General features: G+C 44.3%; 1 protein-coding gene across 1 annotated transcript; it reads left to right on the top strand.

Annotated features, from left to right (window-relative positions):
- Window positions 1-4,655: 4,655 nt before the first annotated feature.
- Window positions 4,656-27,999, top strand: LOC102437035 (kinesin-like protein KIF6; the record flags this gene model as incomplete). The annotated part of the gene is made up of 4 exons (XM_006103184.3): window positions 4,656-4,721; window positions 8,935-9,044; window positions 14,950-15,024; window positions 27,819-27,999. Coding segments are annotated over exons 1-4 (432 nt in total), but the record flags the coding sequence as incomplete, so codon positions are not given.
- Between the last annotated feature and the right edge of the window lie 30,000 nt (window positions 28,000-57,999).

The following is a 57,999-nucleotide window of genomic DNA, read 5'->3' as shown; positions in this document are numbered from 1 at the left end:
TATTCTACAAACACCTGGCTCTCCTTCTCTCGGTCCCTGCTATGCCATACCTGTTCATACCTCATCTCTTTTTTTAACCTTTTGATAATAGTACAATGTATATACAGTATAATTCACCCCTTTAAGTATATAAATAGTTCTATGAGTTTTAACGAATGTTTCTAGTCATGTAACCACAATTACAATCAAAATATGAAACAGTTCCAGCATCACCCCCCCCCAAAACACCCCTCTGCCATGCCCATTTGCAGTCAACATCTTTCCATACCCCCAACCCCCGGCAACCGCTGACTTGTTTTCTTTCCCTATAGTTTTGTCTTTTCTCGAATGTCATACAAATGGAATTATACTGTGTGTAACTTTGAGTCCAGCATCTTTCACTTAGCATGAAAAATTTGACATTCAACTGTGTTGTTACAGGCATTAACAGCCCATTCCTTTTAACTGTGTGGACATACCAGTTTGTTTATCCATTCACCCATTGAAGAACATTTACTTTGTTTTCAGTTTGGGGCAATCATAATAATAAAGAGCTAATATGCTAATCGTCGGGACTCCGTAAAGTGTAACGACGGATCACAGGAGGCTGCCTGAGCGTGGGCGGCAGAGCATTGCTCCAGAGACAGGGCTGAGCAGGGAGGCGCCCAGAGGAGGCAGGACCATCCTGTGTTGGGGAGGGGAGGAGTGAAAGCCCATAGCACCCCCCTCACCAGTCCTTTGCCACCCACCGCTCACACTTAGAGCACCCTGCTGCCCACCTGCCAGGGGAAGGAGCACAGTGCAGCAGGCAGGAGGTTATAATGGATCGGAGTTGCCACATTGCTCTGGAGGCGGGACCAGCCCAAGGTGACTCGAGGGACTGAGGGCAGGACTTGAAGCAGCCAGAGAAGGCCAGAGGGGTTGGGGGCTGGGCTAGGCGTGCTGGAGCTCTGCGTGGAGAGGTTCAGGTGTCAAGGCAGGGCAGCCGGTGGGTGGGCAGGGCCGCGCGATTTCGCACGCTGGGCTCCTAGTTGTGAATAAAACCACAATAGTCATTGTTTACATTTCTTTTAACTTGGGTAAATACCTAAGAGTGGGGATGCTGGGTCTAATAGTAAGTATATGTGTAATTCTCCATGTAAGAAACGATAAAACTTTTTCAAATGACTGGTCCATCTTGCCGTCTCTCCAGCCTTGTCTGAGGGTTCTAGATGCTTGCATACATACTCGCTGTTGGTATTACCAGTTTTCTTTCCTTATTTGTAGCTATTCTAAGAGGGGTGTTGTAGTGTCTTACTGTGGTTTTAATTTGCATTTCATTAATGGTTCATTATGTTAAAATATCTTTTCATGTGCTTATTTGCCATCCATGTTATGGTAATTGTTCAAATCCTTGCCCACCTTTTTTTTTTTTTTTAATTACTTGGGTAGTTTGCTCTCCTATTTATTATTGAGTTTTAAGAGTTTTTAGGTATTCTGGATGCGCGCTCTTTCTTAGATAGGTGTTTTGCCAAAGTGTCCTCCCAGTTTGTGGCTGGTCTTTTCATCCTCTAAGAGTTTCTTTTTGAAAACATTTTCTTTTGAGATAATTATAGATTCACATGCAGTGTTAAGAAATAATACAGAGACATCTTACATCCACTTCCCCCAGGTCCCCGAATTGCAACATCTTGCATAACCTCAGTACAAGGTCACAACCAGGGAGTGGACATGGATGCCATTCATCCATCTTATTCAACCTTATTCACGTTTCACCAGTTTTATATGCACTGACGTGTGTGTGTGTGTGTGTGTGTGTGTGTGTGTGCTTTGTTCTATGCAATTCTATCACATGGGTAGATTTCTATGGCCACTACCACAGTCAAGATACACAATAGTCCATCACAAGGATCCTTTTATAGCCATAGCCACTTCACCCCCTCCCTGCCTGCCTAACCCTTGGCAACCACTAATGTGCTCTCCATCTCTATAATTTTGTCATTTCAAGAATGTTATAAAAATGGAATCATACAGCATTGAAATTGAGTCTGGCCTCTTTCACTCAGCATAAGTCTCTGGAAATTCACCTACATTGCTATATGTATGAGCATCCCTTCATTTTTATTGCTGAATAGTATTCCATCACCTGTTTAACTATTCTTTGGTTGAAGGACATCTGGATTCTGTCTAGTTTGGAGCTATTATGAATGAAACTGCTATGAACATGCATGCACAGGGTTTTTTTTGTTTTTTTTTTTAAATATATTTTATTGATTTTTTACAGAGAGGAAGGGAGAGAGATAGATAGTTAGAAACATCAATGAGAGAGAAACATCGATCAGCTGCCTCCCGCACATCTCCCACTGGGGATGTGCCCGCAACCCAGGTACATGCCCTTGGCCGGAATCGAACCTGGGACCTTTCAGTCCGCAGGCCGACGCTCTATCCACTGAGCCAAACCGGTTTCGGCCATGCACAGGTTTTTATGTGAACAAAAGTTTTCATTTCTGTGATATAAACACCATGAACGTAATTGCTGGATCTTATTGTAGTTGCATCTTTAGTTTTGTAAAAAAACAAAAAACTGCGAAACTGTTTTTTAGAATGTCTGTACCGGTCATGACACATTTTACACTACACATTCCCACCGGTAAAGTATGAATGACTCAGTTTCTCTGTATCCATGTCAGCATCTGGTTTTGTTGCTATTTTTTTTTTAAATCCTGATAGTGTATGGTGCTATCTCAGTGTGGTTTTAATGTGTATTTCCCTGGTGAGTAATGATGCTGGATATCTTTTCATGTGTTAGCAGTGTCTGTTGTGGTGCTCATCCTTTTATGTATTTATCCCAGCTTTATTGAGATATATAATTGACATCTAAGTTTAAGATGTACAATGTGATAATTTGATACATGTGTGTCTTGTGAAATAATGATCACAATCAGCTTAGTTAACACCTCCATCACCTCACATAATTAACTTTTTCTCTGTGTGACGAGAACATTTAAGATTCAGTCGTTTGGCAACTTTCAAGTATGTAATACAATATTGTTAACTATCATCACCACGTTGTAAATTAGATCCCCGGAACCTATTCCTCTTATAACTGAAAGTTTGTACCACTTGAGCAATATCTCCCCATTTCCCCCACTCATTCCCTGACAACCACCATTCTACTTTCTGTTTCTATGAGTTCCACTTTTTCAGATTCCACGTGTAAGTGAGATCACACAGTCTTGGTCTTTATTTGTATCCCTTATTTCACTTAGCATAATGCCCCCAGCTATAATCATGTTATTGCCAAATGGCAGGACCTTCTTTTGTGTGGCAGAATAATATTCCATCTCACATTTAAGTACATTGAAAGTTTTCTAATGCCCATTGGGTGTCATTTTAGTGTGAGCACGATGGTTGTTATACAAATAGAAAAGGCGATTTCTGTCTTGCCAAGGATATGAAAATCAGTTCCACTTATATTTCACAGGCAGTACTGGGACCATCTTATCAGTAGATACACTCAATGCCATCTGTTCTAGCTCTACATGGTTAACTCTCATGTTTCTGCTGCAGAGTGGAAATATAGTCCACAAATTCTAAGGACCTACTGTGTGCAGAGCCTCTGTGTATCTGTATTTGAATCTATTATCTGCAACCTCTCAGACATGTATGGACAGGCATCTCCTGCACGCCTTGCCTGAGTGTGGGACACAAGTTGTCCTTTTAATCCAGATGTCCTTCAAATATATATATATATATATATATATATCACTCTATTGTAGATATAAGGCATAATATAAAATATTTCATTATGTATATCACATTTCCTTTATCCACGCATCCATCAGTGGACACTACGTTGGTCTACATCTTGGCGAATGCTGCAATAAATATGGGAGTGCAGATTTCTCTTTAGGCGTCTGATTTCATCTTTGGACATATACCCAAGAGTGAGTGGGATTGCAATGCTACTTTTAATTCTTTTTAGGAACTTCCCTGCTCTTTCCCACAGTGGCTGCATTAACTTACATTCCCTCCAACACTGCGCCAAGGCGCCCATTCTTTCGTGACCTGACCATTGCATGGGACGCAGGCCCCCTCTCTCCAGTCTTGGCCTCTTCCGCAGCAGAGCTAGGTGAGGTACCTTCTCAGAACCCCTTGCTTACCCCGACCTAATTCCTAATTCCCTAATGAAAACCTGTCTCCCGCATCTGACCCAATCTCTAGGAGGGCAGAGGCAGTTCTGCCCAGGATCCCCACCCAGCCAGCACCTTGCTGCCACAGATCAAGCTCCATGTATTCCATGAATGAATAATAAAAACAGAATGACTTCAGTGCTAAAAAGGGGAAGAATGGCTTAAGGGACAGGGAAAGGCATGGTGGTTGTCACTCAGTAGCCACTCTCCAGATCAGCTCTGGAGCTAAGCCTGCAGCCCAGGCCTCCGCCTCGCACGTGCGGAGTACTCTCCACTCAGCCCCCCTCACCCCCGCCCCTCAGTGCTTCCCTGGGGGATGGGGGGCGGGGCACTCCATTAGCAACCAATTAGCGAGAGGAGGCGGTCCTGGTTGGCGCATTGCTCCTTGGGTAGTGTCCCTAGTTACTGTTGCTAAGGCTGCGGCTCGCTGGAGGTGGTGGGAATCCGAAGTTTGGGGCGCTTGGGCCTGAGAGGTCAAGGGTCAGTGCAGTGCCAGAGGAGGAGATGGTGAAGCAGACGATCCAGATTTTCGCCAGGGTGAAGCCCACTGTCCGGAAGCAGCCGCAAGGGGTACGGGTCGGACGGAGCAGCGCGGGTGCCGGAGCCGCGGGGCCTCCGCGGCCGGGGGAGGGGCGGCCCGCGTGGGGCCTGGGCCCGGGGGAGGGGCTGGACGTCGGGCGCAGGGTGCCTCACGGAACCCAGCACCCTCTGTCGGAGGAGCCCCGCTGTCAGGACTCGGACAGACAGACACCCGGGCACTCCCACTCAGCACAGCCCTGTGAGCGCAGACACACGCTCCACAGAGCACATACACACACCCGGGCACACCTGTTCACCCGGGGGCAAACGCGTGCCCTGATGTGTGTTTGTACACTCACCTAGGCTGCACCTCAATTAGGCACACGTATCGCCCCTTCCTGGGAAATGGTCACGCATCTCTGCACACACACATGCACTCAGACTTGTGTCCCACACGCAGGCAAGGCGTGCAGGAGATGCGTGTCCATACACGTCTGAGAGGTTGCAGATAATAGATTCAAATACAGATACACAGAGGCTCTGCACGCAGTAGGCCCTTAGAATTTGTGGACTGTATTTCCACTCCGCAGCAGAAACATGAGCTCGCTGCATATGTAAATGGATATTTATGCATCCTGACACAAAGAATACTCGTCTACTCTTCATTCAGAAAACATTAGCTGAGCACTCACTCAGTGATGGCGAACCTTTTGAGCTCGGTGTGTCAGCATTTTGAAAAACCCTAACTTAACTCTGGTGCCGTGTCACATAGAGAAATTTTTTGATATTTGCAACCATAGTAAAACAAAGACATATTTTTGATATTTATTTTATATATTTAAATGCCATTTAACAAAGAAAAATCAACCAAAAAAATGAGTTCGCGTGTCACCTCTGACACGTGTGTCATAGGTTCGCCATCACTGCCTAGGTTGTGAGCTCAGAAGGGTACAGAGAAAGTTAAAACATTGCCCTTGCTCTGAGTAGAGAAACTTTAAATGCTTCTTAAATGTTTCAAAACTTGGTTTTCTCTCCTTGGAAAGGGGCTTAGTCATTCTTACTAATGTGCTTTGTCTGCATTATCTCTGGTTTTCAGGAAAACCCTGCAAAGTTAATGGCATTTTCCTCATTTTATAGATGAGGAAACTGAGTCTGAGGATGAATAATGTGCCCAAGCCACCCACCTCTCAAGTGGCAGAGCGCTGATTTTAGCGTAGGATTTTTTAAAAAAATTATTATTCCAAAGCTCTTGGCTCTTCAGACAACCTTTTTTGCCTCACAAAGTGAGGATTTAGGCAAGGGCAATCTGAGTCTTATTAATCAGTGCCTGGAATGGGTGTATTACTAATATTTTATCTCTAGCCCATATTGATACTTCTACACTGGGCACATGTATAAATATAACATCATAGCATCTCATAGCTTAGCATTTGCCATGTGTAATTTGTGTATTTATGTATTCTCCTCAAATAAGGAGAATATAGTGTCTTTGTCATCACTTTTTTTTTTTACTCATGAAATGCATTGAAAAGATGCAGGAGAAGACTCCAAAGGAAAGATTGGCTTTTTTAAAACAAGGAATAAAGCAGTATAAGAAGTTGATATGGGTTTCTTCCCAATTTCTTTCCTCTTACATTCACGTACAAGAAGGTTTTAAAAAGTGCATCATATGTAAAAGGTGTATGTAATGCCTGCCTCCCCTTCTCCCCCTAGATTCTTAGTAAAAATGTTGAACTTGTCCACATGGACTTTGCAGTCAGAAGCAGGTGCTTAGATGTGGTGATGTGAGAGGATAGAGGCAGAACTGTGGATGGGTTGGTGGAGAATCTTGGATTTAATATTGAACTTTCTCTTTTCTTAAAATGCAATGTTTGGGTATTTTAATGTGCCTTCTTTTGCATTTCTTTTGTGGGATTCTGTGTAGTATATTGGTACTCCACAAGTGTTTTGAGGTGTCATACTGTATTTTCATAATGTCAGGTTTCTTACCGAGATGCAACATTATGCCACATACACAAAACCGAGAGAGCACAGATGAACAAATTTTGAGTTAGTGTATCCCTGCTCTCCCTTAGAAATCCCGCTTTTAGCATCCTATCTTTTTTGCCCCCAAAAGATTGTATGGTTGTTTCTCAAACTGGAAATGCTGCTTGTAGCTTTAAACCAAGAGTGATTCAAAGTGGGTTTTTTCTCTTCATTTTATGATTCCACTGCTCCATTAATCTTATTTCTTAAGGCACTACAGTGATTTATAGGCTAATGAATCAGAAAATACCTAAGATGAACCTCTGATAATGGCAATGCTTTTTCATTTGTATACTGCTTCGTGTATTTTGAAATATTTTCATATTCGTCTTTTCATTAGATCTAATTGTCTTCTATTCTTAAAAAACTACTCTATCTCAAATACTTTTGTGACTAAGGATAGAAAGTCTATCTATTGGACTAAACACATTTTCTGGTGATAGGTGGCTTTTCTTAATGCCCCAAAGAATGGCTTAATGATGGTGGAGAGTCGCTATTCCTACGCTAGTAGCTGTTCCTTCTTGTCTTCTGAACACTGAATGCTGCACACTATGTTAGTAGCTGTTCCTCCTTGTCTTCTGAACATTGAGTGCTACAGGGTTTTTGTTGTTGTTGTTTTGTTTGTTTTTTGTGGTTTTTAAAAAATATTTTTATTTATTTCAGAGAGGAAGGAAGAGAGGAAGAGAGATAGAAACATCCATGATGAGAGAGAATCGTGGATTGGCTGCCTCCTGCAAGTCCCCCACTGGGGATTGAGCCCACAACCCAGGCATGTGCCCTTGACCGGAATTGAACCTGGGACCCCTCAATTCGCAGGCTGATACTCTACCCACTGAGCAAAATCGGCCAGGGCTCTTTGTTTTAATGCGTGGCAGCCCTCACTCGTGTATGTTTCACGTCTTACAATCCCTTTTACTCACCTTTCTGGGCATTAATCTTTTTTTTTTTTTTTAATGTAGTGACCTACAGGATATAATTTTTAAATGTCTCTTGAGAAAACCTAGCCATAAAACCATGCACCTGATGCCATTACTTTCTACAAATAATGTCATTTTACAGAGATTCTTCACTAGAAGTCTGCTTAGGAAAATTATTCAGATTTTCTGGAGATTTAGGTATGCTTTTATTTGTTTAGGAATATGACTTTCCCCCATAATCAAGCATCTAATTGGGTCTTAAACAGGAAGTATTGCTTGTTACAAATAATTTTATTTCCTGGTGAAAGACAAGAAGTCTTTCTTAAAAACCTCTAAATCTAATGACTAACACTTTTTATGGTGCATTACAAAATGCTTCCTTTCCATGACGTCATTTGATCCCTGCAGCAATCTTGTAAAGGGAGGCAATTCTGTTTTCCTCATTTTAGGTATAAGGAACCAAGATTCTGAAGTGGTGGCTGGTCACACCTCTGGTAAATTGAGATTAGCGTTGTGCCAGGTCTTTGGACACAAAGTCGTAGGCATTTCTTTATTCCACCTGATCTTTTTATAAGCTCGACTTTTGATATTTTCTGGCCAATAAATAAAGGAGTAGGTAACCAAGAAGACAGAGAATATTAAGTTGAAAGGGGGTTGATTAAGACCCTTCATTCCATATCAGCTTAGAGTGGTGAAGTGACTTTCCCAGGTCATTTGCTAATTAGTGGCTGAGCTGGAAGTACAACCTTGAAAATGACATCAAAGACATGAGATATACGTGTCTTTTGAAACCACATATCTTTTATGAAAAGCCTGAATATGTGTCATGAAAACTTGGGCTTCTTTGAACATAACTTGAATGAGAGCATTCTTTTGAGCTCTCTGAGAAGTCTCAGACCTAGTCCTTTCTTCTTCTTGTCTAGCATTTTGTAAATGCTCAGAAAAGCTGTTGCTTTTAATAAAGTGTTAATTTCTGGTCCATAATTCCAAAGCAGTATTTATATAAAATGCTGTTTTCAGGGTTATTGGTTTCTCAACAACAGAGGTACTCAAAAATGTTCAAATTTGAATATTAGATTAGGCAAAGAGGATCTGAGCTTTGACAGAGCATTGATTTAGGTTTTACCTCTTGTTCAATTTCATATATTTGTTTGAGGCTGCGCACAGTTCAAAGAGGAAAATTACCCAAATTGTACTATGTTTTGACTTTTTATCTTAAAAGTATATTTTTATAAGATTTCAGTGCACAGCGTAATAATATGGTCATAGTGCAAGCCTGAAATTCACCACTTTATATTCATTTGCTGTCTTCATGTTTGCAGATTTATTCCATAGATGAAGATGAAAAAGTTACACCCAGCTTGGAAATTATCTTACCTCGTGATTTGGCAGATGGATTTGTGAATAATAAGCGAGAAAGCTACAGGTTTAAGTAAGTGTATCTTTCTCCTTCTTTATATCTGTTTTGCTATTGAACGAACACATACTGCACTCATATCCACGGTGAAATCCTTAGCAGCATGCGCTGGGGAGAAGGCAGGGCAGTTCTCTGTCATCTGGCGGATGGAATTTTTTATATATATATATTTTATTGATTTTTTACAGAGAGGAAGGGAGAGGGCTAGAGAGTTAGAAACATCAATGAGAGAGAACCACCGATCAGCTGCCTCCTGCACACTCCCTACTGGGGATGTGCCCGCAACCAAGGTACATGCCCTTGACCGGAATCGAACGTGGGACCCTTCAGTCTGCAGGCTGATGCTCTATCCACTGAGCCAAACCGGTTAGGGCTGGCGGATGGAATTTAAGTTGTCTTTTCACTGCTGTGCCCAAAGCTGAAAGGAGGGTATATTTCTGTATCCACCATGGTATCCCAAGGTCCCAGCCTTGCTTTGCCACATCAATGTTATCCTTTTCCTACTTGGCTCTCTAGGGGTTAGCACTTACAGGAAGTTCATTGCATGACTAAACGTTATTCAAGATAAGCACTTAAGGTCCGATCTGTATCCCGTATAGGTGAGCCTTCTTTATAACATAGATGATATACAGACCTCAGCGCATGCATGAACAGTCTATATCTGTACTGTCCAGTGTAGCAGCCGCTCGCCGCAGGTAGCTCTGGAGCACTTGAAGTGTAGCTAGTCCTAACTGAGGCTAGTAAGTGAAAAGTACATAAAAGATTTTTGAAAGCTTAGTATGAAAAAATGTAATGTAAAATATCTCAAGAATATTTTCATATTGATTCCATATTAAAATGATAACATGTTTAATATATTGTTTTAAAATATATTAAAACCAATTTCACCTGTTTCTTTTTACTTTAAAAAAACATGGCCACTAGGACATTTTAAATAACATTGGTGCTCACAGAATGGACTGCATTACATTGCTCTTGGACAGTGCCGAACCTGCGGTTCCGGTGAAAAGTACCAAGCAGCCACCCTTGGACTGTCACCCGTGCCTTTAGTGCAAACACTCTCCAGTAGCCGGGCCTGGAATGTTGGGATTATGGCTAGTTCATACCGTCTTTATTCTCCAGTTTCAGATTATGCGATGTCCTTTAACGCCCACTTTTGATTTTTGGAGAAGTTTGAGCCCAAGTTAAACCCATATTTGATCTGTGGCTTGTGCTTAGGTGGCGGATTGCTGGGTGCGGCTGAAGGCATCCTAATTGCTTTCTTGCTTTTCTTCCTGAACTGTTTTACATGGTCCTTATTATGTAGCTATTCCAACCCTTGCCCCTTGGATAAAACCATCCTGGATATTTTATTTTTATGGTTCTCTCTCTCTCCCTCATATTTATTTACTCTTATTTGTTTGTCTCTTAAAGTTCTCTGGTCTTCACAACTCTGCCCTTTGTCGGTCATGCCTGTATCTCTCTCCTACTTCACCCATCGTCTTGTGTTCCTTTCACAATAAGTACAAGCAGGATTGCCAGCAATTGCTCACATAGTGGGGGGGGGGGGTCCTCACCTTGCCTTTTTGGCTCCCCATTGCCTTTCATTCTGTCCTTTAAGAAGTAGCCTTATAGTAAGTGACTTCATTTTTCTGAAGGGGGCATTCTCCCACTGGTGTAAACTTGCTACATACCTTAGTAGCTGTGAATTCATGATAGCTGCCCTACACCATTCTCTACAAGCCACACTTTGCTAAAACATTTTATTCAGCATGCTTCTGTTTCAGCATGTTGCCGATGATTAAGAAAAATTGGCCATGTCGCTATGAATTGGCCCTTTCCAAAGTATTCTTTTGGTGATATAGATACAGAGAGAATTTAAATATACGGTTATTGAAAAAGTGCTGTTTGCCCTGGAGAATATTACGCTAAGCGAAATAAACCAGAGAAAGACAAGAATCACATGATCTCACTCATATGTGGAATCTAATGAACAAAATAAACTGATGAACAAAATAGATCCAGAGACAGAGAACCATGAACAGACTGATGAACAGACTAAAGGTGGGGTGAGGGATGTGAGGATTAACCAGGGAACTTATATGCATATGTGCATAACCCATGGACACAGACAATAGTGTGGCAAAGGCTTGGGAGGGCGGGTGTGGGGAAGAGGGGTTCAATGGGGAAAACAAAAAACAAACAAAAAAACAAAGCAGACATCTGTAATACTTTCAAGAATAAAGATAAATTTTAAAAATAAATTGTAAAGAAATAATATCACAAAGAAAAAGTGCTGACTGCTTATTTTAAAATCACTTGATCATTCTTTCTAAATCTCTGAATTAGAAATATTGGTTTGGTATTTTAAATAAAGATATTAATAAAATATTTAACTTACACACATGATCAGAGATACCTCTGTAAGCATTTTAAGGCTGTTTTCTCCCAAGAAAAATCCTCTTAACCAATAAACGTTTATTGATCATTCACTGTGAGCTGTTTTCATGGCTAGGAACACAGCAGGGAGGGCAGTACAGCCCCTGCTCTGATGGTGCTTACATTTTAGTGGGAGGAGATGGGCAAGGAGATCAATAAGTACAATGTGTGTGAGAAAGTGTTAAGGGCCCTGGAGCCAAACAAGGCAGTGAAGGGGACAGGAGTGCTGGCGAAGGGCAGCAAAGGGGAGGGAAGGTGGCAGCGTTTCACAGGCCTCTCAGGGGAGGTGGACAAGAGGGCGACATTTGAACAAGAACTTGAAGGAGGCAAGGAAGCCAGATTTCAGATATCCGAGGAATGGGAAGTCCAGGTCAAGAATATAGTGAGAGCTAAGTCCCTGAGAGGGGGGAATGCCTGGCTTGTTGAAGAGAAGGCATCTGTGTGGCTTGAGGAGAGTAAGCAAGGGCGGTAGGGGAAGGGGGGGGCCAGCAGGAAGAAGGTTAAAGGGGCAGCAGAGTGGCCAGATCATATGGAGCTCTTCCCCAAAGTGCCATGGGAGGTAATGGAGGATTTTGATCAGAAGAATGAAACAATCCCACTTAAGTTTGAGCAGGATCATTCTTGCTAACACGTAGCAAATGAACTAACTGTAAGGGAGTAAAGGAGACCAGGCAAGACATTTTGGTAGTTTGGGCCAGGGTAGTAGCAAGCGGAAATGTTGAGAAATAGTTGGATTCTGCAAGTATTTTAAAGGTCAGAGATGACAGAGTTTGCTGATGGGTTGGGTATAGAGTGCAATGGAAAGAGAGGAGCCAAGGATGCCCTAAGGGTTTTGGACTGAACTTCTAGAAGGATGGAGTTGTCATTTCCAGGGCTGAGGAAGGCCAGGACGAGCAGTTTCTGGGTGGGGAGAGGTCAGTATGTGCCAGATTTGAAATAGACTTTAGAAAAAGCCTACACAACCTCCTCATGATGAACGGGCCTCCTAGGAATCAGGAAACCCAAGTCATGTCTCAAGGTGCATTATTGGCTTGTCCAGGGCCATGAGTCAGTGGCTTTATGTCCCCAGGATAAAGCAGCCTCTTCTGCTGTAAGAGATTACACTCAAGTTGGTAAACTATTTTGCTCTGCAAAGGTTTTCAGAAAATAGATGATCACAATGCCTTTTCAGATTACTGTGCAGCTTTAATTATAAAAGATAAAATGTTTTGGGATGATGATCTGATGTTTAATGCTATTGTATGGTTTATGGAAACCCCGGCCATCTCTTTGGTTTACCTGGTGGTAGTTGTCATTCCTGTAACTTAAGGAAGTGGGGCTGGGAATGGCTGTTGACTTAGCCAGTCATCGTCAACCTGGTAAAGAACCAAATCAGCCTCATCCTCATCCTCACAAGCACCACTGGGTCTGTGTTCAGTGTCACAGCCAGCAGGGCCCTGAACAGCACAGAGTGGCCGTGCCCCCTGTGTTTGTATCTGGGCCCTGGTGCACGGATAGGGTGTGAGGCGTGTTCTGGGCACCCACGTTAATGTCGTTGTCTAAAACATAATCTTGCCTGCCGAATGACGTAGCAGCCAGAGTGCTCTGCAGTCTCTCTTTGTATATGGTTTCACTGTTAGTTTCTTCAAATGGGAGGTTGATAAGCTATACGCAGGGGTGGGGAACCTTTTTTCTGCCAAGGGCCATTTGGATATTGTTAGCAATAAAGTCAGTGGTGGTCCATTTTTGAGGCAAGGCATTTAACCCTGAATGGAAAATTCCTGGTAGTTTGCTTGCATAATGGTCTGCTGATGTGACCAAGTTCGGGCACCTGGAGAGTTCCCAGGCAAACAGGATGTTGGGGAGGGACAAACTGACAAGGGGACTTAAACTGGGAAGGAAAGAATACCCTCTAAGGAAATAATGAAACTTAGGTGACGGTTCCGGGAAGATTGTACACCCCACAGTCCTCAGCCAATGAGGAACCAGGGGAGGGACCTGCACAGCAGGGAATAAAATACTGGTTGTAACCACTTTGGGCGTGCCTGCCCACCAGACACCCGATCTCCCAAGACCGACATTAAATGCCTTGTTTTTGCTGTAGTTTGTGTCTCCATGTCCATTTTCTTTTATTTAGTTTTGGACTGGTGAGTGTATTTGTCACAGATATTTATAATATTATTCGCGGACCATGTAAAATTCTCAACTTACCAATGATTTCATGGGCCTTATATGGCCCGCAAGCTGGACATTCCCCACCCCACCCCTGAGCTATAGGGATGTTTTGAAATTAATTTTGATTAAAGACAATGAATTCCATTTTATTTTATATTCTCAGCCCCACTCCAGATAGCCTTCTGAACTCCTCAGTAGTGAAAACAGTTCTACATTTTATGTAGTCTCTACATTAATCGAAGATGTGCCCAACTCACTTGTGTTAGGTAGACACATAGGCCGAAGGTTCCCAAGCCACTCTGAAAGCTGCGTAGGATGCCCTCAATGTGTTTGTTTTAAAGGCTTTGCTTTAAAGCATCCCTCTCACCCCCACAGTTTTTATTTTGAAAACTTTTCAATATGCTGAAGAGGTGGAAAAATAATGCAACCAACTCTTCCTATATTCTATGTGGGAGATCCACCAATTGTTAACATTTTACCTTATATACTACCTTCCTTCTCTCTCTCTCTCTCTCTTTCTCTCTCTCTCTCTCTCTCTCTCTCTCTTGCTTTCTCTCTCTCTGATGTTTTAATGGGGGGGCAGACTTGCTGGTGGCAACTCACCACACTGTAGAAGAATAGGTTGTGTGTTTCCTGCCCTGGGCATTCCTCAGTGGGTGTGACCCTGCACTAAGCCAAGTGAGCAGCAATGCACGAAGCGTGAACTTGACTCCGTCACACCTCCCCATGCCCAGCCCTGCCAATCTGATATGGGCTTCTCTGTGCAGGCCAGTCTATCTTCCTTCACTTTTGGACTTTTGACTCATGATCCACAAAGTGAAGTAAAGTTCCCTGGAAATGAAGTAGCCAATACGAGGATGTAGTACCTAACGAGTGGGAAGTAAACTTCAGTGCAGCATTTTAAGACCAAGTTCAATCATCCTACGTTTCACAGCTGCCTTCTGTCCGGACAGGTCAGACATCAGAGGTTCTCTGGCTGTTTACATCCTGGTCTTGGGTTTCCATTGCATGCCCTTATCTCAATGTGCATCTGATGCCAATTGCAGACACTGTCCCTCTTGAGAGCTGAAAACACACAGTTTGTTATTTGGTTCAAATCCGCTGCAGCGTTTCAGAGGGATTTATTGTGCAGACCCTGTCAAAGCAATACTGTTTACCCGCCGTGTGTATACAGGGAGACAACAGCGCAGTGTGGCCGGGACCACAGGCCAACATTGTGCTAGGATAGGTGAGCCCAGTGCCGTAAACATGGGCTCATTTACAGAGCCGCCAGAAAAAAGGAAAAAAGATTAATCTAATAGTGTGTGACGGCCCAGCTTTAAGATAATTACTGTTTTCACATTTGCAGATTTCAAAGGATTTTTGATCAAGATACAAACCAAGAGACCATTTTTGAAAGCATTGCCAAGCCCGTGGCTGAGAGGTAGGATTGCCTGTGTTCTGTTGAGTGGGTTAGTGGTTTTTCATCGTGTCTTCAGTTATCAGATGATCGTGGTAACGTGCCTCGGTGTATTAGTTACGTACGCAGGCTGCAGGGAACGTAATGACGATCGCATTAAAACCCTTTATTCGCAGAGCTGTTTGTTTTAGATTTAGACTCCGAGCCTCAGAACAAGCCGGTGTGATAGACAGAATAGCTAGCTCTGTTACTCCCATGTGAAAGCTACATAAATCTCGGAGGATCAGAGAGATTAAGTGGCCCTGTTCCGGTCGATGGCTGGTGGTGCAGAGCCCCAGGCGGTGTTCTCGTAAGGCCGGAGCTCTTCCCTCAGCCCCGTGTTCCAGGGGTTAGATGGATGTGGGACTCGGGGTGGGTGACACCTGGGAGGCCTGCTAATGGCTGACCCAGCTCCACCTCAGTGTAATAGCTATATTTCACAGCCTGGTCCTTCGCCTCGAGGACCCTTTTATTTCTGTGTGTCCAGACAGTTTCAGTCTGATGACTCTAAGGACAGCGCCACCTGAGAACACTGCATAAATCAGAATGCCATTTTACTCATGTACGGTATGCCGGCCAAGTCCCCTCCCGCAGCTACTACTTAATGAGGTTGCTTTCCGACCCTGCAATCATCTGGGTGATTTCAGTGACCTAAGCACCCCCAGATATACCAATCTTTATGATGAAAATGAAAGCTAGCTGCTAAATAACCCTTTTTCAAGTCCATTGATCAGTAAACCCTTTCCCGGGAACGCTGTTGGAAGCACATTGCCTCATTTTTCTCTCAGACTCCTGTTGCATGAATCCTTTTCAAACCAAGCCCTTCTCCCCCACCCCCAACTTTATTACTGAGATATAATTGACATGTACCATTGTATAAATTGAAGGTGTACAGCATGTTGATCTGAAACAGTTATAAGTTGCAAAATGATTCACTATAGTAGTAACTAGGGGCCTCCATCTCATCACATAGTTACGTTATGGTGAGAACATTTAAGATCTGCTCTCATGGCAGCATTCAAGTCTATGGCACAGGGTTATTGGTCATCATCACCATGCTGTGCATCAGCCCCCGAAACCTGTTAACGAAGCCCTTCTCCTTTAATACGTCTTTCCACGCTGTGGGTGAAATGCAATTGAGGAGGCCTAAGCTGTCTTACTTAGAGTTGGAATCTGATAACGGGTCTTTTTAAAAAATATATATATTTTATTTATTTTTCACAGAGAGGAAGGGAGAGGGATAGAGAGTTAGAAACATTGATCAGCTGCCTCCTGCACACCCCCCACTGGGGACGCACCCACAACCAAGATACATGCCCTTGACCGGAATCGAACCTGGGACCCTTCAGTCCATAGGCCAACGCTCTATCCACTGAGCCAAACCAGTTAGGGCTGATAACAGGTCTTTAGGTTAAATTCATGTCTCCTAGACAGGATGTCACACTTTTCTGAAAGTCTCCCTTTTTACATAATCTTTAAGAGTATGTCCTTTTTCAGGGGGTTGATCTCAGGCGTCTTATTTTGAAACTTCCTAAAGTCGTCCTGGGAGGGAACCACAGTGCCTGTTTCCTGGATATGTTTCTCCTCCCATGATGCCCACCTCTCCAGCCCCGGCCCATGTCACCCTCAGCTCTCGCTGCGCCCTCTGCAGGGAGCGTTCTTCCTCCAGAATCTGCCTTGAGGTCTCTGCTCATGTATCGCCTTCTCAGTGAGACCTTCCCTTGTCACCCCATTTGAAACCACTCCCTGCACCCCTTCCCTGTTTTCTTTTTCCAGCACTTGGCACCAGCTGAAACGCGGTATAGTTTGATTACTCATTAGTTTTCTCTCTGTCTGCCTTCCACAGTGGTTCTCAACCTTGGCTGCACATTAGAATCAACTGGGAATCTTTTTAAAATCCTGATTTCTGGGCCTCATCCTCCGGAAATTCTGTTTCTTTGTTATGGGTGAGGTCACAACATTAGTAACAAAGAAACAGAATTTCCGGAGAATGAGGCCCAGAAATCAGGATTTTAAAAAGACTCCCAGGTGATTCTAATGTGCAGCCAGGGTTGAGAACTACTGCACTAGATCAGTGGTCGGCAAACTCATTAGTCAACAGAGCCAAATATCAACAGTACAATGATTGAAATTTCTTTTGAGAGCCAAATTTTTTAAACTTAAACTATATAGGTAGGTACATTGTTATTAACTTAATTAGGGTACTCCTAAGGCTTAGGAAGAGCCACACTCAAGGGCCAAAGAGCCGCATGTGGCTCTCGAGCCGCAGTTTGCCGACCGTGGCCCTAGAGAATAGCCCTTCATGAGGGCTGGGGATTTGTTTTGTTCACTGACTTACAAAGACGCCCACCCCAACCATGACATGATGTAAAAAGTGACGGGCAAGAGCATCTTTATCCAGGCTGCCCAGTGGTCCGCGTGGGTCACATCTTCCATCAACAGGAAACAGTCCTCTTTGTCCGTACTTCTCTCCTTGTATCCCATTTTCCCCTGAAGCTGTTTTGGCTGATGGTTGTTTTCTGTTGGCCTTTATGTGGTTTATCTTTCGTGATTTCTTAATTCAACTGCCCTGGGACGTTTTGTTTCTAAGTATAGGTTTGGTAAATAAAATATAGCTGGCTTTTGCCTTTTTAGCCAAATTCAACTGGCTACTTTCACCTGCTTATGTTTATTGTGATGGCCGTCATGGTGTTGGGAGGTGTTCCTCCGGTCTGGATTTATGTTTTCCATTTATCATTCCCCACTTTCCCCTTCGAGCTGTTGGCTGGTTTGTGCTCTGTGTTGCTGCTAGTACTTTCCATTTTCCCTCGAGGTGTGCATTGCATTTCAACACATCTGCACAGTGTAAATTCAGATATAAACTTACTTGTGCTTTTCTCAATATTTGAAATTTCTCTCTCGGTTTGTCTCAGGAACCTTAGCACACTTTTGTCTTTCCTGCTCCCCTACCACTTCAAATGTTGAAATCAACTGTGAGTTTCATTCTGCATCACTATTAATCGTTTTTATTATCAGCATTTATTTAAATCCTTCTCTCTTTTTTTTTTGTTGTTGCTCATCACTGTTTCTTATACTCATGCCTAGTTCTTGGATCCCTTTTTAGTTAACCATCCTCTAATGATTTTTCAGTGAGAATTCAAGATTGGGGGCTTTCTGAAGTCCTTTGTTTTCCTTACAGTCAAATGGCAATTTGGGTGTAGAATTCTGGGTTACCAGGTCCTTTCTCTGACCTCTGTGAAGAGCGTGCCCCGTGGTCTCTTTGCATGCAGTGCTGCTGAGAGATGACACTGCCCCTCTGTGTCTCATTTCTGTTTTAGGAAATGCCTGTTTTCACTTCCTGGATGTTTTAGGGAGTTTTTCTTTTTACTTGTCTTTCTGACATTTATATCAGTGAGTCTAGGTACGTTATTTTTGTGTGTATTCTTCTCTCTCCTCCAGCCATTTCAATCTGAAAAGTCTTATAGTCAAGCTCAGGGTTGTAGCACTGATAATTATTTTGGTAATTAAAAATTAATTTCCTTTCCTCCAGCATAGCCATTCTTTCTTTCTGGAACTTCTAGTTTCAGAACCACCGGTGCTGTCCTTCACCTATTGTAACGGTCCATTCAGTCTCAATCTCTGTCTTTAGGTTCTGGGTTCTGGAAGACGTTGCCAGTGCAGTCTGTGAGCTCGATCATTTGCTTTTAGCCATGTGCGTGCTCTGTCACCTACCTCTTACATTTTTTATTTTTACAGTTTTATTTTTCATTTAGAGGAAATGAAAGCCAGACTAGTTTCATGTAAGGCTGGGATACCCGCCCTTCCCCTCGAAGACAGGTGTGTTCCCCTTTCGACACATGGCTCCTTTTCCTGTCCACTCTCCCTTACGCGGACGGTGGACGCTCTCCCACTGCCCAGTGTGGTGCTCTCTCGGTGCAGGCTGCCTGGGATATTCGGGGGTTCTCTGTGGGGGCTCTTTCTGTCCTGGGGAGTGCCATTGTCTGTCGGAGGTGCTGCCTGTGTTCTCTGGGTTCGCCCCGGCGTGTGCGGGGAAGGAAGGCATGTGCTGCCCGCGAGGGTGTGCCCTGAGCTCACCTGCTGGCCCTGAGGCCCTCTTCCTCCGGGGCTGCTTGCCACCAAGGTCACCATCACCCTCCGAGCTCCTGACTGTGAGCGGTGAGCTGCAGCAGCGGCTGCTGGGCTGACGGAGGCAGATCCGTGTTTTCCTTTGACCCAGCTCTGCAGGAGAGGGTTATTAAGCCGGTTAACTTACTCATTAAGAACCTGGGGTGAGGGTCACTGTTTGCATCGACTTTAAGTATGTTATATACAGAATGTGCACACTTCATGAAGACTTAACCTATGTGACTTTGAAATGGTAAACATCAAGTTGCGATAAAGTCTCATTTATACAACAACAGTTAGAGAAATGTTTATCTCACAACTTAAAAACTGGTTTAAGAATTACACAATTCGGCAGGCCGGGTGAATAGAAACTGCCACTTTAGATGTTAGACAAAAACGCCTGCTATCACCCTCAGAAACAAATTCCCAGCATACAGTCCAGTCACTTTATATAGGCCCTTTGCAGCTGTTCTGTTGGTTAACACATTGTAGCTTAATTCTGCTTCCTGTATACAATTAAAGCGGAATAAAATCCATCAGATCTCTTTCCCCAATTCTATAGTTCAGGAATCCCATTAATTAAGACTCATCTTTACCTACTTTACCCAGATCAGTGACATGACGGCCGAGCTGCATGGGGGTGAGACGTTGTGAAGCTTTAACGTTGTATCATTGGAAATTAAGGAGAAGAATCTGTGTGGTTATTACTTCATACCCCTCCATTAGGAAGTACTTCACATGCTGCCTCTTGGGAACTTTGGTTTTCCTGAAATATATCCTATATTTTTTAGTCATGTTAAAAAAAAGCTGTTTATCCTACGAATTTTGCTCACTGGTTTTGGACTAATTTTTGTAGAGAGTCTTCAGGAGGTGCACAGATGCGCATGGTGGATGTGGATGGTATCGCATCCTATCAGGGAGTTCGCAGTTTCAGGTGATGTTTTACCAGGTGCTATGCTTCTCGGGCTGGAGTCCGTTGATCTCGGGGGCAGGGAGTGGTCTCTCAGGGGAGGCCCGAAGCCCAGGCCAAACGTGGCGCATTATCCTGGAAGGTCCATTTTACTTGAAGATTTAGGGAGATGACTTTGGAGTCTAGACTTTTCTGAGAGCTTATCACATGTAAATCTGCAGAATTCCAGTCTTCCAGCCAAGCCTATGTTCTACCTGAAAGCTTGGGTCAGAGGACATTTATTTTATTTGGGAATAAACAAGTTTCCAGGGAGAGATTTGGGGAGAATGTGGACGTGTGGTGTTTCAGAGGAACACGGTGCATGAACAGGGCGCACGCTGCTAGCACTGGTCACGTCAGTGAGGCAGGCCCCCATGGCTGGCACTGGGCAGTGAAGCATCTGCTCTGCAGTAAGGCGACCGGGTTGGGTTTTGAAAAGCTAGTCGTCACCTTGGGAACCATTGCTTTTTAACCTTGAATTTACCATCGATGATCAATGTGAAGTGTAGCCTTTTGATTTGCACTACAAAGAGGGTGAGGGACAAGGAAAGCTTGCAGGGCTGCCGGCTCCCCTTGGAGGAGGATGTGCTAGGCTGCTCGTGCACCTGTGCCCTGGCTGATGGGCTTGGAAGAAAGGCTTTTCTCATGGGAGGCACAGCCCCCTGCCCCACTGGGCACTCACATTGGCTCTAGGAAACAGACTTTGCTGATGATGCTCTGGGTTGCATCGCTCGCCCAGTCCTGCTGTGCATGCAGAGAAGAGATCTTGCACCTTTAAGGTGAGGAGACCAGAATGGCAGAGGAGGAGGCCACAGGGGAATATTTAGAAAATAAAATCAAGTCTCATTGGTCAGTTATTCACCTCTGTGCACTCATGCTTCTACCAAGTCTGGCTCAAAACATTCGCCATCAAGTGGAATAAGCTCATTCTGGCCCCAGCCCTCTGACAAACTCACTCTGCGACTGCACCAGACCTGTCACCCCTGAACCACCTGTGCCCTCTGAGAAAGGGGATGCTATAATACCAGCCTACTAGGGTGCTTTGAGGGTACAAGAATGCACATGAAGGTACTAACCGCCCTGTTCAGTGTCAGAGGTGAAAAATCAGAAATCTCTATTCCTTTGCCACTTTAAAAATATGCCCATGGACTTCTGGCTCCAGGCCAAGCCGAAGTAGACACACTTCTCTCTCTATTCCTCTTACTAAGTACAACTAAAACTCTGGATATTACATATAAAAGAAACATTAAAAGGCTCTGAAAGGTGGTGTGAAGAAGGTAGACTGGCCAGGGACCTTAGAACCTGAGGCATGGCAGTGAGTTTCCTGGTGTTTTTTGTTTGTTTGCTAGTTTTTGTTCTGATTTTCTGTTTGTTTGTTTTTTGTTGTTGTTTATTTTTTTGTTTTTTTGTTCCTCATATATCCAAGAAAGGATGCTGGAGAAACTGGCAATCCAGAAACACCAATAGGCTGAGACACAAGTGATAAGAAGAGTCTGCCCTTTACTGCCAGAGGACCAGGGAAGGGGCAGCCTAGCAAGGCAGAAACCTTTAGAAGCTAGTCGTGCTGCCCCATCCAAATACCATGGACAAAACCCACAGCCCCAGCCCCCATTTTGTCAGCCAAGGTCGGGCTGTAGCAAGGTACCTGACCCCCCACTGACAGGGCGGTCTCAGAGGAGGCACTACGTTGTCAGTGCAAGTCACAGGGGACCCTGAAGTCACCACCATCCACCAGTGGCTGGGCCTCCCCACCCTGGGGGGTGTCAGTGATGAGCAGCATGGTGCACCCCCCTCCTGTCTAGGGAGGTGTCCGTGGACGCCTTGAAGGAAGGCCAAAATATCAACTCACCTGCAGGAATGAGGCCCCTCCACCGGTGTTAAGAAAGGCTGATGAGGAACCTGGATCTTCACCCCCACTTGGCACTAGTGAGGGGCTCACTAGCACCGTGTCAGAGGAGGCCTGCTAAAACGAAAGAATTAAGTGTGATTTAGAATCTTACAGCATCATACCCAAACTCTCCAGGGTACAGTTAAACCACGCATCAAATATCAAGAACCAGGAAAATGTCCGCCGGCAGGAGAAGAAACAACCACAGATGCCCTACATAGAAGCCCAGGTCTTGGAAGATGTGACAAGGGTTCTCAAGTAGCTGTTACAAAAAAATGCTTCAACCAACCAACCAATCAACCAACCAAAAACAGACATAAAAAGTACCATGTGAGAATTTTAGAACTGAACAGAACAATAACTGAAATTAAAAAGAAAAAAATTTGTGGATGGAGAGATCAGAGGAAAGAATCAACAAATTTGAACAGAAAGAAAACAGGTTGAAAAAAGGAGCAGATCCTCAGGGACCTGTGAGAACTGCTGCGAAAGGTCTAACATGCATGTCATCGGAATCCCAGAGGAGAGGGGAGAAAGGGAGTAGGGTTGAAATGTTTTTTAAAAAATCATGGTTGAAAATCCCCTAAATTTGGCAAAAGTCATAAACCCAGAGCTTCAAGAAACAGGATAAAGTCACAGAAATCCACTCCAAGACAAATCATAGTCAAACTTTAGAAAACTAAAGCAAAGAAATAATCTGAGTGCAATGAGAGAGAAATGATACATCACCTACTGGGAAAAATAGTTTGAATTACAGTGGATTTCTTATCAGCAATCATGGAGCCTAGAAGAAAGTAGCAGGTGATGAGAGAAAAGGACTCTCAGCCCAGAATCCTATCCTTCAGGAATAAAGGAAGTAAAGACATTTGTAGACAAAGGAAAACTAAGACAACTAGTCACTGGCATACCTCCCCTGAAAGAAGGGATTTCTTGAAAAGAAGGTAAATGAAAAAGAATGCATCTTGGGACATTAGAAAGGCAGAAAGAATAATGGAAAAGAAGGTAAATGAAAAAGAATGCATCTTGGGACATTAGAAAGGCAGAAAGAATAATGGAATGAGCAAACAAATGACAACATTGTGTGATGACAATCATATCTAATGAAGAGGGAATATGCTAATTGACCCTCACACCATCGCAAAGATGGTGGCGCCCACAGCCAATAAGGAGGGAATATTCTAATTGACTGCCCCACCCTCAGAGATGGCGGCACCCACAGCCAATAAAGAGGGAATATGCTAATTGGCTACCACGCCCTCAAAGATGGTGGCACCCACAGCCACAAGATGGTGGCACCCAGTCCCCTCAGCCCCACCAGCGCAGCAGGTGTGCAGCAAGGCCAGGCCCACCCCAGGCAGGCCTGGCCGCTCCATGCGCCTGACTCTGGAATCCCCTAGTCCCCTCAGCCCAAAAGCCGCCCAGGGCCGGCCCGAGGTGCAGGCAAGCCTGGGATGGCAGTTGCCCAGCTGCCCAGGGCCGCCTGAGGCTCAGGTAACCAGGGCCTGCCGAGGCTCGCGCTGCCGGCAGTGGCAGCAGCAGAGGTGTGATGGGGAGTCGCCTTCCCCTGATCAGTGGGTTGCCTCCTGCCCCTGAGTGCTCCTAGACTGTGAGAGGGGGCAGGCCGGGCTGAGGGACCCACCTCCAGTGCATGAATTTTCATGCACCGGGCCTCTGGTAATATTATAAACAAGGGAGTGGAAAGGATCTTAGAGGGATGTAAGGGTTCTACTCTTTATTCAAACTGGTCAGATGTCACCATCAGTAGATCTCTGTTGTGACAGAAGGTTGTGTATCTTCATTGCAATGGTTGCTGTTCAAAACCAAATAGAACTCTACAACCATACTGTACCATTGTCAGTGTCCTGGTTTTGATAATATGCTATAGTTATACAAGGTGTAACCATAGGGGGAGTTTGGGGGAAGGGTACACAGAATCACTCTGTACTCACTCTATAACTTTCTGTGTTTTTTTAAAAAAAATTATAATTATTTCCGAACAAAAAATTAATATTCCCAGATATGAGAATTTTGTGTCATTTGTTCTGTAATGTTCTTCTAGTCAGAAAATTAAGTAATCTATATTATTAGATTAGAACTGCTCCCCCCTGGGACTCAAATAAAGCTAATCCCATTTGACATTCACAAAAACATGCCTGGCAGTAAATACTTTGTTTTTCTCAACATTGGCTTTCAAGCAGAAAACACTGGTCACAACGGAATTATACAAAAACTCATTGACTCCCACTGATCTGTTCAACTTCCGGCCACAATTCCATTTCACCAGATGCATTGTTTATAAACATGTACCAATGCTTGGCTCCACTTCCTGCTACACTAATTTCTTGATAACATTACATTTCTGGCTTTTGTGATTTTACTAACTTTCAAGTTGAACACTTCTTAAATTACATTTCCAACTAAAAGCATGGGTTTGTGGTTAAAAACAGGAAAACCAATCAGCTTAAAATCGTGAAATTATTCAAGATCATGACCTTGAGGTACTCCACCAACATCTTAACAAAGAAGAGGGTAGGTTTGCCTCTCCACCTACAGCTAGTGAATTTGGACACAGCAATGGCAGCCCATCTAACAAGCACAGACTGTACTAACGATGCACATTGCAAATATGGATTTTATTATCGTGGGTAAACACATGAGTCTACTTCTGGATGTTTCTTTTTAAGAATGACCAGTCAAGAAATTTTGGCGGTGATAACTACAAGTTAAAGCTATTTGTAATTTATTGGGTAAAATACCTCTAAGCAATGGCCTGCGAGTTGTGTGGAGCAGTATGGTCGTGGAGACTGGGAGTTGCAGGGAGCAGTGTGGTTGTGGAGGCTGAGTTCTATGACAGCATACGTACACGGGATGAGTATCTCTGGGTCCGTGGGAAGATAAAAAGCATTGCTGGAATTAGAAAGACAGTAGAAGGACTGGCCGGTGGATCAGAGATGCTACAGTGATAGGACTCCTCCAGGAGAAGGGACTTGTCCTAGTCTGGTACCCCCTCAAGCAGATTCTGAAGCTAGGATTCTAGGAACAGTAGCTGATTTGGGAGGTAAGGCCAGGAGGCACCAGTAGGGGAGTGAGGAGGTGAGATGGAAGGAAAGGAAGCTGCTACTAGGTACATTAAGGCACTCAGTCCCACCGGTGTCCTCTGGAGGACAGAGGGGACACAGGGGACTGTGCCTCAGAGTTGTCCCCCCAAAAGGACAAAGGAACACCTGTTCCTCATTGTTCGGAGGCTGCTTCCAGGGTGTTAACACCTTGGCACGTGCAGCCTCACCTGTATACAAGTTAAGAGCTACAGGCCTCGCACTAGGAAGCCGTCACTGTGAGTGGGAGGGGGGATGTTGAGCAGGGGTCAGAGCAAGATCCCTTCTGCCACAACACACCCCCATTTCTCCCTAGGCAGCCTGTAGACCTGGCTTCTCTCCTCAGCACTTACCCTGACTGCCAAGCAGTTAACAGGAAATACAAAAGGAAAGCAAAAGCCAGGGGTATTTTGCATCTACATTGTTATGTGAAGTTGGGTTCCCCAAACACTGCAATACCAGAGGAGAGGAGAGGAGAGGAGAGGAGAGGAGAAGAGAGGAGAGGAGAGAAATTATATGCTTGTTGAGTGTGGACGAGAGCTCTCTCCACTTTTCCCCCAAACTCTGAAAGTCACAAACTCCCTATCATTTTGCCCATCAATTCTGGAGGTTAGTAGGAAACTTCCCTCATTCATACACAATTTAAAACCGTACCTTTTATGTTGCTGTCTCTCAATCGCATCACAGGTGTTCCCAGCTCAGGGCTTTGCACTTGCCGGGCCCTCGCCTAGAGCTCTCCGATCCCTGGTTTTCTCGTGGCCTCTGTCTGTTCTTTACAGCATGAACCATCAACTATGCCCCACACGCAGTGTTTACCTGGTGCGGATGTTTATTGCCTGCCTCCGCCCACTCCAGTGTAAACTTCATGAAGATAAGGACTCTCTCCTGGTTCGCTACTGCACCCCAGCTCCTGAGCAGGTCAGCTGGGTATCGGATGCTCCCTGTTGAGTGAGAGAGTTAGCACACAGGGGGTCATCTTTAGGAACCTCCTTCTCGCTCCTGCCAAATGCATTCCTGACGGGCTTCATTTCTTGTCAAAGGAGTTTTGCTTTTGGTTCCTTTCTGAAGGACTTTTCGGAGAGAGGCCTTTTCAGTGCATCTAAAATAACACGATAGATGGCTGCTTTTTTTGGTCTAGTCTCGTGGTTCTCAAAGTGTGGTTCCTGGACCAGCAGCATCCACATCACCTGGGAACCCAGTAGAAACGCAGGTTCACAGGCCTCACCAGACCTACTGAGGCCGAGCAACCTGTGTTTCCACAAGCCCACCGGGCGATTCCCATGAACGCTGAGGTTTGGCGGTCACCGACCAGGTGTAACACTTCACACCGGTACCCGTGCTGTTTGTCTTCAGGGATATCTTTCTCAGAGGTCTGAGGTGCACTTTAAACAACTTTACAGTTTTGAAGTTGATGTTTGTTTATAATTTACATCGCATTTATCTCTCAGATAAGTTGAAGCAACGATTATATTGTCAGCATAGGCTTCAGGGCCTGAGACCTGTCAGGGCCTGCTGTTCAGAAGGGCACCCGTCTTGGTTTCGTACTCTGTTGTTAGTCCTTATAGATGATTAAAAAGAACAGAGAAACCAGGAACTGTTTGTTCCTGATGCATGCTTCAGCTTCCCGCTTTAATACTTACAGCTGTGTGGCTCTCGACAAATTCATCTGTCTGGGTCTCAGTTTTTTATCTGTAAATGGGGAAAATGACACTTTAATAGCTACTTCATTTGCCATGATGATCAGATGAACTGCACAGGGAAAAAACACATGTCCCAGGACATAGTACGTGCTCAGTAAGTATTAGCTCTTATCTGTTGTGGGTTCCCCACCAACATTTCCATAGAAAAGATTTTGCAATTCCAATCCAGGGTTCTACCAGGAAATGAATGTTTTTCTTTATGAATTTTTTCCCCTTGAGTTGTTTTAGATTTGGTTTCTTCTGCGGCACACGTTTGCAATTCTTATCATCGATCTCTATTTTAGGAGCTGAGAATGCATTCACAGATCATCCAAAGATATTTCTGGTTATTATCAGTCACTTTAATATCCTTCAAAAGAATGGCCTGTGAAGAAAGGAAAGAGAATACGAAGCCCTCTGCAAAAATCCTTCCTGCATGAATGTGTGGGATTGGTTACATCTAGCACGGTTCTTCCGTAATTACTTGAATTTATAATTGACTGCGGTAAAAAGCACAAACAGACGTAAAATATGATGTTTCAATTGTTTGGGGAAATATAGCCACACATGTACCCAGTGCTTTGTCACTTGCAGGTCTACATGCCTTCCTCAGGCCAACGTTGCTTTCCTCGGAGCAGAGCCCCTTTAGCAGAATGTCTGTCCTTCGCGGGGAACGTGGCCTTCCCCTTAATGCTTGGCCAAGTGTTTTTGGTCCTATGTTTAGTGTGCTTCTTGCTGAGTGACATGAGCAGACTTACCTATTGCTGTGTGGTAACACTGAGAATGCATTTCCTTCTATGTAGAGCTGTGTCAAGCTCATTGAACTTTCACGTGTATTGTCTCCGTTAATTTTTGCAATAGCCCTACAGGTAGGTAGGTATTGTTATTCCCGTTTTACAGGTAGATGAGAAAGCCGGGCTCTGAGCGTTTAATGGACTTCTGCAGGGTCACACAGCAATTAGGTTGCGGGGCCGAGACTAGAATAGGTCTTCCTCTCTCAGTCCCTTGATCCTTAAATTGCTATATCACATGACTGCATTTACATATTTTATTTCATTTTATTGCAGCCCTCTGCTAAGTTCACCACGGAGGTTCATGCCACTGAATCGGTGGATGTTTTCAGGCCTCTTCCTGTCTGGCCTCTGGGCAGCATTCTGCAGTGTCACCTCTTTCTTCCTGGCCTCTACAAACAGGCACCGCCGGGAGGTCTGTTTGTCCTGCTCAGTGTCGGGGGCTGAGGTGTGGAAGGTGAGAGGCACTGCCTTTTTACTTGCCACCTTCTGCACTTTTTCCCACCTGTGCTCCAGATGTCCGTGATCTGCGCGGTCCTTTAGCTATCACACCCTTCCCCAGGGTTCTGCCAGATTTCCTGTGCTCTAAACCAGCGGTCGCCAACCTTTTGGACCTCACGGACCACCAGTTGCCAACCGCTGCTCTAAACAGTCATCCATAAAATGTCTTCGTCCGTCCATAAAATGTCTTCACCCCGTGTAGCTCTTCTCAGAGGAAAACAATGAGATAAATTGACTCTATTCATCACGATTTCAGCTAGCATTTATTGAGTGCTAGCTATCTGTCAGGCACTGCAAGTAAATCTTAACTTTCTTAGAGGGAGTTTTGTTATGAAAAAAGATCCTTGTTTACTGAAATTAGGCCAAGACTGATGGAATTTCAGGCATTGAATTTTTTAACTTCTTACCAGAAGTTTAGCTGTGTGTTAGGAGACATCTGGGGCAAGGGTTCAAGTATGTCATTTCAGTCCTCACAGATTCTGATAAGAGAGAACTGCCCCACCCACGGTTCCCAGGGGGTGGGAGTGACCCAGGGCGCTGTGCTATGGCCGGGACACTGTGCCCCGCGGCCATGGCTGATCGGATCAGGAGAAGGAATCTGAGTCAAGGGTAGCTATGCGCAGGCTGCCTGTGGCTTAGAGTAGATCTGGGGCGAAAAGGGTTGCTCAACTAGGAATGAGCTGGGTCAACTAGAGTCTCGCTCTCGGCAGTAGGAACTGGAAAACTGAACCCAGTGATGCTGGTGCAGGAGCAGAGGCTCAGAGACCCTCAGAGAGGGATCGAGAGCCGAGGGAGCACGTGGACCACAGGGCGTGAGAGTTAGGAACCTGCAGATGTGAGGACTCGACAGATCAGCAAGGAGAAGGCCCTGCAAGACCTGGGGCCTGGAGGAAACCCCTGTTCCCACATGCTCATATTCTTTTATATTCTTTTTAAATCCTCACCTGAGGATATGTTTATTGATTTGAGAGGGGGAGTGGGGAGAAAAAGGGAGAGAGAGAGAGAGAGAAACATGTATCAAGAATATTTAGAAATTACTTTTCCCCAGTTTTATTGAGGTACTAGAGGCCCAGTGCATGAAATTCGTGCATGGGGAGGGGTCCCCTCAGCCTAGCCTGCACCCTCTCTAATCTGGGACCCCTCAGGGGATGTCCGGCTGCCGGTTTAGGCCCGATCCCAGATATCAGGCCTAAACTGGCAGCCGGACATCCCTCTCACAATCCTGGACTGCTGGCTCCTCATCGCTCACCTGCCTGCCTGCCTGGTTGCCCCTAACTGCCCCCCCCCGCCCGCCGCCGGCCTGGATCGACCCTAACTGCCCCCCCTGCTGGCCTAGTCGCTCCTCACTGGCCCCCCCTGCCAGCCTAATTGCTCCCAACTACACCCCCTGCCGGCCTGGTTGCCTCCAACTGCACCCCCCACCCCCGCCAGCCTGGTCACCCCACGCAGCCTGCTTGTTCAGTCATTTGGTCGTTCCTCACTAACCCCCCTACCCGCCTGGTCGTAGGCAGCCATCTTGTGAGGGTGTGAGGGTTAATTTGCATATTGCCTCTTTATTTTATAGGATTATATAATAAAGAACACGGGCGAATAAAAAGTGTACACAGTTAGGTTTTATGGGTGAATAAAAAGTGTACACAGTTAGGTTGTACATTGTGATTTTGTTTAGAAATGACTTTTGAGTGTATTGAGTGTCCAAAAGCAAAACGATTGTTGTGTAAATCAAGTGTGATGTTTGAGTCAGACTATTGGGTCCGGCTCTCTAGTGTGAAACACAAACCTGTGGCTGCAAGTGAAGCACCTCATGTCACTTCCTGCTCAAGACCTTCACCGGCTCCGGTTTCCTTCCGAGAAAGAGCCCAGAGGTTTATGGAGGCCTAGGAGGTCTCCAGCGTTGGAGGCCTGGCTGTGCAGTCGCTCAGCCCCTGCACTGCAAAGGGCCCAGGCTTGGTCAGCCCTCCGCTGCTGCTGTCTTGAACTTCTCAGTACTTTTATCTTTGAACTCAGGTTGTAAGTGAAGTTCAGTGGGACAAAGGGGCATATTCCTGAGGAGAGGAGGTCCCTGAAGCAGCCGTTTGCACACACACGAGCTCCGGCACAGAAGGCAGCGGCTTGCAATAGTGTTTGACCAGCTGCGCACTGCACACCCAGGGACAGTCCGGGCACTCTGGGACCCTGAGGGGCAGGGACGCTGAGACGGAGACCCGGGCAGCATCAGCAGAAGGGCAGCACAGCCCTGAGAGAGAGCAGGGGCCTCCAAGGGGGCAGCGCCAGAACACCGCAGGAGCCTGGCTGTCCAGTGGGTCCCCAGAGCTGGTCCTGGAGGCTGATGTTAACTCTCCGGCCTGAGCGCCCAGACAGGAACTGCTGGAACTCGGGCAGCAAACTTGACCTGTAAGGAGCACAGAATGAAAGCGGACGTGTGGACGCTGCAATGAAGCACATCAGAGAGTTGGAATTCTTCAAAGACCTCTGAGTTTTCAGTTTTGAAAACTGCTGCAGCATGGGAAGCAAATGATTCATTAGAAATGGAATGGAATTTAAAGATGATCACATTCAACAGAAAAGGACTCTATTTTCATAGGGAACTTTAGGAACTTCCAATTAACATGGAAGACAATTTTAAAATTAATTGCTCCTTGTAATCATAGGTGCAGGGGTAAATGCATACACAGGTGTTTTGAATTACGTACAAATCATGAAGCCACTTCCAGTTTCTTGTTCAACCTCCACAAGTTATCAGAGATGTCAGAGGAAACATTAAAATGCATTGTATATATTTGCATTTAAAATTAAATTCAAACTTACATGAAACTGATCTGTCCGAAGTTAAATCATTTTAGAGAAGTTGTTTTGCAAGATTTGCCAAGTTAGATATACTAAAATTTATATTTTGAAATAATTTACCCGAGATTTATCTGGGTGTTGTCCTAGCCTATAAAATACTCTCAGCAGTTCCCGTAACCGTGGCATCAGCAGAAAGATCTTCCTCAATATTTAAAACTATCAGAAATCAGAATTTTTTGTGATCTTGCATTTGCCAAGAGCTTTCAATTATATGGGTTGAAAGTGAAGCTGCTAAATATATACCTGTTGGTGATCTAATAAACGAATATGTAGAAAAGCAAATGAGGAGAATTGTAGGCTCAATCAAGAAATATTAATAAAATATCATTATTTTGTGTTATACAAAATTATAACACCAACATATTATTTTTGCAGTTTAAAAGCTTTTCGTGACTCATGTAATATTGTTATCCCTCTAATAGGTAAATCCCAGTACTATAAGTACTACAATATTTCAAAGGGAAAAAAGCTTTATATTTTAGTACCTTCGACAGCACTTTCCCTCTGTCTGAACAAGGGTCCTGCGTTTTCACTGTGCACTGGGCCTACAAACAATGGAACTACTCCCGTCCAAAGGCCCTCCATGATCTGCTTCCCCGTGTAAGCGAAGGAGCCCTCACCTTATAGTGTTGTGTGTTTCCCCCTAATATTCTCCCCTTTGCTCACTCCGCTTCAGGTTGCAACACTCAGAGCTCGTCAGCCTTAGGGCTTTTATCCGGGCTGTTTTCTCTGCCCGGCATGCGGCATGCTCTTCCCCCAGACCCCCACATAGCTCACACTGCCGTCTCTTTAAAGCCTGCTGAAATGTCACTTCTTAATGAGGCACCCCCTTGATCACTGAGTTCAAGCTGCAGCCCCCCGCTTCCCTCCTGCTGACTCCACTACCCTACTCTGCCTGTCCCCTCCCGCCCCCCCAACCGCAGTACTTACACCTGCGGACGACAGTGTATGTCCTGTGCTTGTTGTACATTATCTGTCTCCTCTGCTCAAATGTCAGCTCCACAAGGACCAGAACCTGTCTGTGCTCTGATGGCTCCCCAGCACCTAGACCGGGGCTGGCATGGGGTGGGTGCCCAGTGCGTAGCTGTGGGATGAATGAAGTCTGAAATGGCTAGATAAACATCGAGCTGCTATATGCTCGCCACCGTTACTCACATAACTGCAATGTGCTAGTCTTTGCTGTGCAGTAGGCAAATTAGATTCTCGATTCCTCAAACTGTTTATAGCTAATACTTTTGTATTTCCAACTACTTTAATCAATGAAATTCCCATTATAGAGCCATACACTCAATGCATTCTAATTAAATCGTGTTGTTCATATAATTGTTGCATATTTAGAGCCGTAAAAGGCTTTCGGAACGCTAAACACTTTCTTATAAAAGCTCAACAGTTGAAATAAAAAGAAAATCCCAGTGGCTTAATTCTTTCTTTACTTGTTAAGAATATTTATCTCCTATGAAACCTTGTTTTGCCTCAATCTAAATGATAATAGAATACAGTATGTTTTCCCTTGGGGGGGGGTCTGTATTTTCATTCTGAATTTAGGTACACAGCCAGTTGTGTTAGGAATTATTCTAATTCATAGACAAGATATTCTTCATCTGTAGCTTCGTAGATCTTTGAAAGTCAATATTCCTTTTACATCTGATTTAATTTTGTTTAGTTTTTCATGAGAACACTAAATTTTCTTCTCACTAAGATAAAATCGGGATTAGGGGTACAACTAGGATGTATGCTTTCTAAAAAAATAAACGTGTGCTGCATGCTACTTAAAACAGCGAACTTGCTCTTGAAGGGGTGAAATTGTGACTGGAACTTGCTGTGCTGCCTGTTTCTGGTGGAGTGTTCACATCAAGACAATAGGATGTGGATTTCCAAGGAAGCCTCCAGGATAATGAAACACTGAAGTAGCACTCTGAAACCATTTTCTAAATGTTGATATGACATAAGACTTGATTAGCTTCTTTAAATATAATTAGAAAGATGAAAATCATGGCAACAGTCTCATATCTACATTAGATAAAGGAATGGTTCCGAAGATTTTTCCGTTTCCATGTGTTATCACTATAATATGACCAATATTAGATGAGTGATATGAATAAAAATTGTAGGGTACTAAGAAGATACTAAGACAGATGCTAGATTGTTGTTGGTTCTGTGTTTCCCGATCTGTTTTATCCTTACTGTGTCAATCAACCTGCTAGGCCACATGGAAACCTGACCAGTCTAATGTGAGTCTCCAGGATTTTCTCAATGATAACAGGTAGCAACGCACCTCAAATCTAAGAAAAAGGAATTTCCTGGCTTACCGTTCTAGGAAGTCTAGAGACGTGTGGGTTTCCTCTCCGTCTCCTCCCCGTGGCTGGCAGCTCCAGGTTAGAGGCTTGCAGAACCGGGGCTTCATCTTTCCCCAGCGTGAGTGAGGACCGTGGAGTCGCCTCCCATGCCCACACCCATCACTAGCACTAGAGGCTGGGAGTGTTCTTTACCTAGGCCCCTGACCTGTGCCACGTGGAGATGGGGAGAGGTTCTGCCAAAGGACAGGATGCTGGTGATGCCAGCAGAGGCCGGATCAGAAAGCAAGCTGGACAGATAAACCTCCGCGTTGAGCTAACAGGCAAAGTAAACGAGGCCAAATCAATTTGAAGATCATGATAAGATAGTAAAGGGTTGAGGACTTTCAGGGATGACTATACATACCCTATCTAATAAAATAGTAATATGCAAATTGACCATCACTCCAACACACAAGATGCCACCCCATGTGGTCAAATGTGGCTGGCAGGGGAGGGCAGTTGTGGGCGATCAGGCCAGCAGGGGAGGGCAGTTGGGGGTGACCAGACCAGCAGGTGAGGGCAGTTAGGGGTGACCAGGCCAGCAGGGGAGGGTAGTTAGGGGCATTTGGGCTGGCAGGGGAGCAGTTAGGTGTCGATCAGGCTGGCAGGGGAGTGGTTAGGGGGTGATCAGCCTGGCAGGCAGAAGCGGTTAGGGGCAATCAGGCAGGCAGGTGAGCGATTGGGAGTCAGGAGTCCTGGATTGTGAGAGGGATGTCCGACTGCCCGTTTAGTCCAGATCCCACTGGGCCTTGAGGGGTCCCATATTGGAGAGGGTGCAGGCTGGGCTGAGGGACACACATCCCCCCTCCCCCCGCACACAAATTTCATGCACGGGGCCTCTAGTTAAATAGTAAGAACAGTGTTTGATCACATTTTGCTGGTCTTTCTGTAGCAGCTAGTAATTAACTCATCTATTTACTAATGGGAGATTTACAGATGTCAATAGATTTGGGGTTGATTGTAGTAATATCATAGTAGATAAAGAAGAATGGACATGCATTAGGTTTCTACTATGTGTTAGGCCATAAATGCTGAGATATTTTACATACATATGTATGTACATTAGCTGAGTTAGTGAAGCATTGATTCATCTGTAAGAGAAGCAGAAATAGAGACAGACTCATAGGTAGAGAGCAGGCTGACAGCTGTGGGGGTGGGGGAGGCTGCTGGGTGAGGAGGGTGGAGGAATTGAGCAAAAAAGAAAAGAAAAAAAACTCGTGGACATGGACAACAGAATGGGGATTGCCGAGGGGAGGGTGGATGGGAAGAGGTAGAAGGGGGTATAGGGGAGACTTGACTTGAGGTGGTGAATACACAATACAGAGTACAGATGATGTGTTGTAGAATTATGCACCTGAAACCTGTATAATTTTATTAACCTGTGTCACCCCAATAAATTCAATAGAAAGGAAAAAAGAAAAGAAAAACTTAATGGTGACTTAACGATAGGTGTTTATTGTCTCACATAACAGAAACCCAGAGGCAGGCAGTGCAAGGCTGTGTTGTAGCTCCATGACCCCCGGGGACCCAGGCTCCTCTCTCTTATCACAGCGCGTTGTGGTATGGGATGGTTGCTTGAACTTCAGCCCAAAGGTGCACCTAGGCAGCCACAGGAGCACGTAGAGAAGGTTGCAGCTGTTCCTTTTAAAGAGAATTATGGGCAGTCACACACAGAATTTCCATTTAGGTCTCTTAGTCACATGGCTAAGCAGTAAGTGAGGCAGGGAAGTACAGGCTTTATTTGCTTTATCCTCTGTCACAGAGGTAGTGGTCCGTCTTTCTTTCTTTCTTTCTTTCTTTCTTTCTTTCTTTCTTTCTTTCTTTCTTTCTTTCTTTTCTTTCTTTTCTTTCTTTCTTCCTCCCTCCCTCCCTCCCTCCCTCCCCCCCTCCCTCCCTTCCTTTTCTTCCTTTCTCTCATATATATTAAAGGCAGGACCCTCCACCACAAAATGATTATGCCTCATTTTGTTGTGATACTCGCTTTGTAGCCATGGCCTGGGACCTAACCTGCAACACCAATGCGTTATGCCTGTAATTCATTTAGTTGGGTGCCCAACTAAAATTTGGAGTTTGGTTATTAAGTAAGTGGGGGGGGGGATGACTATTGAGAAACAACCAGGAGTGTCTACCTCATAATTATCTCCTAAGACATACAACAAACTTTGGTCATTGAGCCTGAAGACAATGCTACTCAAATTAGGAAAATCTTAATGTCTCTGGATGTGCCAGTGTTGCCCTCGAGCACTCCCTTCCTTCTCACCTGAGTCCTCAGACTGGCTCTGAGGTGTTCCCTGGGGCATCTTCTCGGAGTCCTGGCAGGTGCTGAGTTCCCTGAGCATCTGTGTGCGGTGATCTGGGCAGTGTGACCACTGCTTTCTCACGTGCCAGCCCTTCTTCCCCACGTGAATGGAGGGGTGGGAGCTGTTTATGAGAGTTATCCCTTTGATGCTGCAAGGCTACTTTCATTTCTGTCCTAACCAGCCGGTACATCGTGTGACACTTCTAAACTCGAGGCGAATGTATATTAAGCACAGCATCCTTTTCTCTCATCAGAAAAATATTGAGTATAGTTCTTCTTTTTCATCTTCCATATTGCAAATCCTGTGAGGAGCAGTAAGAGGACAACAGGGTTGTATATTAAGTAGCCTCCAGTAAAATTATTAAAGTGTAGATCTGGTAAACATGTTTCTCCCTAGAGATTACTTGACAAAATAAGTAATGAACAGACGTTCGGGAATATCTCAGTGATGTAGACATAAAAACACATATATTATTTGAACTGTAAACATGTTCGGATATGTTTAAGGCCTCACTGTGACGGGTCGTATATCACAATGTGAGTATATTGAACAAGTTGTTTGGCAATTTCCCTCGTGTTTTCAACCTCCCAGAGATTAGAAGTGTGGACAAAAAGCTGAGTGCCAGACTTCCTCAGTAAAAGTCTTCTTGCGCATGATTCTGAGTGGTCTCTACAGCGACCTTAAGCCAAACAAAGTGCTTCGTGTTTCCATGTGGCCATTTGAAAAGAATGGCAACTGTTACTTTGGGGGAAGTTAATGGTTTTAAGAATTGAGCATCGAAAGACTCATTTTCTCTAGTTTTAAGTTTGGGTTGCTCTTTACCAAATTCACCACCCAGTGTGCCTCTTTCAGAAGTTCATCTCCTGCATCCCTCCCCTCCAGGGTGGCCAGATTTACCACATGAAAACACAGGCCACCAGGCCAGTTTGAATTTCAGACAAAGAGTGAATACGTTTTTAGTATAAATATGTCCCAAATGTTGCATAGGTCAGACGTTTACTAGAAATCATTTGTCACTTAGCCGAAATGCAAACTTAACTGGACATCCTGTATTCTACCTGGCAACCTGCTTCCCGCCCCCGTTGCTATGGTCTTGTTCGTATTCAGCTTTTGCTTCATTGATGCGCACATCTCCATCAGTGGGTTTCTTCTGCCCCTGCGTGTGCCTCGGCCTGTGGTCGTTCCCGTCCGCATGGTGCTCTCTCCTCCCTTGGCGGGTTCCTCAGCTAGGGCAGCTCACTCCTGATCCCTGGGTAGCATGGCGGGGTTATGCTGAGACTTTGATGTTATTTTGAGCCCCTTCACCTCTGTCCTCTAGTTTCTCAGCAAGTCCTCTCCATTCTTCCTTCACGGTCCGTTTTCCGTCCCTTCCCCCTGCTCTTTCCCCCTCCCTCGCTGTCTCTTTCTGTCTGCCTGTCTGTCCGTTTCCTCACACTGCCCTCAGTTCAGGTCCTGGCTCCCAGCGGTTCCTGCCCACCTGCTTTCCCAGCCCGCCTGCTCTAGGCTCTCGCTGCCGCAGGTGACTTTGCATTCCTGATTAATCCTGTTAACGCACCCACTTTTATTCCTTCCCAGCTGAAACCTTCAGTCACTGACTGTTGTCTGCAGGATGAAGTTTAGGCCTTTATTTGAGGCCTCACATGCAAGACTGGCCAGAACTGGCGTCTACCTAGTTCTGTCGTCTCAGTTACACCAGCTTGTGTCAGTGTCAGCACCCTTTAGGTTCGCTCACTCTTTCACCATGATATAAGAGTGAAAACCCCCTTACACATGCTTTAATCTATGCAGTCATTTGCCATGTGGATTAATAGGAAGGGTTATCTTAGCTTACATCACTACATTAGTAAATATTACTTTATAAAGTTTACTCTAAAAAAATTCATGTAAATACAAAGAAATGTTTGACTTCCCCCATTTATCAAATGTCACACACTTTCTTGTACTTTGAATTAGTTTTGGGTAATAAAAGATGTGGTTTGTTAACAAAATTTAAGAAGGCGCCATGGCTTTGTGACCGAATGTATGTGAAATGCTCATTATCATCAAACTATGTAACAGCGGCATTTCATGGCCTCTTGTTTGTTGATTCTTATATTTTGTACTTTAAGATCAGCTTTTTCATCACTTTGAATGTTCCATACCGTTTACAGTATGTTTCTTAGGGAGGAGGTAAGAAAGTAGGCCTCAGCTTGCTGTGTCCGGCACCTCCCACGGCGACTGTATTGAAGAATGAGATTGTCTGTATCCACAGTAAATAAGCAGCCAGACTGCGTGCAGTGCTCCCCATGTCTGTGCAGGAGCCCGCGGCTTATCGAGTCCCAGGCGGGCCCCCACCACACTTCTCTGCTTGGGTTTGGCTCGGTTACAAAACACCAGCAGCTTCTTGTGGGCCATCTGAGAAAGCTACAACTGCTTCCTGTGATGCCTCCTTCCTCATGCTTTTCTCCCGGGTCATCATACATGGAATGAACAATGAGTTCCGGTCCTGGTCTAGAGCTATCAAGATGAAAACAGGTTGCGTTAATCTTGACCTGCGGTCTTGCTGAGTTAATCTTCTCGATCGGTACTGATCGGTCTGACCCAGTTAGTTACAGTCCACGGGCATCTGCAGAAGTCAAGGTGCTTAACATCATCAGATGCTCTCAGCACCTCATGCCTCTCCAGGTCCGCTGTGTTCCCTTCCCACCTGTCCTCTCCCCTGCAGGCTACCTGCGGCTCCTCAATCTGCGTCCTGCCCTCTGGCTCCTGAGTGGCCCCAGCCACAGGGGATCAGAGGGAAGGGAAAGTGAGGTCAGATTCTTGCCCCCCCCCCCCCCCCCCGCCCGGCTTCTCCCAGCAAGGTCACCTTGGAGGGAAGTTTTCTTCAGACTGAAGGTCAGTTCCTTCTCAAGGCGGCCTAACCTCTGCAACGCCCTCTCATTCTGGATCCCAGGAACTATTCTTGCCTGTACTTTCAGGCCAAGGGGTGGTAACCGTGACCACTAGCCTGAGGCTTTAGCACTGATTTTTACGGCTCCCCTATGTGTCCCACCTCTTTGCAAAAAGGTCCTCGGTGAGTGGAGTGTCCCATGTATTTCCTGTCTGGAGCCTCACTGACACCGTGTTTTACATGTGGTGACGGATTTAATCCCTTCAGCTATGCTATGAGGGAAGTACAAATAGGATCCTCATCCTAGGGAAAAGGAGAGGGAAGCACAGAAAGACCGCAGGGCCAACATGTGATAGAGCCGGACTCACGCCTGGCTCCAGGCTACCTGGTCATGACCATTTGCTGTTCCCAGGTATGACGATGCAGTCTTAACCACCTGCTTTTCCCAGGTATGATGATGTGAGTGACACAGTGCATAGTGTTTCATCGCTGTTTTGGGAGTATTCACAAGAGCAAAACGTATTAAAGTAATCATGTCCACAGATAGGGTGGGTGAGATCATCACCAGCACCCCTCCCCACCTAGCCTTTCATCTGGATACTTCAAAAGATAGTGATTTTTTTTTTCTTTTACCCAGGAGAGATTGAAAGGCTGATATTTTTTTTGATGTTAAGGAATAAGAAGTTCAAATTTTACTTATTATCCTCTGCTCTACGAGAAAAATTTCTTTGCCAACCATTAAGTATTCGCTTTTAAATATGAACTCATCGAAGGTTTGAATTTAGCCCCTCTCTTTTCTTCAGAGCCCAACATTAGCAGTCGGTATTCACTTCTCACAGTGACCTAGTTTCCCCCTCATTTCGGCCCTGTCGGTCTGTTCCCAGAACTGAGTAGTCATCATTCTGCTGTCTTCCTGGTGCTGGGGCCATGTCTCTTGCCCTGCCCCCTGCTCTCACCACTCATTCTTCATTGTTCATTGTGCTCCGTGTTCTTCTGGGGCGTGACCTGTCAGGCTGCCCATCCTCCTGGCCACTAGTGACTGCAGCTGCGGTGTGTTGATTCTGGACGGTGGGTGCCCGTGGTTGCTGTGAGGTGGTGCTGCTGGAAGGCTTGTCTGGCAGTGACATTTTTTTTCCAGCACAGCAGCTTCCCAACGTGCAGCTAAAATACCGAGGAGAGAAACGGCCCGGCAGCAGCTCCCGTGGGATCCTCGGATGGCTCAAGCTTCCCAGGACGAGGGCCTGTAATTATCCTGGCCCCAGGTATACACAGACTTTAAAAACGCCGTTGCTTTTTAGGAGCTCAAAGGAGAAAAACATGCATTTATGGTCCAGGTGTTCTTGTTGTTAAAAATAGTACATTTGAATGAGAGGCTGTTTACACTTGGGGTTTGGGTGGGTATTCTGCAGCGAAGGTCTTGTTCTTGACTAATTTGCTTCCCAGTCATTTTTCCGAGCGTGGGCGGCCGGGTCATGGGCGAAGGCCAGGGCTCCTGGGCAGCTCGCTCTCCTGCTGCCCAGAGCCCCGCACAGCATTCCCGTGGGCTGAAACTGCCAAACTAGGGAATTTGACCAGAAATTCAAATCTGTGAGCACAAGCAACCATTTCTATTTTCTCAAACTACTTACCTTGGTGTTTTATTTAAGATTTTTTCTGAAATAAATTGTAGCTGTAAGACTACAAGAGAAAGCTGCGTATTAAAATGTTTTAGTTTTACCACATGATTGGTGTAAACAGTATCTTTTTGGTCAAATGTTTTTGCATGAAGAGAGTATAGTTTGAGTGCATTTTCAAAGATCTGCTAAACTAAATAGGGAAATTCTGGTTGCACCTACTTTTTAGGACAAATTGCAAAAAAAAAAAAAAAAAAGATCAATGTGGTGGTATTTTTTTCTTTAAAAAACTGCTATTTTATGTACACTTGAGACCTAGAAAGATTAAGCCAAATATGACTTACTCCGTTGTGCTGGCAAAGACTTAAGAAGATGTCATGTGGAGTTATTTAGTTTATTCCATCAAAAGGCTCTTTCATCTGCCATCCAAATAAGGAATATTCAAGTACAGCAATGTTTTAAAATCTAACCCTCATTATAAAGGAACAGAATTTCAAAAAATTGTCATTGAAATCAACTAAAACAAAAATAAACGTATAAAGTAGATTTATGCATTGTGTTCTTATAAATTTCAGTATCTGTGAGTTCAGTTTGCAACCAAGAAAGAGTAAGTACAGGCATTACCCAAACAGGGGAGAGCAGAAGAAGTTTTCTGGGGGTTGGGAAGTTGACGGGGCTACAGCCATTCAGCCGCTGTAACTGCCATCAGTTAATCTGTTCACAACTGTGGGCTGGGATCCAGGGCCCAGAAATGCCATTCCCCCTGCCACCTCTTTCCCTGGCATACACTTAGCAAAACCCCTTCTCTTGTTTGCCTAATCACCAAATACTCCATATATACGCTCAGGCCGCTGGATATTGCTAGAGTAAAACATTAATGGTGTGGATTGCTCTCCCTATAAACTCATGCCCACACACCTCACATAGGCACTCAATATAGCCGTATAGCCCTGATATGCTTCCCTGGTGTGTTTGCCTTCTCCCTCTCAGAGATGACTACTTCCGGATTTCATTTGTCTCAAACTAACTGTATTCCTTTCCCTTCCCCTTACTCTCAGTTGCTTCATGTTTCACTGAGTAAATGGACCCCATCAAACAGGTACTACCTCATGCTCCCAGCACCCAGTCTCCCAGCACCCAGTCTCCCAGCACCCAGTCTCCCAGCCTGCATCTGTTCCTAACTCTGCGGCTGGCATCTTGTTACCACGCACAGAGCTCCCCCGGCCCTGCCAGGGGCCAGTCCTCCACGAGTTCACTGAAGCCTTCTTCTCTTGCTTTCTCAAGTATATCACACTTGCAATTTTCTTCTTTCTGCGGCATCATTGACTTTTAGAATCTATGGGCTCATGCTCATCAGTGCATTTTACTATCTTCTGTCCTAAAACAAAACAATGCCCTTCATTTACCCTTCCAGCTATTTCCCATTACTGTGCTCCCTTTTCCCAGGAAAACTACCTGAAAACAGTTGTCTGTCCTCTTGTCTATACCTCTTCATGTTCCACTCACTCCTTGACCCTCTCCAGTGGGACTTCTGTCTTCTTTACCCTCCTGAGACTGCTCTAGTTAAGGTCATTAGTGACTTCCATATTGTCAAGAACAACGCCCATCCTTGTGTTACTTGTGTTGAAGTGGCACTTGGCAGGGCTAACTTCATCTTCTGTGAAACACTGTTTTACTGTTGGTTTCTATAACATCACACTGAGGTGCCTATGGAGGTGTCCCACCTAGGCCTCCCTTCATATGAATTGGCTACAGAGTGACAGCTAACAGACAGCCTTCAACTACCATATTTTTAGATCCAACACAGTGGAGAGACAGTCCAGGCCCTCGGAGTGTTCCCAGCATGATGGGGGTTCTGGAACTGGGACATGCGTTCACTACACCGGATTCCTCTAGTAGACACATTGGATCAGCAAGTCCCCACTGGCCAAGCCAAGTCTCTCATGGAACCCAGCTGTGGTCTGAAGCTCTTCCCATCCCATCCCTCCATCCCTCTCTTCTTTCCTGGATGTCACACCTGCATAAGGTGTGAGCTCTCTTTACCTACACCTGCTCCCTCCTCCTCTATACACCTCTTGTATGTCTAATCCCATCTTGGTGTCACCCTCCCAAAGGACGCAGATGGACTCACACACTGTCCTATCCCTTTCCCACGTGGCAGTTCTTGTCTTCTTCTCCTCCTCTTCTCCATAAACCCTCATACTCATAGCTCCACCCTTCTTGATGCCGTTGGGATGCCATTCAGTCCCATGGCTTTAAATACAACCTCTGTGTCACTGAATAGCAAATATGTATCTCTAGCTCTAATTTCTCCCCAGAGCCCCAGACTTCTATATCTAATCATGTTCTTGACATCGCCACTTGATCATCTAAAATATTTCAAAAAACTCTCAATCCTCATCCAGATCTGTCCTCTCCCGCTGCCCTCATCTCAGTAACTGGCTACAGTCACCCTTAAGGGCTGTCTTCCTCAGCTCCCCTTAGCAAGTCCTATTGACTGAACTCTTGGTATCTCCCAGATCTTTTCATTGTTCCTCTTCACAATTGCACCCTAGTCAGTGTTGCGGCCACCCTCCAACCATTGCTCTCTTGCCCACTCATAGTCCATTCACCACTCAGAGCCAAAATGAGCTTTTAAAAGTGTCCACCAGATCCAGTCATTCCCCCATTTGTAGTACCACAAAAGCTTTTTGTTGAACTTTTAATAAAACTCAGATTCCCTTAACATTGTCTGTAAAACCCTACATGATTGGCCTCTCCTGGCCCCTCAGGTCCACCTTTTCCTTCCCAACCAGATTTGGGGCCTCGGGAAGGAAAAAAGCCAAGGTTATCCTTGCCTTTGGGCCTAATTATACAGGTGTTGTTCCTCCTTGTCACACAGATCTCAGCGTAAATATTACCTCCTCAGCGAGGCCTTCTCTGGCCTCCCAATCTAAATAATGTATTAGTTACTTTCTAGCACATCACCCTATTTTCGTTCCCTTTATAGCACTATATTCTCTCATCTTCTTGTTTTACTGACTGTCTGCCTCCCCTCCACTAGAATGTAAGCTGCATGAGAACAGATCCTTTTTCTGCCTTGTTCACTGCTGAATTCCCAGCATCCCAATCAGTGCCTGGTGTGAGTGAGCAGCGTACATATCTGTGCAGGAGTGAATTGACAGAGCTTCGTTTTTTCACCTCCATGAGCATATTTGTTTCTCTGAGAGAAATGGTAGTGAATTTCTCTAACTCTACACTTCTGAACTTGTAGCTCTTATTATATTCATCATTCCCCCAAGATGTACTTTTCCTTGAATACACATAATGCCAGTAGAGTTAAAATCTCATTATCGTGAGCTCCGTGGGGCATGCATTGGCTTTGTTACAGTGGAATTTGTCACAAAGCCAGAAATTGCATTTCCAGTTACAGAAACTGGGAGAAAACAGCTGGTTCTCTGTTTCTCTGTGGAATTATGAAGGGAAAACTCCACCTTTGACATGGGAAGTGAGTGAGATTGAGGCAGCCTCCTGCCTGCCTCTGCAGCCTCCCTGACATTCCACGTGGAATGTTGGCTCTGGGTTCCGTGTTTGCTTCCTGCTGAATGATTTGAGTGTTGGAAGAAGGGGTAGTTGAGGAAGAGAGAAAAATGCAAATGCAGTTACTATTTGGTGAAAAGAAAAGATTCTAGAGTGTTCTCTCCTACTCTTTGTGGCATGAAAGGGCCATTGTCAGGTACTGCTTTTGCACATGCGAGTGGACATGAACAAGGGCCAGGATGTGGAACAGGACAAAACAGATTTCCTGTCATGAAGTATTTGGTGCTGACAGTTTGTTGTAAACAGAGCAGTGAAGGTTTTTTGTTTTGTTTGTAATTGTTCATTCTGAAATGTGGAAACAGCTTTGTTATATTAGATCTTTCTTTCACTGTAATGGTAATTATGCTCAAGTCAGACCATCAAATTTATGTTTTAATGGCTCAAATGTTGTTATGTAAAAATGTCTTGAGTTTTTAAAGTAATTTATTAAGAACTTCTGGCTCTCTCAGGCAGAAGTATTATTCCCTCTTCTTTGTACCCATAATGCTTGATACACGGTCCTTACCATATTGTAATTGTATTTTTGTGTCTGTATCGTGTACATTAAGCACAAGGGCTGTGTTTCATTCATTTTTGCATTCCCTCCCTGTACCACCAGCCCCCCCTCGCCACTCCCCATCTTACCTAATATAATGGTGCCTGGGAAAGGGGAGTTCATAGAATGGTAGTGTCTACTTCTATAGCTACTTTAATCTATTACTTATATCACCCACTACATCTTATTCCACCCTTTTTAGCAAAGCTGCTTGCTTAATGGCCAGTGATTTCTAGTCTATCCAAGTAGGTGGGGTGTTAACTTCTCCCACTCTATTACATTGCATCCTCCCTCTCTTAGTTCTTATATTGTCTTCATTGCTAAGCCCATCTTATCTTTCTCCATCAATAAGTAGAATCTGCCTGTTAAAAATTTACCTGACCCGTTTCTCTTCTACTGTTTTATGTATGCCGCAGTGGATTTTGTGTTGGTTTTGTCTTATTTATCTTTCCCCCCAGTTATCTTACTGAACTGTAGGTTATTCGAAGGCCAGCCTAAGCCAGCCAGTGCGTACTCCCTGAAAGCACTGTGAGAGGTACAGTGGGAAATGCCGACAAATGTTAGGGAACCGATCATTTGCCCGGGGAATTAGCACTCACTGTATTTGCTTTATTTGAGATGCCAGGACCTGTAAGATATACCATCAAGTCATCAATAGCTTTCATGCAAGAAGAGAACCCCTGCCATGTGATATCTATATGCACTGATTGTAAGTCATCTCAAGTTCAGAAACGTGAGCATTCCCGGTGACATTCCAGGGAGATGGACAGGCACCTACAGAAGCCCAAGGGAATTTAGCAAAAAACCAAAGGATCTAGAAGCTCGTAGGACAGACTCTCCTGTTGGTTTCCCCCCCCACCCTCCTTGCCGTCTCCCCACCATTACCCTTCCCCGGTCCCCACGCCTGGTGGTAAGGTAAACATCAGTGAAGATAATGCTCCCCTAAGGCTTCCCTCAAAATGATGTAAGGTAAATAAATTAATTGAGTTCTCTAAAAAGGGACACTGAGAAATCATAAATTCACAAATGTAAATTCATACATCAGTACACACAGCACTGTTTTCCACACAAGTAGGTACTGTAAGAACCAATTAAATGATGGCTCCCTTTTGTTCTTATCTGTTTTTATACCAGTAGACCTGTAATTGTATATTCAGACTGATGTTTGGGCCAAGTCTGTCTTTACAAAGATGTTAATTGTAAATTTAGACCATGATATTATTTCAACATGTGCTTTGTTATTTACTTTTTCCTTCTCGAATACTGCCTTCACTTGTTAGTTGAGCATCAATACAAATTCCTTTTTTTTTTCCCTCCCTGTGGTGAATGTCTGGATGAAATTGCTGCCTGGCAAAGGACTCCGGGGCCTCGTATGATTTATTTCTTCTAATTTTATTCCATTGTAAAGACTCCAAAACGTTGTACTGAAAGACTCTAAAATGTTAGAGAAACTGAAATAGTTTTAATTCTTTAAAAATCTAGGCCTTTGCTCATCTTCCAGACTGAGCAGGGCTCTAGCATATCTGAGGTTTGGGAAAATTTGGCTCCAGTTGATGAGGGGGGTCTAATATAGGTCTTTGTTGCTGAGTGAAATTCAGTGGTTTTGGCTCATGGGAATTTGTGCAAAATTGTTGGTTGGTTTGATTTGGTTCCCTTTGGACTACACCCATGGAGTTTTCTTTGGGTTTAGCTTGGTGATCCCCACCCCACACCAAAGTGGAACACAGTGGGAACATTGAGGTTTATACCTCAAGCTATAACTCATCCTAGGGCTTTAACCAGTTTTTTGGAGGTTTTTTAAGGGGGAAAAAAAAAGCCACCATTTTAAATCTTTGAGTGAAATATTTATTGAAACGAAACAATCCCAGTTAGTTGAGATCTTAGAGAGGTCATTTGACAAATTCTCCACCTGATGCGTGATTCTAAGGATCAATTTCAGAATTAAAGTCTTTTAATAGCTAATTCACTTCCATGCAGGATCCCATATTTGTCCTTTGGTTCAAGCTTGTTGACTTTGTGGTCCAAGTTTGCTATATTTGTATGATTCTTTTTCTTTTAATTTGTCAAGAACCAAGGGAGGTGTATAAAAACTTCCAGATGTGTATATTTATACTTGTAATTCTGTCAATTTATGCCTTATATATTTGGATAGAATTGCTTCATCTTCCTGAGAATCTTTTATACTATATAGTGACTGATTTCATCTATAACAATTCTTTGTTTTATTTAAAAAATTTTAATTGATTACAGAAAGAGGAATTGGGGTGGGGGGAGAGAGAGGTGAGAGAGAAACATTGCTCTGTTGTCTCCTGCATGCGCCTCTACCAGAGATCAAACCTTCAACTTAGGTATGTGCCTTGATTAAAATTGAACCCGCCAACTTTTGGTGTGTACGGGACGATGCTCCAACCAATTCAGCCACCCAGTCAGGGCTGTAACAATTCTTTATATCCTGAAGTTTATTTTAAGAAACTTATCTAGGCCCATATCTAAAGCCTACAGCACATATACAGAATGTTACCAAAAGGTCTGAGCCAGCACTCGGTCATCAAACCACAACAAACTGTGTAAATGTCCACCCTAAGCCAGACATATTCCCCACCTTTTTACTTTCAAACTTTCTGTGTTCTTGCGCCTTAGTTGTGTCTCTTTGTAATGACACATGGATTACTTTTACTGTTTTTATCCAAGTTTTAGTCAATTTAGTAGTTCCTGATATTTGCATTTATTTCTTATATCTATCACTATTTCTTTTCTATTTATCCTGTGTTTCTTTTTGTCTTTTTCTCTCCCCACCCCTTTCCCTACCTTCTGATTTGCTAACCAACTTTTTTAAAATTTATTTTCTCCACTCCTTATCTAGAAGTTATATATTCTCTTTTCTTTTAGTGGTTATCATAATAAGTATACTTGAATTCATAGAGTTTAAAATTCATATTTCTAATCTCCTGATCTACATGATTAATTTTAATCACATTCCTCCCATTTTACCTAATCATTGTTAAATGTTTTAATTATATCTTGTTTTTATGTGACTCAAATTAGTCATCATTATTGTTATTTTGTTAAAAAAATTGGTGAATGTTTGGATTTTCCCATGTTTTTTCAGTTCCTTTGCTCAATGTTGTCTTTCTTCACTTCTTTCTGGTTTCAATTTTCCTCTTCCTGAAGCGTGTCCTTTGGTAGCTCTTTCAGAGAGGGTCCTTCCATTGGTAACTCTATGAGTATTTCACTTGACTTACATATTTGCTGAATTTGGAATTGTTGGTTGACAGCTATGTTTTCTCAATGCTTTAATCTAATTGGTCTCTTTCAGCCAATTTCCTGCATTGTTTTAAAGAGTTTTACTCTGTGTATGTGTTCTGTGGTTTCACAATGATATGCTTTCATGTGGATTTATTTGTATTTCTCTTACTTAGGACTCATTGTGCTTCCTAAATCTGAGGACTCACATCTGCCATCAATTCTGGAAAATTCTCAGCTATTCTTTCTCTGAATAGTTTTCTTCTTTCATTCTCTTTAATGCCTACTTTTATAACTCATTTTCCTTTTTATTCATTGCTATTGTCTTAGGCTTTAAAATATGTATTTTATCTTTATATTATTCTTTGTTGCATTTCGGGTAATTTTCTCAGATATCTTTTCTAGTTCACTAAGCATTTTCTCACGTATGCCTAATCTGTTTAGCGCTTACATTAATTTTTAAAATTGCAATGATTATGTCTTCATTTTCATAATTCTATTTGGTCATTTCTTTTCTATCTTTGCTTTTCATAGTGTCTTGCTATTATATTTAATTACTTATTTAAGTGTTTAATAACTTTAAACACATGCATTGTATGATCTTTATATCAAAAGTTCTTATAGTTCTAGTCCTGCTGTTTGTCACACTTGCTGACTCTATTCTGGTTGATTGTATCCTTGTGGGTTTTGTTGTTTTGGATTGTGAGCTCATCTTCAGTGGTGCTTTGGCTGTTGCACCCTATAAGGAGCGTGTCACTATAGACTAAGCTTAGTTTTGCTTCTGCCTGCTGCCCTAGAGCTATCATCAGCTTCAAGCACTTTTTATATTAACTTCAGTGATTGACATTTGCAGACCAGTTGGATAGTGGAAATTTACACCTCAGTTGTGCACATGGATAGGTCAATAGTTATTAATGCTGAAAGGAGACCTTTTCTTACTCCACCCATTTTTCTGGCAGAAACGACAAATGTCATTGTCGTTTCCCATGCTATTAGGTAGCATTGATCATATATATATATGCCTGTTTAGTGATGGCCCCAGGTTTATAAAGGGATCTTGTTTCCAACTGTCACTTTATACTGGTCTAAGCTCTGGTTACTGATATTGGCACTCTTTTCCAACCTCCATACTCCTAGGGTTGCCTCAGCATTAGCTCAAGCACCTTTTTGTTTTTCATTTACTTTTTTGTTTTTTATACCTAGGTACTTACTTTTCTAACATTTTTGCTAATTATGCATTTAAAGGGTATACATTACATTTTGTCTAGAATCTTTAAGTAGATTTTATTTTTTTATTATTTAAAAATGTTATTGAATTTATTAGGGTGACATTGGTTAATAAAATTATATACATTTAAGCTGTACAATTCTATAATCCACCATCTGTATATTGTATTGTGTGTTCACCACCCCAAGTTAAGTTCCATCACCATTCATCCCCACTTTACCTTCTTCTACCTCCTTAATTCCGTTTTCCCTTTGGTAATCACCATACTATTGTTTGTGTCTATAAGGGTTTTTTTTTTCTTTTTGCTTAATCTCTTTACCTTTTTCTCACTAAATTTTTCCCATCACCATTTATCCCCTCTATACCTTCTTCCACCTCCATCACCACAACCACACAATGTGGTCCATGTTCACTCAAACGAACCACCAAGCAAAATAAAGACAGACTCCTAGAGTACAGACAGACAGCTCTGGTGCATGTGCAGTGGGGTGGAGGGATTGAGCAAAAAAAAAAAGAGAGAAAAAAAAAGAGAGAGAGAGAGAACTCCTTAAGTAGATTTAGAAGAAGATATTTCAAGCTTTCTGGACAGCCAAGGGTGGAAGAATTAGAACTCTCAGTCATTTTGCATTTCCCTATCCTATACTAATGCAACTGGTTTGTCTGTTGTTATTATTGAGGTGCAGGACCTTTTACTGATCTCTGTTACATTTTTGTTGTTGTTGTCCTTAAATCTGGTCCTCATTCTCGCTTTTGTTTTTCCCTGACTCAGTTACCTTCCAGACCTGAGTCATTTGTTAATTTCATGTGCATATGATCTTGATTTTCCACAAGAGTTTGGTAAAAATATTAAACCAAAGGAATCTATTTTTAATTTTTTAAAACACTAATTCAAAAGAATACATGCACCCCTATATTGATTACAACATTATTAACAATAGCCAAATATATGGAAGCAACCCAAGTGCCTGTCAATAGACAAGTGGATAAAAAAGTTGTGGTACAAATATAAAATGGAATATTACTTAGCCATAAAAAGAATGAAATCTTACATTTGCAACAGCATGGATAAACCTATAGGGTATTATGCTAAATGAATAAGTCAGACAAATACCATATGATTTCACTTACATGTGAAATCTAAAGAACAAAATAAATGAGCAAACAAGACAGAAACAGACTCATAAAAACAGAGAATAGATTGATGGTTGCCAGAGGTGAGGAGGTTTGGGGGAATAGGTGAAAAAAGGATTAAGAAGTACAAATCGGTAGTTATGAAATAGTCACAGGGATGTAAAGTACAGCGTAGGGAATATAGTCAATAATATTGTAATAACTATGTATGATGCCAGGTGGCACTGGAAATATTGGGAGGAACACTTTGTAAAGTATATGATTGTCTAACCACTATGCAGTACACCTGAAACTAATCCTATATAATAAAAGGCTAATATGCAAATCGACTAAACGGTGGAACGACTGGTTGCTATGACGTGCACTGACCACCAGGAGGCAGACGCTCAATGCAGTAGCTGCCTCCTGGTGGTCAATGTACTCCCACAGGGGGAGCGCTGCTCAGCCAGAAGCCCTGAGCCGGGCTCACAGCTGGCAAGCATAGCGGCAGTGGTGGGAGCCTCTCCCACCTCTGCAGCAGCGCTAAGAATGTCTGACTGCCAGCTACCCACAGGTAGCGGGCCTAAGCTGTCAGTTGGACATCCCCCGAGGGCTCCTGGACCGCAAGAAGGTGCAGGCCGGGCTGAGGGACCCCCTCCAAGTGCATGAATTTAGTGCACTAGGCCTCTAGTACTAAATAATACTAAATATAGTATAGTATAAAATTAAACTATAGTAAAAAATTAAATTTTAAACAACTGTCCATGTACACAGCCCAGAGATATGCCACTAAAGATCTCTCTGTCAGTGGACAATGATCAGAACTCTTTGAAATTACTTACAAATGTATCTAACTCTGTTATTTATTTCTGTTTACATTTCAACATTTTGCCCACAAGGCTTATTATTTCTTAAAGTACATGCTATGTGCCATTATGTGTAGTGTGTGCACCAGAAATGTAAAGAATAAGCCATCATTCCTTCCTTCGCGGTGCTCATAGCCTGTTTGAGCAGAAATTCAGGTGAGCAGATAAACCGGTCACATGATTATCTCTTCCCGCATTGTGCTCAGGATCAACTTCTACCTGACCGATCTGTAGTTTATGGCACCCTCCCTTTCTCCGGTTTGCTATGTCATAGACATACTAATTAAATTTATACTGTTCGTTTCTGGGAAAAGCTTCACAAGGCTAATTTCCACTTCTCTTCTCTCTATAGTCTTCTGTGAATAAATTCATTTAGGTATCTTGACCTCAGTAAAGAATACTGGAAATATTGGATGTACTATGTTACTTTCAGATATTCTTTTCATTTCCTCTTGTTCCAGTGTACTATTTTCTCCCTTAGTTGAAAATCTTCTCAAAATGTTCTCTTCTCCAAACTTTCTGTTCCCCAGGATGTGCAGTATTGATGTCTGATATCAATGTGATCTTTCTGACCTGGTCCCTTGGGCTGACTTTTTCCCCAGGGTTTCTTACCGGGTCCATGACTTCAGCTCGTTTCTTACTGTTGGTGTTTGAAAATTTGTTAGGCAAACTAACGATGCAACCACATTTTCCGTGAAGGCGCTTAGTTTCGTTAAGAAATAGTTTTCATCTGGATTAGAAATTTTGCATTTGCTCTTTACTCTTTTTTCTCTGTAACCCCAACTAACATGCATTAATCAGGAAGTCCTGCCAATATGTCCCCTTCAAAGCATTTCCTATGTGTCCCCAGTTAGTGCTCTCAGCCACACTCTTACCCTTTCTCACTTAATAATTTGATAACTTCCTAAATATTTTCCGTTTCTCCTGACTTTAATCTCAGTCCTGTGCTTTTCACATTGTGATTTATGATCTAGTATGTTAAAAATAATTTACTTGTTCATAGTCAGAATGTTTTAATGATATAGAGCAGAAGAGATTGACAATATGAGAGTTCGTGGCTGTAAGAGGGGTATATATTTTATGAAACTTTTGTTTTTAAATAATATATACATATATTAACTTACCAGCTGTAATAGAAGTCATAATTGTAGGCGTTTTTATCATTTGGAGGGGTGTCTGTCTAGCATTTTGAACCTTTTACCTATGTTAGAGGACTCTGTATCATATTGATCTTGGTAGGAAGTAGGGCCTGCCTTGCATTCAAGAACCTAAGAAAAAGCCCCAGTTTTGCTTTCCCAGCATCCTTTGCAGCTAGGTTGCTGGTTTGTGACCTGGGATGTTGAATTAGGACTGACAGAGACAGGGGAAGCGAGGACCTAAGCCAGTGGTGGTGGCAATGCCCATGGCACCAGCATCTGGCTTTCGAGGCAGCAGAGGCTGGCAGCCTCAGCCGTGGCATACAGTAGTGGCAGTGGGATCCGCATCAGCATGGTTCTGGGCACGCTGGGGCATGCTGGGGCACGCTGGGGGCATGGTGCTGGCTGTCTGAGTCCTCTTTGCTCCTGCCCATTCATTTTCTGAGTCTGGTACTCTAAACTTCCTGGAGACTTTATAAGCCACTTCTTTTCTGTTCAACCAATTTTTTTTCTACTTGCTATCGTCTGAATTGTATCTCCTCCCAAGTTCATATGTTGAAGCCCTCATCCCCTCAATATGACTATACTTGGAGGTTGGATCATTAGGAGGTAGTTAGGGGTAAATGAGATCATAAGAGTGAGGCCCTAATCCAACAGGGACATGGTCTTGTAAAAAGGGGAGAAGAGATTTCTCTCTCAGCCATGTGAGGACACGGAGAAGGCAGCCACCAGCAACCCCGAAATAGTTCTCACCAGAAACAGAACCCTGCAGGCCTTGGTCTTGGACTTTCCAGCCTCCAGAACCACAGGAAATACATTTCTGTAGTTTAAGCCACCCAGTCTGTGGCGTTTTGTAATGGCAGCCTAGGCTGACCAGCACAGACAATGGTACCAAGAAGTGGGGAGCAGCAACACGCTTTCCCAGAGAGTGAGACAGAGCCCCATGCACTTCTCAGAGCATCAGCAGGGGGGTGGGGTGGGGAGGGGATTTCTCACCTGTCTGAGCTGAAGCCTGGGAGCCTTTTCCACTACAGGACCCTTCCCAAGCAACTTCCAGGAGAGCGGGCGCTCTGCTTCTCCCTCGCTTCTGCTGGGCTGCTTAGAAGGCAGCTGTAAAGGAAAGGGAGCCAACGACATGGAGTTTGCCATCACTGGCCACGTTTCCACAGCATGAGTGTGGTGGAGGTCAGGCCCAGCCAGCACCTGGGCCTCTGCTCTGGCCCAGCTTCCAGCCCGGGACCAGCACCTGCCCCTCTGGCCTGGCCCAGCCTCCAGCCTGGGACTAGCACCTGCTCCTCCAACCTGGCCCAGCCTCCAGCCTGGGACCAACACCTGCCCCTCTGACCTGGCCCAGCCTCCAGCCCGGGACCAACACCTGCCCCTCCAACCTGGCCCAGCCTCCAGCCCGGGACCAGCACCTGCCCCTCCGACCTGGCCCAGCCTCCAGCCCGGGACCAACACCTGCCCCTCCGACCTGGCCCAGCCTCCAGCCTGGGACCAACACCTGCCCCTCCAACCTGGCCCAGCCTCCAGCCCGGAATCAGCACGTGCCTCTTCGACCTGGCCCAGCCTCCAGCTCGGGACCAACACCTGCCCCTCTGGCCTGGCCCAGCCTCCAGCCAGAACTACAGGCTCCCTGCTGTGACACCGCAGGTGCCCGCACACCTCTCAACATGCCTGTCCTATTCCTGGAGCTGTGCCTCTTCAATCTTGTTTGAGGTACGAAGCCTAAGAACACGCACAACAGAGATCAGTCAATCTGCAGAAAAATATGAGAGTTTATTATTACAATTAAAGCTTTCTGAGTAGCTGACTATGAATGAGCAGCAACATTTTCAAAAGAAAATAAACTGAGAATGGACCTGGTGAGACGTGGAAAATATTTTAAAGCAAAGAAAACGATTCACCACCTGAGATGAGAGATGGGGCACTTGCATGGATTGTGCAGGTGGGTGTCCCCACTGTGGGGGCCTCTGTGCAGGGGGGTGTCCCCACTGTGGGGGCCTCTGTGCAGGTGGGTGTCCCCACTATGGGGGCCTCTGTGCAGGGGGGTGTCCCCACTGTGGGGGCCTCTGTGCAGGTGGGTGTCCCCACTATGGGGGCCTCTGTGCAGGGGGGTGTCCCCACTGTGGGGGCCTCTGTGCAGGTGGGTGTCCCCACTATGGGGGCCTCTGTGCAGGGGGGTGTCCCCACTGTGGGGGCCTCTGTGCAGGGGGGTGTCCTCACTGTGGGGGCCTCTGTGAAGGTGGGTGTCCCCACTGAGGGGGCCTCTGTGCAGGGGGGTGTCCCCACTGTGGGGGCCTCTGTGAAGGTGGGTGTCCTCACTGTGGGGGCCTCTGTACAGGGGGGTGTCCTCACTGTGGGGGCCTCTGTGAAGGTGGGTGTCCCCACTGAGGGGGCCTCTGTGCAGGGGGGTGTCCCCACTGTGGGGGCCTCTGTGAAGGTGGGTGTCCCCACTGTGGGGGCCTCTGTGAAGGTGGGTGTCCCCACTGAGGGGGCCTCTGTGCAGGGGGGTGTCCCCACTGTGGGGGCCTCTGTGAAGGTGGGTGTCCCCACTGTGGGGGCCTCTGTGCAGGGGGGTGTCCCCACTGTGGGGGCCTCTGTGAAGGTGGGTGTCCCCACTGTGGGGGCCTCTGTGCAGGGGGGTGTCCCCACTGCGGGGCCTCTGATGCAGAAGTCCTATGTGCGCTTGCACCACGCTCCCTGCATACTTAGCATTAGTGTTCGGAGAGAAGGGACCTGGAATAACTTTTGCTGTTTCCTTAAGAACCAGAGAAGGCAGGTAGTAGGCAGAGGGGGGGTAGGAGGGGGGGGGGCCGCATAACTTTGGAGTAGAGCTTTGTTTACATAATGGGTGCTTTGCAAAGTAATTAAAAAGTGACCTTTGAAATGTTTAACTTGGTTTGTTTTATTAGATTTTCTCATTTATTTCCCCCCCTTGGATCTGTTTTTGCAACTTCTCATAACATCTAAGCCAACCCTCTAGGAAAATGTATTTCATCCTTTATTTTATGAATGAAATGTATAGGTGTTAAGTAAAAATAAATTATTTTTAAGAGTAAATTTATTCGAGTCACTTTCTAGTCATTAACTAAAATAAGGATTTTATGGTTTAGTCAAAATTGCTCAATATTTAATCTTAGGAATAAATGCTTCAATGATTCTTATAATTTTAGATATCTTTCTAGATAAATTTCATTTTAAGTAGATGCCATTTTTCAGTACTCAAAATGGACTTAAATATGTTTTCACAGAATTGTATTGCGGTGTTGAAATTAATATTAAATATTTCTTAAAATTACAATGGGGGAGGGTTTGAGTTGCCTTTGCGCTTCTTATTTGAGTGATTATAGATAATTAATGTAATGTGGAGGGCCTGACGAGGCAAAACAGAAGCAAGCAGGGAGCGTGACCATGAGGTGCCCCGGAGTTCTGGGTACCAAACGCCTGTGCCGCAGTTAGACTTGACCGAAAATGAAACAGCTGTATCGTGAGGAAATGAGCTTCTCATCACAGGAAGTATTCAAGCAAGGCTGACCGACCCGGGTCAGGGACTCTGACATGTATGGGTTCTGCATTTCCTGTCCCCAGGGAGAGACTGCCGAGGGCTCCTTGGGCTCCAGGACCAAGTTCTAACGAGTTTCATGTCCTAATCATGCACCCCTTGTTGGATGAGTCAGTGTTTGAACTCATCTTCTGACCACTCTTTTGAAAACAGATCCGGTACAAGAAATTGCTCTGCTTTTTCTGACTTCCCAAGCTGAAAGTGGGTCACACAGGGACAGCGACGTTATTCCTTTTGAAAGGCATACCAAGTGGCCTCCCTCTTATTCTCGCACTTTAACTCAGACTAGAGGAGAGGAATGACAAGCACGTTCTTGCTGTTTCTTGCCGATAGCTCTCCCGTGCTGGTGGCTGACCCCTGCTCATAGGCAGCTCCCGCCCCTTCTCCACACGTCACATTCACCAGCAAACAGCTTTCCGTGCTTTTATGTGGTCCCCTGTCATGACAAACACTGTATATTTGGGTCCAGAGGACCCTGATGCATTAGGGCCCGGCTCCTTACACTCACAGCCACCTGTCAGAGCGATGGGAAGGGGGAAAGAAGTGTAAGCTTTCTCCGTCTCAGAATCAAGGCTGCCATCATGTGGGGGAATTAGAGGTGATTGTCATGCCGCTGGTTCTCAGGCTATCAACTTTCTATCTCTCTTTCTCAGCTTCTATCTCCTACCCTCAAATGCCAAGCTGAACTCTGATCTGCTCCTCCCTGTCCCAATGATCCTCCAGTGGTTCTCAACCTTCCTGATGCCGCGACCCTTTAATACAGTTCCTCATGTTGTGGTGACCCCCAACCATAAAATTATTTTCGTTGCTACTTCATAACTGTAATTTTGCTACTGTTATGAATCGTAATGTAAATACCTGATATGCTATATGTGTTTTTCGATGGTCGCGACCCACAGGTTGAGAACCGCTGCAAGTCTTCACTCCCTGTCTCCTTCCCCTGCTTTATTATCTTATTTATAGCAGCTGTCACCACATGGAATTATATATGCCTTTATATTTTAAGTTGGCATTATTTTAGATTCTAATTCCTTCCACTAGAATGGAAGGCCCATGTGGACAGGGCACCCGCCTGTACTGGGCACTGCTGTGTCTCCAGCTCATAACACAGCATTCAGCACACGCCAGGCGCTAGGAACCAGTCTTTCAGCATTTTTATTGGCTCATGTATGTGCTCACATGTTAGTACTGTTCATAGAATTGATTTAGATTTCCCCTTGAGAACTGCACTTTCTCGTCTGTGGGAGGCCTCGTGTTGCCCTCATCCACTCACTTGCTGTCATTATAGAAGGTTCTCCTCAGTCTAAAACCTATAGGGGAAGCCAAACCTCACAATTAAAGTGTAAATAAATAACAGGCAATTACTTCCTCAGACTTGCCTGCATCTTTTTTACTGACCTCTCCTTGTAACGACTTCCCTTCCCAGCTCGTGTCCTGGAAGTAACTGTCCACTCTACTCTGCTGCCTCGGCCCCACTTCCCGCACATGCTCCGCAGTTACATTTGTGCTATAGTTCACGGCCAACTCTGAAAGTGCCTGCAGATGCTCATCCTGACCTGTCCAAGACCCCAACCCCATGCAGCCGGCCGCGCTTCTGCTCACTTTAGTGGCATGTGGCGAACTTCCCAAGGGAGCCCCAAGTCCGCTTCGTTTTATTTCTGATTCTGCAATGTACCATCCAACTCCCTGCTTCCTTTCTTCCTATGGCCCATCTTCAGTCGCCAGCCAAGGAACCAGTCCTACTGGCCCATGCTCACACAGTTCTTGTCATCTGCAGTATCTCTTGGCAACCCTGGCCCAAAATTTAACTGTCCTTAAATCTACAAATATTCAGGAACACAGGTTTTTTTCACCAATGTTGGTGTGACTGGTTGTTCTAATTTGTTCTTCAGAATGAGACCAGGTTGGAATTGAAGAAATAGCTCCAAATGGATTCCCAGCTCAAAACCCTACACGTGTGTATTCCTTTTCGCGGCCTGCTATGTGCAGACATTGGTGTAGGCTCCAGGGACACCGGTCTGAAACAGCAGAGAAAGTGCCTGCTTTCATTGAGTATTTTATGGTCCAAGGGGAATTTTTACAAGGACTTCTTATATTTAATTGGGTTTTAAATGAATATTTAATCCATTCAAGTTGTGCATTCAGAAACCTACTTCAACCTACAAATCTTACAGTTATATTTTTAAATCTAGTCACTCTTACATAAAAGTAAGAATAGCCTCTTTCATTTATTATTTTATTAACATTTGGTTCATTTAAGTTTAAGAGTTGAATTTTCACTGAAAAATTAATTCTGATTCCAATTTAGGTAATTCAGTTTGAAACCTCATTTACATATTTAACGCGTCTGATTTCTCAAGCAACTCAACTACCTGGTGGGGCATACTTAGAAACCTAACAAAAAAATCATTCTAAGCACGTAAGCAACTTAAAAAACACTAATTCATATACATCTAGTAAGCAACTTCAAAAACAAGCAACTTAATAATACTAATAATCAGACATGTACATGTAGTAAGTGAACCTCTCTTAAATATCCCTACAGTATTTCCAAATTTAAATCAGATCTTCTTGTATCTTCCAATTTAATATCACAAATCTGAAATCAACTACATCTTTCAAATTGAAATCATAATCTCCTTAAGTATTTCAAACTCTTTAAACAAACCTAGAATAGCCCAGTGATATGAAAATTACTCTAAAACATAGTCCATAAAAAATATAAAGAT

This window comes from Myotis lucifugus, unplaced genomic scaffold, assembly GCF_000147115.1.
Source record: "Myotis lucifugus unplaced genomic scaffold, Myoluc2.0 scaffold_466, whole genome shotgun sequence".
Taxonomy (NCBI): Eukaryota; Metazoa; Chordata; class Mammalia; order Chiroptera; family Vespertilionidae; genus Myotis; species Myotis lucifugus.
This window is presented reverse-complemented; position numbering and strand designations above follow the sequence as displayed.